Genomic DNA, 72,089 nt, shown 5'->3' with positions numbered 1-72,089 from the left:
ACTTAAAATTACCTCAGTCCTCATGTAGATAAATGTCTTAACTAATATTATATTAGTTCACAAGAAATTTTGTGATTTTAAGCCCCTTCCTATTGATTCCAATGTTCACACATATGTCACCTCATGTTGCTGCCACCTGCTGCTGATCTCTTCCCACTGTACCATACATACCTGGACACACAAGTCAGTCACAGCTCTCCATTTCAGAGAGAGAGAAAGAATTAAATAAAATATTTAACTGGCCCTTCTATGTATTTCAAACTTCAATAAATTTTGAATAATATGAAGGACAGTACTTAATGCAAAATAACTTAAATTTTAGTAATATTCAACCCTGTTCTTTGATATTCTTCAGCTACCCTAATATCAGGAATTTTGTATTGCCCACTTCCTTTATAGGGTCCAGACTCCTATAGTATTGCCTGTCCCTTTATTTATTGTCTCTTTTTCTCTTCTGTCTCCTCTTTCTTGTATTTCTCTTTATTCTGTAGAGTTTCTCAGCCATCTTTTTATTTTTCCTTATAAGACCTGCTATGAACTGAATTGTGCGTTTCTTCCCACCCCCAACCCTGCCAAATTTGTATGTTGAAGATGTAACCCCCCAATGCAACTATATTCAGAAATAAAGCTGTTAGGAGATAATCAAGATTAAATGAGGTCATAAGGTTGAGGTTCTAATCCAATAGGATTGGTAGCCTTATGAGAAGGAGAGAGCTATCTCTCTCTCTCCACTTGCAGGCACTGAGGAAAGGCCATGTGAGGACACAGTGAGAAGATGGCCATCTGCAAGCCAGCTTGCAAGAGAGTTCTCACCAAGAACTAAATTGGCCAGCACTTTGATCTTGGACTTCTCAGCCTGCAGAACTATGAGAAGTAAATTTCTGTTGTTTAAGCCACACAGTCTTGGTATTGTGTTATGACAGCCTCAGTAGACTAAGACAACACCCGTTTTGAAGTCTCTAAAATTCCATCTTCATAAAACTTTTTATGTTATTTCTTTCTTTTTTAAAAATTTATTTCAAGTTTATTGTATTTTTTTTTTTTAGGGGACTTTGCACATATAGTTAAGGGTGTGGACCTTTATTTATTTATTTATTTATTTTAAACTTTGGGTTTATTTATTTATTTATTTATGGCTGTGTTGGGTCTTCGTTTCTGTGCGAGGGCTTTTCTCTAGTTGCGGCAAGTGGGGGCCACTCTTGATTGCGGTGCGCGGGCCTCATTATCGCGGCCTCTCTTGTTGCGGAGCACAGGCTCCAGACGCGCGGGCTCAGTAATTGTGGCTCACGGGCCTAGTTGCTCCGCGGCATGTGGGATCTTCCCAGACCAGGGCGCAAACCCGTGTCCCCTGCATTGGCAGGCAGACTCCCAACCACTGCGCCACCAGAGAAGCCCCAAGTTTATTGTATATTTATAGGGATTGAGACATTCCAAAACCCCTCTGTTAAACTTATCTAAACCTCATCATAATTCCCAACATTAACCATTAGTCTCATTTTAAAGCAAAATACATATTACACCAATGAGATTTTTAATATTATTTCTTAAACAAAAGTTATTTTCTCTTTAATAGACCTCACAACAGACAGTAAAAAAAAAAAAAAAAATGTTATTTTTGTACCTTCAATTAAATTCAATCTATGTGAGGAGATCTGGCATTTTTGTTTGAATCTGTGATGCTTATTATCATGACAATATGATGCCCTGAACATCCTGAGAATGAATGAGATTGATAATAGTGGTAATAACCCCTGTCTGAAGCCCATTGTCAAAATTATAAATTTAAATAGACAAAATTGATAAATTTAGTTTATTCTCTGTTTACTTTGTATTAGCTGCTTTTATCTGTAATTTTACTATATCCATATATTTAAAGTTACCATCAAATAAAGGTCTTTGCTAGCAAAACCAGTTAAAGCAGAGTATTTCCAGTCAACATGGCATTTTAAATTACTGGTTTTAATACAGCTCTAAGTAAGTCTTAACTGGAAATTTCTTTCTCTTCTTCTTCCTCCTCTTTCTCTTCTTCATCCTCTTCTTTTTCATATGCAGGTCAGTTTGTTGGCCAAGAATAAAACTCATATTCATTCCCCTTAAGTTACCAGTCCTGATGATTTTGGAAATATTTTTCTAGACAATCTAGTCTAAGACAAGTTATATTTACAAACAAAGCCCAGAAGAAAGATAAGTTACACATGTCATCCTAAATACATCTGATAATATTGTTTAGTGTTCCAATGTTGCTTTGAGATATTGTGTTTCTCAGTAAAACACCAATTTTTATTTCACTATAAGCAATTCAGCTCTATTTACTCTGATGGATTGAAAATACTCACTTTTTCTTTCATGGTGAAATTATTAAAGATATCCTTATTACTAATAGATTATAGAACATGAAAAATTTAAGCTCTATCTTTCATAAAAAATAGTAGTGGAGTAGCAGCCATCTCACTTTTAACTTGAATTAAAAACAAAACTACATCACCAATAGCTTTTGAGTGTTTACTTATATAATTCTCTAAGAATTATCTTTATTGAATCTCAGTTAAGTAAAGTAAATTGTGGGTCAGAAACAACATATACTTCAAGTGGTAATATGATAACTGGTCAAACCTTTGTCTCAATAAACATATTAGATTTTTCTCATGGCTGAATAACATTATATATATATATATATATATATATATATATATATATATATATATATATATATATATATATATACAGGCACATCTTCTTCATCTATTTATCTGCTGTTTGCAACAACATGGATGGACCTTGAGCACATTATGCTAAGTGAGACAAGTCAGACAGAGGAAAACAAGCACCGTATGGTATCACACATTTGTGGAATTAAAAAAAAAAAGCCAAACTTGTAAAAACAGAGAGTAAAATGGTGGTTACCAGGGGAGGGGGAAGGTGGGAGATAGGATGAATGTTGTTTAAAGGTACAAACTTGCAGTGAGTAGTAAATAAACCCTAGAGATTTAATGCACAGTATAGTGAATATAGATGAGAATATTGTACTATAATCATCAAACTTGCTATGAGATTAGAATTTAATTATTCCAACCACTAAAAAGAAATGATAATACATGACACAAGTGCTAATTATCACTACAATGGTAATCATATTACAATGTATAAATGTATCAAATCAACATGTTGTAAATCTTAAATTTATACAATGTTATATGTCAAACATATTTCAATTAAAAATACTAAATGTTTGTGATTTCTAATATTTGAGAGTTAAAAAACTACTGACCATGAAGAAAATGTAAAGACTTTGAATTCAACTGGCTATAGGTTTAACTTTTGTATAGTCTTCTTCATAATTCTGGCAACTTGGGTAAGATAATTAACCTGTCTGCATTAACTTGTCTGAACTTATAATATGATGATAACTATACCTACTTCATAGAACTGTTCTGAGAATTAAATTAAAATATCAGTAAATTGGATGTTTCTTTCTATAATATTTCTTTGAGGAATACAAGACAGAACAGCCATTATAGTAACCATTATTATGATCTTTAACAATCATTGCTACAAATGCAAATAAAAATGCTAATTTAAAATACTTAATACAGGAAGTGTAGTCCCAATATTTCTTTTATGTTCAACCTCTGTTGGTTCTTGATAGATTAAAAGATGAAGTTGACTCTCCTTTGCTTGGAATACAGACTTTTCACTACCTGGCCACATTTCATCTTTGAAACTAGGAAGCCCTTCATAATCTTACCCTACTTTCAATTATCTTACATTCTCAAACAATAAATGTCTCAAAAGTCCCTGGACTGTCTCAGGTATGCAATTGTCTTTTGTCTGTAAGTCCTCTTCTCAAAATGCTGTTTAATCTCTAAGCACATTCTTGATGGCACCTCTCCACTACTCCCAGTTTTTTAATCACTTCTCTGCCAATTCACTACAAGTATTGTATTGATACCTGTATAACAGCTTATGACATGATGAATTATGAGCTTTCTGTTTATATATCTGCATCTAGGTCATGAGTTTCTTGAGCATCATTATCATTTACTAATTATTTTTATATCTCCAATGACTAGCAACAGGTTAAATTAATAATATGCATTCATAGATCACTCTCTTGACTTTTATGAAATGGAAGTGTATAATAAAATAATAATTTTTAGCTTATCACTAATAATTAAAAATATACTGTTGATAAAACACCAGTGAGTGCCTTAGATCATGTACCTAGACAGTACATTGGGTCCTGAAGGTGGTTGGTATGGGGTGTCAGTGGTGAAATAGATTATAGAATACTTTTAGAGATACTTATAGGGACTTGCCCTGATAAACAGTAGTCCAAGAAATATAACCAATTCTTACTTTACCACAAAGAATTAAAATAACTTTGAAGAGTACAGTTTAATTTTAGAGTTTTTCAAGATATTTTCATACTATCTAGTCAAGATGTACTTAAAAGGGTACAGAACAGACTAAACTCATAAAAACAGGAAATCATGGCCTTCTTCAAATTTTACCATAAAAGAGTTTTCATATATACTATAATTTCATAAAGATAGAGCCAGTCACTGTGAACACCTATATTTTGTAATGTGAAAGAAATGTACATTTTATAATTAATTGTGTTTTTCTGCCACTTGATTTGAAAAGAAAACTTACAACTTGTATTTCAAAAGAAAAATGTGTACCTTAGGGAATAACATAAATTTGAATTTCATAAAATTACTATGTCCTTTAGACCAAACAGAGATGTCTAGATGATTAAAGCCTATTCTCTGTCATTTCTGTGGTTCAATTTCATGATACCATCAAAAAAGCACTCATCCAACCTTGTGGAAACTATCTTCATTTTTTTTCAATTATGATTTTATTAAAAAATAGTATAAACATGAATCATCTTGGTTTATCATTCAACTCATAACTGTTTGAAGAACAGTATGTGCAGACATCTTTACACGTGATACAAATGCATTAAAGACAAAGCTACAGTACCTAAATTATGGAATACACAATATAATGTGACTATGCTGAATACTTTCCATTGGCTCATCCACATCATTCTCCACTCTTCTCCCATCCTGCCCTGTGTGCCAAGAGGCTGACCTTTATGGGCTGCTGCAAAAGCTTTCCTTGCTTCTGACAGCTGTTGGATTTGGCCAATGGGAGGCAGCATGATGAGCTTGTGATATTTCTTTCTCTAGCTCCATCACCGTTATTTTTTTCTAAACAGATTTTTTTTTTAATTGAAGTATAGTTGATTTACAATGTTGTGTTAATTTCTGCTGTACAGCAAAGTGATTCAGTTGTACATACATATACCTTCTTTTTTATATTCTTTTCCATTATGGTTTATCACAGGATATTGGATATAGTTCCCTGTGCTATACAGTAGAACCTGTTGTTTATCCATTCTATATATAATAGTTTGCATCTGCTAACCCCAAACTCCCAGTCCTTCCCTCCCAACTCTGCTTGGCAACCACAAGTCTGTTCTCTATGTCTGTGAGTCTGTTTCTGTTTCGTAGATAGGTTCATTTGTGTCATATTTTAGATTCCACATATAAGTGATATCATATGGTATTTGTCTTTCTCTTTCTGACTTACTTCACTTAGCATGATAATCTGTAAGTCCATCCGCTAAACAGATTGACTTGAATGACATGATTGTTCTGACTTGCAGTTGTACTAATTTTTCTTTACATTAGCTAATTCAAAAGTGTCAAAACTAATTACTTTCTCACATATATACATGAGATATATATATATATGAACAAAATATATAAACTCATAAAAGCTTTCTTCTCAACTCCTTTAATAAGACATATTTTTATAATCAAATGATATGTCTTCATCTCAAGGTTAGAGTATATAAATGTGTATATATTAGAATATAATTTTGTAATTTTACATATTGTAGCAAAGATGTTTACAAGTAAATTAGCACTTATGCTATCATGATATATCAAGGATATAAAAAATGTTTATTCTGTGCACATCCCTTTTAACAACTAAGCGTTAGCTTATTCTTATATCTTTTTAAAATTTTTTATTGGAGTATAGTTGATTTACAATGTTGTGTTAGTTTCTGCTGTACAGCAAAGTGAATCAGTTATACATATACATATATCTACTCTTTTTTATGTTCTTTTCCCATATAGGCCATTACAGAGTATTAAGTAGACTTCCCTGTGCTGAACAGTAGGTCCTTGTTGGTTATCTATTTTACATGTAGTAGTGTGTATATGTCACTCCCAATCTCCTAATTTATTCCCCCCTTTCCCCACTGGTAACCATAAGTTTGTTTTCTATATGTGTGACTATATTTATGTATCTTTATATAAATGCATCATAGACAAAATGAGTATACTCAAATTTTCCCTTCAAATTCATAATTACATTTTGTATTATTGTGTTATTCTCTAAAGCAATGACATTAAGCTGATCTCTCTCCATTTTTTAACACCACATACTTTAAAATACTGACTCAGCTTGATTAGTCCAAATGTCATTATTTATAATAAATTTTTAAAATTGTATTTACATTTTAATTACATTACCAAATTTGGTTATTAAAAACCTTCCTAATACGTCTTTGTTATTGATATTTGTGATTATCATTGCCTCTTTTTTTAACTTTTCTCAATTTAATTCATCTTGGACTCTATAAAATTACATGTCTAACATACATTTCATCATATAATACCCAGAATCATACAACTCTATTCTCTGTCAACTCCAATTTGCATACATCTTCTGGATATACATGGCACTCAGTTATCTGGCTGGTCTCCAACTTTACTTATCCTGTTTCCGGTTATGCTATACTCACTTCTCTCTTATGAGAATAATATATTGATCATCACTCCTATTCCCTTGCCTGTTGTTCCCCACTTCCAAAATTAAATCTTAATTCCCTACCAAATTTCAAGTCCCACCTCATAACCTCTAAATTATTGGGGCAGCTTCAATTTAACAGTTAAGCAATCAATATTTACACATATTTTCAAAGAGAGTTTGAAACAACTTAGAGTAATAATAAGATAATTTATTTGTATGGGATAAATATAACAAAACTAAATGAAAAATGTCAAAAATCCCTATAAGAGAAAGAAGAAAGCATTTTGTTGATGCCTAGGATAGAGGTTATCACAATGAGCATCCATTTAAATGTAACTATATACTGATATTTAATGTCTATTAATATATCATGCAAGATGATTTAGTCTTTTCACTGCTTTGTAAGCTCATAGAAGGCAGGGAATTAGAGCGCTTTCTGTATTTCTTATACTGATATGATGCAGAGTCTATAATATATGCTCAATCAATATTAATTGACTGACAGACTAATTGATAGGGCCATTGAATTTGCTTCATGGTGTGTGGCTACAGCTTTTATTACTGCTGATTTATAGATCTGTTGATCTTTTGACCCTTAAATTTTGCCTTTCATTAAAATGTATCAGCTGTGTTTTCAACACGCCATGCTCAGGATGATCTTCAAATTGCCTGATCTGCTCTATGTAATATTTTAAGCTGTGTAAATCAATAGCTTACTGTTGTACCCAAGACCAAACTCTGTATCTCACATGGTCGCTAAATGATCCAAACACGCATATGTACAAGGGCCAGGAAACAATGGAAATTTGAAAACAGAGTAAGATAAAAGATTAAAGGAGGATATTTTCCTTGTATTTCATTGGGTGGGAGGCTATTTGCAATGAGTAATTTTTATTTTATTTTTCCTATTTCTGTAGTATCAGAATGCATTCGCCACATCAGGCACCTCTGTCTTTGTCCATTTTTAGGTTAGTGAATACAGCAGAGCAGTCGGTGCCAAAGTTTCATAAAATTCACATTCTGAAAATGAAAATTTAGAGTTACACTGTGATTTTTATTCCACGTATGGCTCCTAAACTGTTCTTGCCTGTAGCAGAACGGGCTCCACGGCCACAGATGGTGTAAAACCGAGAAGCTCTAGCAGATTGGCAAGCCTCATCCAGCTTTGAATTCCAAGGTTTTTATTTGTCTATTAAATAAATATTTTTCTTAGTTATAACAGCAGCAAATGCTCAAGATATTTTGAAAATTCTTAAAAATAAAGAATTCTTGTAAAATCTAACAATAGTATCTTTAAATAAAAAGTTTAGATTACATTTTGCTTAACATGAACAAAAGATAATAATAGTAAATATTTTATATAAAAATTACTTATGAGAAATGTGAGTTCCAAATAGTTTCCAGTAACTTTAAATTTGGAAGATTAAAATAAAGCTTCTGAGGGAGGTGTAATCATTTTTTATGTTATATGACATTAATTGGAATACATTTATGTTCCCATAAACTTAAACTACTATATCATAAAAGTAATATAACACCATCACCCTTTAATAAAGAAAAAAAAACAATAAATACCAGTAAATAAGAATACGAAGAAATCTAAGTTAGAGTTAATATATTTAAATATTGCTAACTTCAGAGAGTTTCCTACAAAAATAACAAACCATGCTCTGAAAAAATATAGGTGATAAAGTGAATGCCATTAGAAAATTATGATAGCTTTTCACCAACTATAAACCCAAGAATATCACTCATGATTTCAGAACACCAGTTGTTATTCTTCTCTTTCTTGAATTACCTAACCTAATCTGTAGGTAATTTGTAAATACATTTTATTTTCAGAAAGCTTATATTTTACAATCACCTAATTACTGACCATCATATCACATTTCAATCCAGTTTATACCCCATGAGATTATATATATCCTTGTATATATACATAGTGTTCTGTGTATATATGTGCTCATATTTGTGTTCTCTAGTGTCTAATGACCTTTTTATTTTTATTGTAAAATTTTAAGATTCTTAGTCACGAATTCATGTACTTTCATTTGAAGGAAAAAAATTCATACTAGCTTCATGTTTCCAAATTTGTTTTATCACCCATCTGTCCATTTCCAACTTTGTTGCTGCTATTATTTTTGTTGATGATGATTAACGATAATGTTGATTCCTATGTCTTATTTCATGCCTTTGTTTTTACAATTTGCTAGAGAAAATATTTGAGTAATTGTATTCAGAAAGAATGGTGAGTTATAAATATTATACATGTATATGCCTAAAAAGTTTTATTGCTCTCAAACATGAGTATTAGAATGACTGGATATAAAAATCTAAGAACAATCTAATTTTCATTCAAAATATTGTAAATCAATCTTACTGCAGACTAGAGGTCATGTGCCTTTTGCATTTTGATTACATGCTTAATTGTAATATTACTGTGTTATTACCTTTTCTTCTCCAACTTCCATATGTAGAACTCCAGATTTATGTCAATCTCTTGCTAACGTAAATTATTTTCATTTCTTTCTCTCCAATGACTTTGTTTTCTTTTTAAGAAATCCTTTAAGATAGATTATTGGATTTTCTGGATATTTGTTATCTCTCAGCTTCCACTGTGAATTCAAGTTCACTAATCCAATTTTCACTACTTCCTAGTCTGTAGGAATACAGAAGGGACATAAATATTAAGAACCAGACAGAGAAGTGAGACATATTACTTCTGCTCACATCCTTAGCAGAAATCATAGAAAATGACCTCTATGAATGTAGCTTTTAGCCAGCAGCCATGTACCCTGCTAAAACTCAATTACTACAAAGAACATTTGAACAGATAGCTTTGATAACCTTTGATAATCTTTTACATGTTGTAATTCTTGGAAGTTCCTCCATATAGATATATTTTAACTCAGATATCAGCTGAAACTCACCTATGCATTAGGGGGCAGTTTAGTGCGAAGGACTTGGGATCTGAAATACCTGTATTTGAACTAACTGTAGCCATTAATAGCTGTCTTAAACAGGGGCAATTTACTTATCTTCTCTTTACCTCTGTTTTATCATCTATAAAAAAGGAGATAATATCATAGATTTTATAATAGACTTAACAGATTAATAATAGATTTATTATGATCAATAAATGGTTAATATACATAAAAGTCTTAAAACCCTTACCAGAATATATGATTTGTTTTGTATAGGACATATGTGTGCCCGTGTATATGTATGTATGTGCGTGTATACCTACATACATGATTGGATTGAACCTTATTACCACCCCTAAAATGTCTGTGAGTTTTCATAGAGACAATTTTATTTCCAGTGTTCTTCATTTTTTGCAATCTATACTCCACCTTGAAATTTTAGAGCAGTGCCTTTTAATCTGCATTAAAATTGTCAAAAATTTGACTATCCTTTAGGTCCCTCATCTTTCAATTTCAGAGATATTTATTGAATACCTAACAATGTCCACACTTGATGATAGCTCCAACAAAGTCATAGTTCAAATACAGGTATTTCAGATCCCAAGTCCTTTGCACTAAACTGCCCCAACTAAGTCATAGTTGTTACCATGATTTAAGACAGAGAAGGTCCTTGCCTTCATGATCTACATTATAGTTGACAAGAGAATAATTAGCAAATCAACAAATTAGTTAATTGTGGATTATGATAAAAGTCTTAAATTAAAATAATAAAGTCCTGCAATAAAGAATTATGTGAGATAATTAGTTAGGGATGCTCTGAACAAGTCAACTTAAACTGAGATTTCGATTCTAAGGATGTCAGCCATGGGAAAAGTCTGGAGAAGAACATACCACATAGAACTAACTAAAAATTCAAAAATTGCTATTACTATTTTTTTTAATGGCCTTTACACCATGCCCCTCTGTGGGAATCAAACTTTAATAGAGGTTTTTTGAAGATGAAGGGTGTTATAGAAAACCAGAGAAAATTAAAATTGAATATACCATCCTCCTTTCAAAATATTCTTTTCCCCTCACCCTGATGTTTGATAATTTTTCTCTTTTTTCTCCTCTTCCCTCTTTTATCTTTTCCCTGTAATTTCTGATTCCTGATTGTACAAATACAATTTGCATATGAGTCTTGCCTTTGCATTTACTGTAACTTTCTCATCTCAGGTTACTTTGTTCAGGTTATCTTTTGTATATGAGTTCAGAATATAACAGCTAAAATATGTCAACAGAATAATTTATTCTCAGCAAGCCATCTTTTCCAACATACAGGCTTTGATATTACAATAAAAAACACCACGTAGAAAAATATATCTTCTCAAGTTCATGGGTGTTTCTTAATAAAAACATCTCTTGTTAACTCTAAAGGTTGAATGATGATAAAATCAACAGGTCTTCAGAGATTTCTTTAATAGCTACAGTACCTCAAACAGTAGAGTTGTTTATTCATTTTCATGGCAGAGTGGAGTTCCAAAATGTCTCTCTGGTGTTGATTTTAATGCAGCCTGTGTGATTTTGAAGAATCAACTGAAGCTATCTTATTTTCCTAAAAAATTAAGATTCCAAAAGAATAAAATTAACAAAAACTCCTGTATGCAAACAGGAAAAAAAGCAGAATATTACAAGCAGTTACCTTTTAAAAGACAGTATCTATAAATCTGAATTCAATTTCAAACAAATCCAAATTCAATCTCCCTTCTAGTATTATCTCATCATACACATGTTATCATTAAGGGACAACGTATTAAGAAGGAAAGAAAGACAAATTAACACATGTTTTGAGCTGCTGCTTTGCGTGAGGCACTGTGATAGGTGTCTGAGTGAATGCACAGAGAGAAAGCTCTCTCCTCAGAGAGAAAGCTCTAAGTTAGCTACCACTTGTACGCCATAAATAAGAAAACCAAAGCTAGGACTTCCCTGGTGGCGCAGTGGCCAATGCAGGGGATATGGGTTCAAGCCCTGGTCCGGGAAGATCCCACATGCTGCGGAGCAACTAAGCCCGTGCGCCACAACTACTGAGCCTGCGCTCTAGAGCCCGAGAGCCACAACTACTGAGCCCATGTGCCACAACTACTGAAGCCTGCGCTCCTAGAGCCCATGCTCCACAACAAGAGAAGCCACTGCAATGAGAAGCCCATGCACCGCAAGGAAGAGTAGCCCCCACTTGCTGCAACTAGAGAAAGCCTGTGTGCAGCAACAAAGGCCCAATGCAGCCAAAAATAAATCAATAAATAAAATTAAAATTAAAAAAAAAAAAGAAAACCGAAGCTTAGAAGCATAGTGGTTGTTTTCATTAATTTTAAAATATTTAATAAGAACTTTTTATGTGCTAGGCATTGTGGTAGGCACTTGGTGTGAAGGACAGACACAATGTCTGCTCTTATGGAGTTTACTGTATGGAGGGAGTAATAAGACATTAATAATTAATGATATTACTTAATTATAAACATTGGTATGTAGTATAAAAGAGTGAATGGTGCTATCTAAGCCTGGAAACGTATATGGGTTACGAAACCTTCTCTAAAAAATCAAAAATTGTATTGAGATGTAAAAGACTTACAGGAACTAATTATTTAATGGAGGATGATGGATATGTTGTAGTCGCAGATAGTAGTGTGTGACAAGTGCCTGCAATGGAATAAAAATGTAGTCCAGTTAAAGTTCTGAAAGAGATATTGTGGTGTTAGAGTCCAAAAAATGAGTGGAGAAAAGTTAAAAAAGTAAGACTGTGTAAGTAAATCATGTAGGCTGCTTAGGCAATTTTTAAAAGTATTTTATTTTTCCCTATTAGAAGGGAAATTAATTAGAGGACTTTAAGCATGAAAAAGTCAGATTAACATGGAAAATATTATCTCTTCAATTCGGGGAGTGGTTTCGGAGGAGAGTAAAATTGAAATTGGAATGCCAGTTTTGAAGGAGGTCCAAGCAAAAATTGATAGTATCCTGGAATATGAAAGCAGCTAGGAAAGTAAATACATATGAGAAATATGCAAGAGGAAAAAAAACACAGTTTGGGAATGAAAAGGTGAAAAATCTGAGAAGCCATTTATTAGATATGACTTAACATGTATTATGAATTTTGGATTATGGCATATTTGGCATCAAAGTCTCCAATGAATGAGGTGCCTAGAGTTTTGGTAGAAAGTACCATTGAACAAATAGAGAGGGAAGCGTAGTTGAATAATTTAAGTTTCAAATGATTACAGAATTTACAAGAACAAGAGGTGTTTAGTGGTTTACAGACCACAGCGGGAAGCAAAAAGAACATCATTGTGACACAAGGTTTTGCAGATTTAGTGCCCAATTAATTGATCATGTATTGAAGGTCTCTCATTCTGCACTCCACAGAAGCTCATGCCAAGTTCTGACCTATTCTAAGAGATTGGCATTTATTTTTCAGTGAACCACAGACTGTGTTCATTTGCACACCCATTTTAGGAAATGTACACCAATAAGCATACTATGTGCCAACAATGATGTGAGTCACTGGAACACAATAATACAAACAAAGGGTGTATCACCCTACACATTCAAAGAGTATATAATTATTTTTTTTGTATCTTGAAATGTGCATAAAAATCCCTGGATAACATTTAAAATGCAGAATCTTGAGCCCTTTGTTCACTGATTAAATGTGCCAGGCAGTGTAAAAAAAAAAAAAAAAAAACTGCATTGCAACAAGAGCTTGAGTTGATTTTGATGCCAATGGCCCAGAGAAATCCTGAGTTAGTGGATGATTCTCTCCAATAGTACAAGGGAAAAAAAATTAGCAGAAAATTTATTTTTCTCATTCTATTTTGACCATGATGTATGCATGGTTTTTTTCTCCTTTTAGAATTATTAAGTCCATGGTGTTAAAGAGAGCAACAAATGTTAATAGTCTTTGCACCAGCCACTCAAGGTCTCCCAGATTTTGTAGGAGCCATGTGAGCAACACTCATCTCTTGTATAGAGCTGCTGGGAATAGCTTAAACTGATCAGTGATTGGGTTAGTGGTGAGAAGGTGTCCTTGGTGGGACCAATAAGTGAGAATTGAGGACATTCTTTTTTGTTTGTTTAATGTTTAAGTAAAGGAGATCTTCCCCCGGATGGAGGATGGAGAGATGTTAATTTCTGAGTCCTGGAATATGTAGGTATTGGGTATCCATAATGCTAGCCAGAATGAGTCTGAAACTTGTACAGGGAGAAAGGCAAAACCAAGAGAATTTTACTTGGTACCCTTAACTCTGTTGTCAGTTGTGTGATCATGTAAATCCCCTACTTTTTTTCAGACAATTGGCTATTGTAGTTGATAATAGACAGTAGTAATTTAGAGTTTTGGACTCTTTGTGTTAGATTTCTATTATCTTGTGATTCTTCATAAATCATAAGAATTAGGAATTCTTCCTAACTCATAGAATGCACCAAAGAATTGCTTAAATTATTTTTACCTTTTCTTATCCTTCCTTTCATTCTTACTTAACTAACTCCTCTTTTACAATAATAGCCTACATTAGAATGGTAACAAAAATTAGTTTTTTTTAAATCAAACAACTCTACTCTGTAATAGACGATTGTGATTTTTTAATAACTAGTAGAAATCTATTGTCCTATATAAATAATTTTTCTTATCAGTATGAAACATAAGTTATCTGTCAGTGAAATAGTCATTTGGAATTGATTTTCTTTCTCCATAAATAGCTGTCTTATATTTTCACCATTTGAATTAAAAGTTATTTTCAAATGTAGCTTGACTCTTCTCCTGAAAATTAATTTTCAATAAATTATGACAGTTTTCTCATTTATTGATTGTATTAATGTTTTTGGCTTGTGAAAATGGCATTATTATTAAATATGAGAAGACAAAATATTTCAGTAAAAGGGCACTTTTTTCAGAAAGCATAAATGAATGGATTTTTAATATCAACAGTAGATATGAATATTATGTTATTATAATACTTATAAAGAAATTTCTCTCAATCTTGGTATTGAGCAAACTGAGAGGACAGTTATAAGTTTTAAAATAAGAAACAGTGTATATTTCTAAACATCATTGAGACCATAAGTTATTTCATTTTTAAACTTCCATTCTTTATATACACACCTGTAGAATTCTTCTCATTTTTATTCTTTCATTTCCCCATAATTTTACCATCTTTTTGCTGCTATATCTCTAAGTATGGAGTTAATAAGGATTCTATTATTTGCCTATGAAAAGTATCTACATACTCTTTATCTTGTCTTTCTCAAACGAATCATCTGAATAATCAACAAGAATTCCTCTTAGTCATAAAATTGAACATGGTTTTATATTTAATAAATGATAGCATATCTTTCATAATTGGACAGCTTTGTTACTCTGATATTGTATTTCCTTAAACTATATGCATCAGCAATATCAAATTGTGAATGGTTCAAGAAATAACTCACAACTCTGTTTCTTCTCTCTTGGCTTTGCATACACTGTCTTCTCTGCCACCGCTGAATTTTATCCAAAACATAAACTTTGCCTAAAGCCTACTTATAAATTAAACTCAAATTTATTACCATTTCTTTTAAGAGGTATTCTTTAATTGTCTCTCAACAAAAAAATGGCTTGGATTTTCTTTTTATCTGCAAAATTCTGTGGGACAACCATAGTATTTCACATCTATTACATGTTGATAGACAAATCAAATTATACCTCTATTAAGTAAATTAAAAGTATCATGGAGTTGTTCCTATCATTCCCTATCCGTTCCCCACTGCTTACCAGTATATAGAAAGCCTTCTTGTTTGGTAGAGTTGGGGGAATACCTCTATGATGCTGCTTAGTTAAAGGATAAAGTTGTGAGAAATTGGGCCTTAGAGGTGTAGCAGAGCCTCTAGAATAACTGAGGAATTTGAGGAAAATGTGTGTCCTCAGGAAGATTTTAAGCATAAGCACAGTGTAGTGGGTTGAATGGTGCCCACCCCCCCACCAAAGACCTGTCCATGTCCAACCCCTGGAGCCAGTGAATGTAACCTTATTTAGAGAAAGGGTCTTTGCAGTTGTAATTAAGTTAATGATATAAAAATGAGATCATCCCGGATTATAAAGGCTAAATTCAGTGACAAGTATCCTTATAAATGACACACAGAAGAGAAACACAGAGAGAGATTGAAGAAAGCAGTGTGAAGATGGAGGCACATATTAAAGTTATGAAGCCACAAGTCAAGGGACACCAGAAGCTGGAAGAGGCAAAGAAAGATTCTCCCTTAGATCTTTCTTAGGAAGCACGACCTTGCCAACATCTTGATTTCAGATTTTCAGCCTCCAGAACTGGGAGATAATAAATCAATAAATTGGTGGTAGTTTTAGGCCACCAATTTTGTGGTCATTTGTTACAGCAGACCTAGGAAACCAATAGAAGCAATATGATTAGATTTTATTTTCTAAAGACCATAATAGCAGATTCTAAATAAGTAACAATATAACCAGTGTGCAAGGTGGTCTTAACATTTCTCTGTTTGACTAATCTTTAGATAGGATTCCTCCTGACTCTAGGTCCCTGAACTTCCTTTTCTCATAACTTATTTTAGAAAACTTGTAATTATCTATTCTTTCTTTGCCCCTTAGATATATAAATCTTTTTAAAAGTCTTTTGCCGGCTTTACAACCCAGGGGTGTCTTTCTGAAGGCCCTGGAAGCTGTCTCTTTGAAATGTAATTGTCAAAGAAGATAGCCCCCCCTACCCAAGGCTCGGTGGAAGGGTAGGAGTGTAACTTGGGAAGGTGGTGAGTGCCTTGCTCCAAGTTGCAAAACTGCCTCCTATCATAAAGGTATGGAAAGTTTCATGTTCCTTTGGCAAACACAAAGGGTCTAACCTCCTCTGAGACTTTTCCACTAGCTTATCCCAGCCTTTAAAATGCCTCCTTCTCTTTGCTTCAGCAGAGTTGAGTTCAAACTGAGTTCGGACATCTCTCTCCTATTGCAATTGCCTTAAATAAAGTTGTCCTTGCCTGTTTAACTTTGGTGCAATTTTTGCTTTGATATCAGGAAGACTTGTATTTGTCCTATTGCCATATTTAACTACAGACACTTACAGACATTAACTCTGGGAATTCAGACCAGAAATCCTGTCCAGCCTTGGAACGAAAAAAATTCCAATCAAACTCTAGAACTTTAGTGAAGTATGAGTTCTGATATCATTCTGCCTGTAGCAAAACTCATCATTCAACAGTAGACCAGGCCAGAGCTAGAAATGAGGGATTCAGAGCAAGGTGTGGATACCTGGAGATCACAGAAGGAAACCAGCAAATATAATTACAGGACCCTAGGCTCTATCTTCTCTCTTGTGGTAGATGGCAAAAGTTCAGAGACTGAGGAAGAAGAGGATGTAGCTTGAAATTTGAATTGGGTTCATAGCAACTTTCATACCTATTTTCTGTCTTACGTGGTGTCCACTGTAAGTTGATCTCAGCTCAAGTGAAGCTGTGTCTTCAATAATGGCCAAGAAGGCAGCTGAGAATCTTTCATGTCAGGTAGGCTTACCTCTTTCAACTTAAAAACCTGGGAAGGCATCACTCTCAAATCTTTATTCTGCTTTTTTTCATGTGTGTGGCATTTACTGTACTGTAAAACTGATTCTGAATAGAGAATTGATTTCCCTTTATTATGGAATTTGGGATAAGTGTTTTGAGAGAAAAAAAAATGCAAAATTTTTCTTTCATGTGCAAAGATGTAATGAGAAGACAAATTCAACAGGATCATAGTTTTAAAAATATTAACCCAGTGTGGGTTTTTCATTCATTTGTTTACTTTTAGAAAAGAAGAAATACATTAATTCATAAGGATTCAATTAGCTAAGAATTGTTTTTGTAGCCTCAGGCAAGACATAAGAGAAATTCAGTAAGGAAACTAAGTTGATGATTATGGAAACAGTCAGTGAAGGGACCATAGTTTGAGGAGATCATCTAATGACTAAACTACATGCTCTAAGACTAAATAAAGACGTCCCAGATTGGATGAGGGGAAGCACTGAGAGATTCTTATAAAAAAATTTCCCTTGTCTGTTGATTAGCATGTTATATAATCTTTTCTAAGCACACCCATAATGCACTATTTATTATTCTCAGTTTTAGTTTTTTAATGTTGAGCAGAAATTCAAAGAAACTTTCTCTGTCAAACTAAGGATAGAATTATTTAAGTTTTATGATATTTCTTGTCTTTTGTTAGTTGTCCAGAAACTTGATACTCGAAGTGTGTGATCTGTGAACCAGCAGTGTCACCAACATCTGGAAGCTTAATAGAAAAATAGAATCTCAGGTCCTTCTCCAAACCTCCTGAGCTAGAATCTGCATATTAACGTAAAACCCCTGGGTGATTTGTATGAACATTAAATTTTAAGAAGCACTATGCTAGAGGTCTTTCCCAGATTTTATTCCTTAAATTCTCTAATTCAAAAGTTTGAAGCAATTTTTTTGGAAGTAAAATCTAAATTCCCTTTAATTCTCTCTGAGTAGTGCATAACATATAAGCATTTTAAAAATTGTACTACATCATATGTGTATATTCCTAATAACCCAAAATAATCACAGTTTCTTACTTGGAACATAATAGCCCACCAGATAATGACTTAAACCTTTAAGTTGCATGTCTCAATTTTCACCTCCCTCCAAAAACAGGCTTTCATATTTCTAATTAATAAGTTGAAGAAAACCAGTAAAGCCTTGAAGGAGATCACTAACACTGGAAATTGAGCATCTGTCTGCCACCTGATAGACAGGTTCTAGGCTGTGATAGATGAGCTGAGCCAGATTGCTATTCAGAAGCTGAACCCTACAAATGTGAATGCTTTTATTTCAATCTTGCTTGTCAACCACAGATTCTTTTATTTTTTATTTAACAAACTCAGTATCAGTCTCACATAATATGTTGCCAAATTATTAACTGCACCATTACTGATTAAAATTTACCACTTTGATCTGCACAGATTATATATCATTAGTCTTGATGGGCAGGTTTGAACATGGTCTCATATGGGTCTACCCTGAGAAATTTCTAATTGTATAATTATTTATATGGGTATCATGCCATGAGAGTACCAAAACTACCCCAAGGGCTCAAGCACAACCCTCTACCCCGAATACCACAAATACACATACACACACACACATTAGAATTCAGTATAAAAACCAAACTATATCTTTAACTGATGCACACAATACACACTATGTAAGCATGTTCTAAAGAGCTGGGATTAAATTTATGACATTTTTATATTTAAACAGTAAGACATATCCATTTTAAATATACAGACAAAATAGCAAAAGGAAAAACTGAGGAACAGAGAAATATTTCAAATTTCCACATTTTATTAATAAAAAAAGATTGATAATAAAAATTATTGAGTACTATGTCTTCAATTTTAAATGGAAATTTAAATATTTCTATATTAACCTTGGAGTATAATCCTTTTATTTGTATGATTTTTTTAAGTCTTCTACAATTGTCAACCATCTTGATATTCAAAATATGATAAATCTTTTACATTCATTATCTAATTTAATGCACATAAGAATGTTATTTTGCCATATCAGGCTATCTTTAAAATATATTCAGAATTCAATTTTCTCTACCCTTACTATAATAACCGTAGTCCAAGCAATTGTAACTTCTTAACTAAACCACCTTCATAAACCTGTACGGGGGTCCTGCTAAAATGCCCAATCCTCTAGAGTCCAAAAGCTCCTCAGTGCCTTGAGGCACTCTCCTCAGTTTGTCATTTAAACTGCATTAGGCTAAAACACTGCTCTAAAGATTTTAAAGGCTTCCCATCACGTTTAGAGTAAAATTCAAATTATTTACTATGGCTTGGGGTGCATAAAATTTAATAATGGCTATTCCACAATTTTCACTATAATTTTGTTTGTTCAGTCCAAATCTACCACATTCAATTCCTTGTCTAGTCCAAGGTTAGTCCAAACCTTGGGTGTTTCCACTTGCTGCTTTCTCTGTCTCAAATTTACTTCTAGGCCTTTCCCCTACATTTCATTCTAGTTTCTATTCAATGTTATCTCTTCAGAAAGGCCTTAACCAACTACTCTAAAATGACTTCCACCAATCCTAATCCCTTTACATACTTTGCTTTATTTTTCTTGAGAGCACCATGGGCTAACTAAAATTGCATCACATATTTGTTTAAATATATGGTAATTTTCTCTCTATCTCTCTAGAATGTAACTCCATGAGGGCAGGGATTTGCCTCCTTTGTTCATTGCTATATCTTTCAGTTGCTAAAAGCACTGCTATATAAGCATGTATGTATGTATTTGTTTATTTAACTCTTATTTTAAGAGACTGTAGGGAGCATCTATTAGTTCTGCCATATACAAATTGTATGATTCTGGACAACGTTTATTAAATGCCCAACAAGTCATTTTATGTGAGCCATTCAGCTGAATTTATCGTCAAAAGAAGGATTAAAATATCCTCTTCCTAAACTTGATTATGGTAATTAAATGAGAAGGATTATAATATCCTTCTGCTAAACTTGATTATAAGGATTAAATGAGATAGAATAGTGCTTTTCCTATTTCCTGGAAAATAGTTGGAGCTCCATTAATGACTTTCCTTTCATTTTCCTTTCTGGTTGACTAGAAACCTCGTGAGCATCAGAGGTCACATTTTTCTTTTCTCATTTTCTTTTCCGTTTTTCTCCCACAATACTTATCTCAGGCAATGAGTTGATATTTAATGGTCTTGAGTTACTGGAAAGAGTTTCAAACTTTACTGGGACTGAAACACACAGAGTAAATGGCATTGCTGCTAATTACAAGTCATAAATTAGCACTTTGAAAGTTTATTTTCTTATCTCAAGGCACATGTTTTGATGCTTCTTTCCAAGTGACTGCCCCTTAGGTGTTCAATGAAAAAAGACCTGAAATTAGTGCAGATTCCCTTGAAACCAAATCAGCAGGATATATTTATCAAAGAATTCACTTTGCACATATTTCAGGTTTATTCACGTATTTGGCTCAATCATTTGGTAAGCCTGAAACTTTAATGGAACCCTAGAGTAATTATAGCACAAAATCAAGTCTCAGATAATGAACAAGGTGTCAAGTGTACTCTAGGGCTATGACTATTTCATTTTCCAATTAAAAAGTCTGTAACAGCTCCATTAATGATCACATTGTATCTCTGACTGACTCTCTGAAAACTTTTATTTTAATTTAAAAGGTAGATCCTATGACAATTTTGTTTGTATCATGTATACAAAGAGACTATTATTTACAGATCCGAATATAATTCTCAGAATAAATTCTACACTATAATTTATATTAATACTTGTTAATAGTCCATATTTGTATAGTGATTATATTTTTGTATAGTGATTAAGAATTTTCCAAAACTTCATATTCATTATGTCATATTTACCTTACAGCAACCCATTGAGCAGAAAGAGATTATCTTCACTTTGCAATGAGAAGATAAGTCCAACAAAGACTCAAGTGGTCGCACTGTAAGTTGTAAAACCAAGCTTAGAACATAGGTTCACTGTCCCTACTTCAGTCTGTTTTCTTCACTCTTAAACTATGTTCTACTGACTGTGTGGCAGATGTAAATGGGATATATTTTGAAGCAAAATGGAGGTATTAGTTCCAAGAATGATATGGATTTCTTATAGAGACTGATGGAAAATAGGAGGAAAAATCATAAAGAGATTACCAGAGTGTAGGTACTACAGCAAATCTTGAATATTTTATAGAGGGAGGATGGGACAAGAGGACCCTTTCTAGGAGCAAAATGATTAGATGGGGCATACCCTTCACTACTAGGAATGTAGGTGTAGGTACTGAAGATGGAGTTGTCTTTTCTAGAGATCTGGGAGCCCTAGTTCTTCCTTTTCTCATAAAGAAACTACGGTATGTTTTCCAGTAGGCAAGGTAAATCCATAGAGCTCACATTTTATATTTTAATGAGGATACTTTTTTAATCCATGTAGAGGAAAACATCAATGTATCTCCTTGTCCAGTAGACTGTGAGCAATTTGAAGAGTCCTATAAATATTTATTTCCACAGGAACTAATGCATAGCAGGCATTCAACAAATACTGGTTGCATGGGTAAATGTGATGGCAAATACAAATAAAAAGAAGATGACAGAGAGACTGACAGTAGAGCACAGAAACCACTGACTTCCCAATTCCCCCCTCAAGTTGAATATAAAATAATAATTTCTTGCTAAAACTTTTATCACTATAATTTCTTCTACAAGTTATATTTATAAAATAATGAGATTCTCTGAGTCACACACATAAAAATAATTAACTAATAAATCTGTAGTTCCATTGAGTAGAGTTCTCTTATACTTTTCATATTTCTGACTCACAACTTCCTTACAAGTTTGTGAAGAAAAACCCATCATATCCCTCTAAGTTACTCACAGCATGGAGTATTCTGTATGACAGACCCCTAATAAGCCTTTACTCTGTATAGCAGCAATTTTTTAAATGTATGAGAACTAAACAATTCCATAGTGCTGCTCTAATTAAGCCTTTATTTTATTGTAGGCTTCTGTAGTAGAAAAGGTTCCACTTAAATTTCATTTATGAGCAAGTCAATTCATTTAAACAAAAGTAGTTTCTTTGTCCTTATTTTGAGACTTCAGTAAAATACATTCCCAATACTCATTCTAAATTGGCAACCCCAGAATGAAAAATGCCTTGCCCATGTTTCTAATGCAATATGCTACTACATTTCACATTCTCTTCTCTTCATATGTAACCTGAAAAATATAATAAAGGGTGAATAAAATAAAAAATAGTAATTACGAACACAGAGAAATACTGAAAGTATACTTTGAATTAAATTTTGGCAAAACATTATACCATTTATGTACATTTTTAAAGTCTATTATATGTTCTTTATGATCATTTGAGTAATTAGTAAAATTACGAGTACTTGGGAGGAGGTGATGCTCAAATACGTTGGGATATTTGTTACTTCTGTGGAGTGACGGAGGGGAGTATGATGTCTGTATTTGCAGGGAGGTGTAGATCTTCAGTGTAATCTATGATGCTTTATAGATTAAAAGCAAATTAATCATAAGCATATATGCAAGAGTTTTATATTTGTTATATGTTGCACAAATGGGTTTCCCGAGTTTGTTACTCTCTATTTTCTGCTCTTTTGACATCGTTCATAATTATTAAAATAACTAAGTTAACTAAAGTAAAAATATTTTGGCAAGATAACGTTATAAGTGCAGGCACCTCCCTGCCCTATTGTATTAGTCAGGGTTCTCCAAAGAAAAACAACCAATAGAATACATGTAGCTATATAGAAAGAGACTTATTAAGAGGGATTGGCTTATGATTTTATGGAGGTTGAGAAGTCCCATGAGCTGCCATCTGCAAGCTGGAGAACCAGGAGAGCCGACGAATACTTCCAGTCCAAACCCAAAGGCCAGAGAACCAGTAGCCCGGATGTCTGAGAGAAGGAGAAGATAGATGTTCCAGCTCAAACAGGGAGCAAATTCACCCTTCTTCCACCTTTTTGTTCTATTTAAGCCCTCAATGGATTGGATGATGACCACTTGCTTTGATGAGGTTGATCTTCTTTACTCAGTCTACAAATTCAAATGCTAATTTCTTCCAGAAACACCTTCACAGACACATCTAGAAATAATGTTTTACCAGCTCTCTGGGCATTCCTTTACCCTGTCAAGTTGACACATAAAATGGACCATCACATTTATTAAGCAATGTTTTTTTAGCTAGGTAGCAAAATATATAAATAATAATAAAACAAATACTGTCTCAGTGATGTAAGCAAGATATAAATATAAAATATATATTCCACACAGTAAATTGGATATCTGGAAGAAGGTCTGCTAAATAAATGGCAAAGAGAGCATTTTAGTAAAAAGTAACAAACCATTCAAAGGTTTGTGGACTTCAGAAGAGGAAAAAACATCTTGGGGAAAAGATTTTTAATATTAAAAATTTGGAGAACACCAATTTTATAAATGTTCAAACAGTTATCTCAGAAATAGATTTACTTTTGGAAACATTAAAATAAAGTATAGATTACTCTCTTTTCTTAAAAATATTCAAAAGAGCATTGCAACAGTGAAAATGTAGGAAGCCTTTGATAGGTAACCAAGATTGCAGAGTAGGAAGATCCTGAGCTCACTTCCTCCCAAAGGCACATCAAAATTACAGCTATTTACAGAACAACTATCAATGAGAACAACATTAAGACTAGCAGAAAAGATAATCTGTAACTAAGGATATAAAAGAGGAGCCACAACAAGACAGGTAGGTGGGGTGGAGACATGGTATAGTCAAGATGGATACCCCCGAGTAGGCAAGGCACAAGCGGAAAGATAATCACAATTACAGAGCTTCTCCCCAAGGAGTGAGGGGTCTGAGCCCCACTTGAGCTCCCTAGCCCAAGGGTCCTACACTGGGAGGATGAACCCCTAGAACAGAACCCCAAGGCCAGAAGGACTTGCTTTCAAGAGAACCAGCAGACAGCAGGAAACAGAGACGCTGCGCCCAAAGGGAGCACACAAAACATTACACGCTCTGAGACCCAGGGCAGAAGAAGTAAATTCAAAGGAGTCTGGGTCAGACCCACTTGCTGATCTTGGAGAGCCTCCCAGAGGGGTATGAGGTGACTGGGACTCATCCTGGGGACATAGACACTGATGGCAGCCATTTAAGGGAGCTCATTCTGCCATGAGGACACTGGTGCTAGAAATGCCATTCTGGAATCCTCCTTCTAGCTTATTAGCACCAGGACTCAGACTGGCCCATCAGCCACTGAACACCAGTCCTGGGACACCCTAGGCCAAGCAGCAAGCTGTGTGAGAGCACAGGCTCACTCAAGAGCAGACCAGCAGCAGCTGTCCTTCTGAAACCCTAAACTTTGCAGGGACCTGGCCTTGCCCATCAGAGGGCCTAGGATCTGGTTCCACCCACCAGGGGGCAAACACCTACTCTGGGACAACTCAGGCCTCTTGGAGCAAGCCAGTGCAGGCCCTGTTCTGCCCATTAATGGGCTGGAACTAGCTCCTGGACCCAGCCTCATTCACCAGTAGGTGGGCACTAGCCCCAGGACTCACCTGGCCCGAGCCATGCCTACCAGGAGGCTGACACCAGCTGTGGGACCCCAGAGGCTCACAGTCAGTCATGACAGGACCAGGTCCCACCCACCATCAGCTGGCAGCCTTTGCACTAGACAGGGCCTGGCAACATACCAGGCTGGGGAACAGCCATATACCTACCAGAACACCCATAGTACCTGGCTGTGCTAAACACAGCTCACCCACAGTACCTGTGTTTAGCTGTGCTAAACACAGCTCACATAGAGGGCACTCCTAGAGCACACAGCTCTGCTGAACAGAGAGAAATGTGCTGCTGGGCCCCAAGGATGTGTCCTACATAAAGTCACTTCTCCAAGGTCAGGAAATGTAACCAGCCTACCTAATACACAGAAATAAAAGCAGAGGAACAGGCAAAATGAGGCAACAGAGAAAAATTTTCGAAACAAAGGAAGAAGATAAAACCTCAGAAGAAGAGCTAAGCAAAGTGGGGATAATATACCCAATAAAGAGTTCAAGGTAGTGATAATAAAGATGCTCACCTAACTCAGGAGAAGAATGGATGAACACAGTGAGAAGGTTAATAAAGAGTTAGAAAATATGAAGAAGAACCAAACAGGACTGAAGAATACAATAGCTGAAATGTTAAAAAATTACACTAGAAGGAATCAGCAGTAGATTAGATGACACAAAGGAACCGATCAGCAAACTGGAAGACAGAGTAATGTAAATCACTGAAGTTGAACAGAAAAAAGAAAGTGGGATATGAAATAATGAGGATAGTTTAAGAGATCTCTGGGACAACACAAAGCATTCTAACATTCAAATTATTGGTGTTTCAGAAGGAGAGTAGAGAAATGGGCAGAGAACATATTTGAAGACATAATAGCTGAAAACTTCCACAGACATCCAGGTCCAGGAAGCACAGAGTCACAAACAAGATCAACCCAAAGCAGTCCACACCAAGACACATTGTAATCAATATGGCAAATACTAAAAATAACAGGAGAATGTTAAAAGCAGCAAGGTAAAAGCAACTAGTTACATACAAGGGAACTCACTTAAGACTATTAGGTGATTTCTCAGAAGAAACTCTATGGGCCAGAAGGGAGTGGCACAATATATTCAAAATGATGAAAGGGGAAAAGCTATAACCAAGAATTACTCTAGTCAGAAAAGCTACCATGCAGATTTGAAGGAGAGATAATGAATTTTATAGATAAGCAAAAGATAAGAGTTCAGCACCACCAAACTGGCTTTACAAGAAATGTTAAAGGGACTTCTTATGAAAAAGAAAAGACCACACTAGAAATATATAAATTACAAAAGGAAAAATCTCATTGGTAAGGGAAAAATATGCAGTAAAGTTTGTAGATCAATCACTTATGAAGCTAGTAGGAAGGTTAAAAAACAAAAGTAATAGGGATTTATCCTAGGGATATAAAGATGATTCAACATCTGTAAATCAGTGTGATACGCTACTTTAACAAATTGAAGAATAAAAATCATATGATCATATCAGTAGATTCAGAAGAAGTTTTTGACATAATTCAACATCCATTTATGGAAAAAACTCTCCACAGAGTGGGTATAAATACCCATACCTCAATACAATAAGGGTCATATATGACACGCCCATAGCTAACATCGTACTCAATGGTGAATAGCTCAAAGCATTTCCTCTAAGGTTAGAAATAAGAGAAGTAATGCCCACCCTCACCACTTTTTTTCAAAATAGTATTTGGAGTTCTAGCCACACCAATCAGGCAAGAAAAATAAATAAAAGACACTCAAATTAGGAAGGAAGAAGTTAAACTATCAACATTTGCAGATGACGTGATACTATATATAAAAAATCCTAAAGACACCGTCAAAAACTAACTAGAACTCATTAATAAATACAGTAAAGATGAGTTGACAGATACAAAATTAACTTACAGAAAGCCTTTGTTTCTAAACACTAACAACACTCTATCACAAAAAGAAATTAATGAAACAATCCCATTTACAATTGTGTGAGAAATAATAAAATACCTAAGGAGGTAAAAGACCTGTACTCAGAAAACTATAAGACACTGATAAAAGAAGTTAAAGAAATAAAAACAGATGGAAAGATATATTGTACTTATGGATTGGATGAATTAATCTTGTTAAAATGACTGTACTACCCAAGGAAATCTACACATTCAGTGCAATCCCTAATAAAATACCAATGACATTTTTCACAGAATTAGAACAAATAATTCTAAAATTTTTATGGACACACAAAAGACCCCAAATAGACAAAACTATCTTGAGAAAGAAGAACAAAGCTGGAAGTAGCATCATCCCTGATTTCAAACCATACGATAAAGCTACAGTAATCAAAACAGTATTGCATTGGCACCAAACATTCAAATGAATCAATGGAACAGAATAGAGAGTACAGAAATGAACCTATACGTATACGGTCAATCAATCTATGACAGAGCAATCAAGAATATATAGTGGGGAAAAGACACCCTCTTCAATAAATGGTGCTGGGAAAACTGGACAGCTACATGTTAAATAATCAAACTGGACTACTTTCTCACACCATATACAAAAGTAAGCTCAAAATGTATTAAAGACTTAAAATGTAAGTCCTAAAACCCTAAATATCCTCAAAGAAAACATAAGCAGTCTGTGAAAAGGAGACCCCAAACACAGTAAGTTAAGCAAAATGAGAAGACAGAGAAACACACAGCAGATGAAGGAGCAAGGTAAAAACCCACCAGACCAAACAAATGAAGAGGAAATAGGCAGTCTACCTGAAAAGGAATTCAGAGTAATGATAGTAAAAATATCCAAAATCTTGGAAATAGAATGGAGAAAATAAAAGAACTGTTTAACAAGGAACTAGAAGTAGTAAACCTCAAACAAACAATGATGAACAACACAGAAAAATGTTTTCTATTGGAGGTACTCCCTCACAGAATTCTTCTAAATATTAAAGCTCATGCTCATAAAAATACCTACCAGATAGTAGATATATATTAAAAAACAATAGTTAATAGCAGTAAAAAAAAAAAAAAAAAAGAATATTATGGACTATCTGGTTATGGAGACTTGCGTTCCAGCCCAAACGCTGCATCTTTCTATTGTGTTAACTTGGGCTAGTGATTTAATCCCTCTCAACTTTATTGTCCCTTTGGTAAAATGAGTATAACAACAGAATACATCTTGTAGGGTTTGGTGGAGTTTAAATAAACTAATTCTCTTCGAACAGTGCTTGATTTGGCTGAAGTGCTTAATAATCAGTAACTATTATTTTCTTTCAAATGATACAGATAAGAAACAAACAAAGAAAAAATGCCCAAAACTATCTAGTTCACCTCAAAAGAAACAAAAGTGAATGTAAATTATTTTGTGACATGAAAACACCACCGATTTCATAAAATCGCTAAACTCTATAATAGATGAAATGGGGTTAATTTAAATCCACTTCTATCTAATTGTCTATCCACATTAGATCATTTCTGGTATAATGTTCCTTTTAATTCTAGTCACTGGATGTGTCATTTACACAAACAATATTTCTCCATGAATTTCTCCATGAAAAATCAAAGACTTTTTTTTTTGAAATTCAAGTTCTTTTATTTATTTATTTATTTATTTATTTATTTATGGCTATGTTGGGTCTTCGTTTCTGTGCGAGGGCTTTCTCTAGTTGTGGCAAGTGGGGACCACTCTTCATCGCGGTGCGTGGGCCTCTCACTATTGCGGCCTCTCTTGCTGCAGAGCACAGGCTCCAGACGCGCAGGCTCAGTATTTGTGGCTCACGGGCCCAGTTGCTCCGTGGCATGTGGGATCTTCCCAGACCAGGGCTCGAACCCGTGTCCCCTGCATTGGCAGGCAGATTCTCAACCACTGCACCACGAGGGAAGCCCAAAGACTTGTTGCATTTGATTATTTTGCAATCAGGTGAAAAGAATTTGCCTAAGTGGAAACTTAAGTTACATATACAGCAAAATGTTATTGGCTTTGCAGAAAATACTAGAAAGACTTGTATTAAAACAAATATAATATCCTTTCATAGATAGGTATTTTCCACATGTATGCACTCACATACACATTTATAAGTCAAGAAATGTGTAGCAGTGTATATTGGATCTGTTGCTGATGAACTGCAGGACTCATTTTATAATGAAAGAATTAGTTGGGGTATTTAGTATTTTCCTGAAGCAGGATGACACCTTTTTGTGGTTATTTCTTTTGTTTGATTTTTCACCTTTGGGCATTATGAACCAGGAAAAATATCAGCTATGTATAACAAACATTTTTATAAGAAACAATCCAACATGATATGCATTCTGTTGTTTGTTTACTCAGTGCTCCTCTAATTTTTAAAAATGTAATCGCAACCCACTAAATTGATTTCATAAATCAATAATGTATCATGTGGTGCATTAATAATCCTGAGGTCTAGATGTGTCAGTGTGTTTAAGAGGCTTCCAACTAAGAGGTGTGTCTACAGCTTAGAATCTCTCTTGGAATCTGGATATTCACTTATTTGTTCATTCCTCATAGACATTTACTGAATACCACTAAGTGCTCAGGTCCTGAAATCATGGATAGAGCATCAAATAAAATGTAGAAATTTTTTTATAGAGGCTCCCTATGTAGCAATAATATCTCTCCTACTTTCTTCAACAAGAACCCCATATCAGTGTTATATATCACTTATACCTCAATAAACCTGGGAGGAAGAAGAAAATAAAGTTAAAAATCTTTTATATATAAGATAACCCAGGTTATTTTCCTAATTAGAGGAAAATGGGGGAGAGTGTAAAACCACCCCTAATATATTTTACTTGTGGAGAAAGAGACACGAGAGCTTGAATTTTCTCTTTTGGAGAAAAACAAGCTAGAATATAACCTATGCTGGGAAAGAAAAGAGTATAGGGCACCTAATTTATCTTGAGTCATGGAATCAGAGTCAGAATCTTTAGTAGGGCCTCCAGGCAGATGAAGTGTTCACTAAGTGATCTCTTTTGTTTCCTTAGCTGAACCTAGAGATGTTTGGTTTGATATTGATCAGATCATTTGCCTAAAACTGTCAATTTGCTTAGTTAGCATTTAGCACAATAGTATACATATAGTAAGAATGAGGTGTTATTAAAATTTTATTTATTATAAACTATAGTTCTGAAAAATTTTATCTTAATCTATTCAAACCATGTAATTGTTTCTTGATAACTTTTACAATTTGAAGGGAATAATGGTAAACACCATAGTATATGCTCTAGTATATAACCTCATTGGTTAACATAAAGCATATTATAAAACACTGATGATAAATACCAAAAATACTCCTGTTATTACCACTTCTAGAACTACTACCACTATTACTATTATTGTTGCAATTTGTTAAACCCCTACTATATGCCAACTACTGAAATGTGAAATTGACTTAAAGTACAATCTCATTTTCAGACAAATCATAAAGTTTAACAAGTAAGTTGTAGAATAACTAATATATAGTTGAAATGACAGTGATGAGAATAAATAAATTTTTTTCAAAATTAAAATGTATATATATATTTAAGAATAAGAATTCAGTTGGTTAAAAATGCACCATTTAATAGAGATTTCGTCATTTTAACTTACATCAGTTTAAATCAAATTATAAAGATCCATAATGATTATCAATGTGACTGAATCACTGCAGAAGCCAAAAAACGCTAACATTAAACAGTAAATGTTCTTTGCTAACAATATAAAAATTTTATGGTTCCTTTATTTTCCTTTATTATAGACAAATAAACCTGTCATTAATTTAATATTCTATTGTAAAATACAGGAAATACCCTAGTTTCCTTATTAGAGACATTAGAGAAGCATAGTATAATTTTGTAGTATTATTCAGTTTTATTTTGTTCATTTTTAACACTGTTTTTATTCAGTTTTATCTGTTGTAGAAATGGAATTGCTTTACATATTGCATAGTCTGAAATAAAATTAGAGGTGATGTCGTTATTTTTTCCTTATCTCAAAATATTCATGTCATTGTCTTGAAGATGAAGATGGCAGAGTAGAAGGACGTGCACTCACTCCCTCTTGTGAGAGCACTGGAATTACAACTAATTGCTGAGCAGTCATCGATAGGAAGACACTGGAACTCACCAAAAAAGATACCCCACATCCAGAGACAAAGGAGAAGCCACAAAGAGACGGTAGGAGCAGTGCAATCGCAAAAAAATCAAATCCCATAATCACAGGGTGGGTGACTCACAAACTGGAGAACAATTATACCACAGAAGTCCACCCACTGGAATGAAGGTTCTGAGCCCCACGTCAGGCTTCCCAACCTGGGGGTCTGGCAATGGGAGGAAGAATTCCCAGAGAATCAGACTTTGAAGGCTAGCGGGACTGGATTACAGGACTTTGACAGAACCTGGGAAAACAGAGACTCAACTCTTGGAGGGCACACACAAAGTAGTGTGCACATCAGGACCCAGGGGGAAGAAACAGTGACCCCATAGGAGACTGAACCAGACCTATCTGCTAGTGTTGTAGGGTCTCCTGCAGAGGCGGGAGGTGGCTGTGGCTCACTGTGAGGACAAGGACACTGGCAGCAGAGGTTCTGGGAAGTACTTCTTGGCATGAGCCCTTCCAGAATCTGCCATTAGCCCCACCAAAGAGGCTGTAGCCTCCAGTGCTGGGTCGTCTCAGGCCAAACAACCAAGAGAGAGGGAACTTAACCCCACCCATCAGCAGAAAAGTTGATTAAAGTTTTACTGAGTCTGCCCACCAGCGCAACACCCAGTTCTATCCACCACCAGTCCCTCCAATCAGGAAGCAAGCACAAGCCTCTTAGATAGCCTTATCCACCAGAGGGCAGACAGCAGAAGCAAGAAGAATTACAATCCTGCAGCCTGTGGAACGAAAACCACATTCACAGAAAGATAGACAAAATGAAAAGGAAGAGGACTATGTACCAGTTGAAGGAAAAAGATAAAACCCCAGAAAAACAACTAAATAAAGTGGAGATAGGCAATCTTCTGGAAAAAGAATTCAAAATAATGATAGTGAAGATGATCCAGAAGCTCAGAAAAAGAATGGAGGCAAAGATCGAGAAGATGCAAGAAATGTTTAACAAAGACCTTGAAGAATTAAAGAACAAACACTTAGCAGGATTAAAGAACAAACAAACAGAGATGAACAATACAATAACTGAAATGAAAATTACACTACAAGGAATCAATAGCAGAATAACTGAGGCAGAAGAATGGATAAGTGACCTGGAAGACACAATGGTGGAATTCACTGCCATGGAACAGAATAAAGAAAAAGAATGAAAAGAAATGAAGACAGCCTAAGAGACCTCTGGGACAACATTAAAAGCACCAACATTCGCATTATAGGGATCCCAGAAGGAGAAGAGAGAGAGAAAGGACCTGAGAAAATATTTGAAGAGATTATAGTCGAAAAGTCCCCTAACCTGGGAAAGGAAATAGCCACCCAAGTCCAGGAAGTACAGAGAGTCCCAGGCAGGATAAACTCAAGGAGAAACACACCAAGACACATAGTAATTGAATGGACAAAAATTATTAAAAGCAACAAGGGAAAAATGACAAATAACATGCAAGGGAACTCCCATAAGGTTAACAGCTGATTTCTCAGCAGAAACTCTACAAGCCAGAAGGGAGTGGCATGATATATTTAAAGTGTTGGAAGGGAAGAACCTACAACCAAGATTACTCTACCCAGCAAGGATCTCATTCAGATTCAACAGAGAAATCAAAAGCTTTACACACAAGCAAAAGCTAAGAGAATTCAGTACCACCAAACCAGCTGTACAACAAATGCTAAAGGAACTTCTCTAAGTGGGAAACACAAGAGAGGAAAAAAGACCTACAAAAACAAACCCAGAACAATTAAGAAAATGGTAATAGGAACATACATATCGATACTTACCATAAATGTGAATGGATTAAATGCTCCAACCAAAAGACACAGGCTAGCTGAATGTATACAAAAACAAGACCCATATATATGCTGTCTACAAGAGACCAACTTCAGACCTAGGGACACATACAGACTGAAAGTGAGGGAATGGAATAAGGTATTCCATGCAAATGGAAATCAAAAGAAAGCTGGAGTAGCAATACTCATATCAGATAAAATAGACTTAAAATAAAGAATGTTACAAGAGACAAGGAAGGACACTACATAATGATCAAGGGATCAATCCAAAAAGAAGATATAACAATTATAAATATATATGCACCCAACATAGGAGCACCTCAATACATAAGGCAAATGCTAACAGCAATAAATGAGGAAATCGACAGTAACACAGTAATAGTGAGGGACTTTAACACCTAAGTTACACCAATGGACAGATCGTCCAGACAGAAAATTAATAAAGAAACACAAGCTTTAAATGACACAATAGACCAGATAGATTTAATTGATATTCATAGGACATTCCATCCAAAAACAGCAGATTACACTTTTTTCTCAAGTGTACGTGGAACATTCTCCAGGATAGATCACATTTGGGTCACAAATCAAGCCTCGGTAAATTTAAGAAAATTGAAATCATATCAAGCATCTTTTCTGACCACAACGCTGTGAGATAGAAATCAATTACAGGGAAAAAAACGTAAAAAACACAAACACATGGAGGCTAAACAATACGTTACTAAATAACCAAGAGATCACTGAAGAAATCGAAGAGGAAATCAAAAAATACCTGGAGACAAATGACAATGAAAACAGCACGATCCCAAACCTATGGGATTCAGTAAAAGCAGTTCTAAGAGGGAAGTTTACAGCAATACAATCCTACCTCAAGAACCAAGAAAAATCTCAAATAAACAATCTAACCTTACACCTAAAGGAACTAGAGAAAGAAGAACAAACAAAACCCAAAGTTAGCAGAAAGAAGGAAATCATAAAGATCAGAGCAAAAATAAATGAAATAGAAACAAAGAAAACAATAGCAAAAATCATTAAAACTAAAAGCTTGTTCTTGGAGAAGATAAACAAAATTGATAAACCTTTAGCCAGGGTCATCAAGAAAAAGGAGAGGACTCAAATCAATAAAATTAGAAATGAAAAAGAAGTTACAACAGACACTGCAAAAATACAAAGCATCCTAAGAGACAAGCAACTCTATGCCAATAAAATGGACAACCTGGAGGAAATGTACAAATTCTTAGAAAGGTATAACCTTCCAAGACTGAACCAGGAAGAAATAGAAAATATGATCAGACTAGTCACAAGTAATGAAATTGAAACTGTGATTAATAAATTCGTAACAAATAAAAGTCCAGGACCAGACGGCTTCACAGGTGAATTCCATCAAACACTTAGAGAAGAGCTAACACCCATTCTTCTCAAACTCTTCCAAAAAATTGCAGAGGAAGGAACACTCCCAAACTCATTCCATGAGGCCACCGTCACTCTTGATACCAAAACGAGACAGAGATACTACAATAAAAAGAACATTACAGACCAATATCACTGATGAATATAATGCAAAAATCCTCAACAAAATACTAGCAAACAGAATCCAGCAGCACATTAAAAGGATCATACACCATGATCAAGTGGGATTTATCCCAGGGATGCAAGGATTCTTCAATATATACAGATCAATCAATGTGATACACCATATTAACAAACTGAAGAATAAAAACCATATGATCATCTCAATAGATGCAGAAAAAGCTTTTGACCAAATTCAACACTCATTTATGACAAAAACTCTCCAGAAAGTGGGTATAGAGGGAACCTACCTCAACATAATAAAGGCCATATATGAGAAACCCACAGCAAACATCATTCTCAATGGTGAAAAACTGAAAGCATTTCCTCTAAGATCAGCAACAAGACAGGGCTGTCCACTCTCACCACTCTTATTCAACATAGTTTTGGATGTCCTAGCCACAGCAGTCAGAGATGAAAAAGAAATAAAAGGCATACAAATTGGAAAAGAAGAAGTAAAATAGTCACCGTTTTCAAATGACATGATACTATACATAGATAATCCTAAAGATGCCACCAGAAAACTACTAGAGCTAATCAATGAATTGGTAAAAGTTCCAGGATACAAAATTAAGGCACAGAAATCTCTTGCATTCCTATACAGTAACAACAAAAAATCAGAAAGATAAATTAAGGAAACAATCCCATTCACCATTGAAACAAAAAGAATAAGATACCTAGGTATAAATCTACCTAAGGAGGTAAAAGACCTGTACTCAGAAAACTATAAGACACTGATGAAAGAAATCAAAGATGACACAGATGATGGAGAGATATAACATGTTCTTGGACTGGAAGAATTAACATTGTGAAAATGACTATACTACCCAAAGCAATCTACAGATTCAATGCAATCCCTATCAAATTACCAATGGCATTTTTTACAGAAGTAGAACAGAAAATCTTAAAATTTGTATGGAGATACAAAAGACCATGAATAGACAAAGCAATCTTAAGGGAAAAAAATGGACCTGGAGGAATCAGACTCCCTGACTTCAGACTGAAATACAAAGCTGTAATCAAGCCAGTGTGGTACTGACACAAAAACAGAAATATAGTTCAATGGAACAGGATCAAAGACCAGAGATAAACCCACACACCTATGGTCAACTAATCTATGACAAAGGAGGCAAGGATATACAATGGAGAAAAGACAGTCTCTTCAACAAGTGGTGCTGGGAAAACTGGACAGCTACATGTAAAAGAATGAAATTAGAACACTGCCTAACACCATACACAAAAATAAACTCAAAGTGGATTAAAGACCTAGATGTGAGGCCAGACACTATAAAACTCTTCGAGGAAAACATAGGAAGAACACTCTTTGACATAAAATACAGCAAGATCTTTTTTGACCCACCTCCTAGAGTAATGGAAATAAAAACAAAAATAAACAAATGGGACCTAATGAAACTTAAAAGCTTTTGCACAACAAAGGAAACTCTAAACAAGACAAAAAGACAACCCTCAGATTTGGAGAAAATATTTTCAAATGAATCAACAGAGAAAGGATTAATCTCGAAAATATATAAACAGCTCATGCATCTCAATATTAAAAAAACAAACAACCCAATCAAAAAATGGGAAGAAGACCTAAATAGACATTTCTCTAAAGAAGACATACAGATGGCCAAGAGGCACATGAAAAGCTGCTCAACATCATTAATGATTAGAACAATGCAAATCAAAACTACAAAGAGGTATCTCGTCACACTGGTTAGAATGGGCATGGTCAGAAAATCTACAAACAACAAATGCTACAGAGGGTGTGGAGAAAAGGGAACCCTGTTGCACTGTTGGTGGGAATGTAAATTGATACAGCCACTATGGAGAACAGTATGGAGTTTCCTTAGAAAAACTAAAAATCGAATTACCATATGACCCAGCAATTCCACTACTGGGCATGTACCCAGAGAAAACCATAATTCAAAAAGACACATGCACCCCAGTGTTCCTTGTAACACTATTTACAGTAGCCAGGTCATGGAAGCCATCTAAATGCCTATCGACAGACAAATGGATAAAGAAGATGTAGTACATATATACAATGGAATATTAGTCAACCATAAAATGGAACAAAATTGGGTCATTTGTAGAGATGTGGATGGACCTAGAGACTGTCACACAGAGTGAAGTAAGTCAGAAAGAGAAAAACAAATATATATTAGTGCATATATGTGGAATCTAGAAAAATGGTACAGATGAACTGGTTTGCAAGGCAGAAAGAGAGACACAGATGTAGAGAACAAACGTATGGACCAAGGGGGGAAAGCAGGGCGTGGGTGGTGGGTGGGACGAATTGGGAGATTGGGCTTGACATATATACATTAACATGTATAAAATAGATAACTAATAAGAGCCTGCTGTATAAAAAAATAAGATTCAAAAAAAAAAAGAATTTATAGAGTTATATATTTTTTTGTCATGTACTGATTATAGTCTAAAAAGAAAATAGGAAAGGGGGGGAATATAAAAATTCAATTTTGTTATTACTTCTCCCATCATTTCAATTGCTGAGTTCAATTACCAAAAGAAATGAATCCATTTAAGTTTGTAAAATAATGAAACATGGCTTTCTATCAATTGACACGATTGACTGTTAGAAAACTATTAAAATACAGGAATATATAGATAACCCTATATGTGCTTGCTACTAGTTGTTTTATAAGTATGTACTGGACACTCTTCTAAATTAAGACTTGAAAAATTTACCCATTGTTAAGCATTAGTATTTCCTTTAAACACATGGGCGTATCTATGTTCATATTCCACATCGCTTTGATACTCAATTTTTCTTCTTTCTACATTCCCAGAGAACACATATGCTATTCTGTCTCATTCTTTTTTGTTGGAGCTTTTAGCACAAGAGCAAACTTGCCACAGAGACAAGGCAAGAGGGGTTGAATGATTCTAACATTTCATCAAGTTCTCAATGTGGATCCATGTACCAAAATCTTTACTGTTATAGGCATGCTAGCATCTTTTTCTTTTCATTTAATATATATTTTTAGCATCTTTATTGGAGTGTAATTGCTTTATAATGGTGTATTAGTTTCTGCTTTATAACAAGTGAATCAGCTATACATATACATATATCCCCATATGTCCTTTTATTTCATATATCTATTTAAAATAAATTCAGTATATTTTAGAAAATATATATATCTGAGAAAATTGGAGTATTTCTTTTTTTTTTTAATACTTTTACCAGCATTTTTTTAAAAAAATTTATTTAATTTATCTATTTATGGCTGTGTTGGGTCTTCGTTTCTATGCGAGGGCTTTCTCTAGTTGTAGCAAGCGGGGGCCACTCTTCATCGCGGCGCGTGGGCCCCTCACTATCGCGGCCTCTCTTGTTGCGGAGCACAGGCTCCAGACGTGCAGGCTCAGCAACTGTGGCTCACGGGCCCACCTGCTCTGTGGCATGTGGGATCCTCCCAGACCAGGGTTTGAACCCGTGTCCCCTGCACTGGCAGGCAGACTCTCAACCACTGCGCCACCAGGGAAGCCCTGGAGTATTTCTTTAAATGACTGACTATGCAGTTTCTAATAAGTAATAGCAACTGCACAGTACACCTGTTCAAAGAATAACTGCAGGAATAAATGAATGCTTGAAAGAAATATCACCATGTGTTTCTTATTGCTGTTGTAACAAATTGCCACGAACTGAATGGCTTAAAATGATACAAATTTATTATCTTGCATTTATGAAGATCAGAATTCCTAAATGAGTCACATTGAGTTAAAATCAAGATATTGACACATCTGCACTCTTCCTAGAATTTCTATGGGAGAGTTTGTTTCCTTGTGTTTTCCAGCATCTAGAGGCTGCCTGTAGTCCTTGATGCATTGTTCAATTCCCTTATCTTCAATGCTACCAATGTCAGTATTTCTCACACTGACATTTCTCTGGTTCTCTTTTCTCTTTTAATGTGATCACCCTTGTGATCACATTTGCCCCACTGGGATAATATAGGATAATGTATTTATTTTAAAGGCAGTTGATTAGCAACCTTAATTCCAACTGCAGCTTTAATTTCCTCCTTTGCCATGTAACCTAACATATTCACAAGTTCCAGGAATTAGGACATGGAAATCTTTGGGAGGGTCATTATTTTGCCTACCATACTATGATACTATGTAATTAACTTAAAAGAGAGAGAGACCTGGTAAGGAAGAATTTTGGAGATTATGATAAGAATTTTAGACTGTATTTTAAATGGAAACAAATTAAAGAATTTAAGCAAGAGAAACATCAGCAATTCAATTTGTCCTTTTAAAAGATTGCTTGTATGCAGTGTACACAGTTAATAGAAGGAGTTAAGAGTGGATTTTCTAATGAATTTCATGAAAAATGTGAGAAAAAGAAAAATTAACAGAGCACAGATCCTAAGGTATTTAAATCAAATTTTAGACTCCCACTTAACTAGCTGAGTAGCTTTGGAAAATTCTGTCTCAGTTCCCTTATATGTAAATTGAGGATGACAGTGGTACCAAACTCTTAGTTTTTGTTTTGTTTTCTAATAAAACTAAGGTAATGTATGCAAAGAGCCTAAAGTGTTAGTACATGAATTCCTTAATAAATGTTAGTTTTACTAATAATTGTTTAGGAGGTAAAACTTACCAAATGACTGAATGTGGATTTAAGACAAATATTGATAATCACTCCCAAATTTCTGAAAAATCAAGGCTTCTTTTTAATGGTAAAAACTAGAGTTGGAGCATAAGTGATTAATGTACTCCACGGATTTCCTTTTTTATTTGATGAACACAAGATGCTTTAGAGAACTCCATCCACAAATGTTGAGGAAAAGTTGCATGTAACTATTATTGCTCAGATACAGGTTTGGAATTGAGAGGAGAATCAATATATGTTTGCTTATGCAAATTCTGTCTTTCTTCATGTAGAAGATGCTATATTTGTAATATGCACCATTATTTTTGTACCACACAGAAAGAAACAATAAAAAAAATTGCCAGTAGAAATATGACATGCAGTTAATCTAAAAGTGAATTACCTTTTTGATGTTAAATATGAAAGAAATTTACAGCTCAGAGTCAATATAATAGAGTTGACTATTTTTGACAACTTGTGGGGAGATTAAATCATCTAAGTGAGCAGTCAGAGTGAAAAATGAAGGTCTTGGGGAAATATGACATGTAAGAGCAGAGGTAGAGGCATGAGAGATGGAGAAATAGAAATTATGGGTATGGTCAGTTTCTCTTTGAACTTAGCTGTCAGTGAAAGGCAGCTGGAAGAGAACATGGTGTCTGATGAATCTTCTTTTCCTTTCTTTTTTTAAATTTGGGAGCAATCAGCCCATATTTGAATATTGAATATTGATTATCTGATCTACAAATGTGGTGGGATCAGCAAAAGAACCATCAAAAAATTTGAGAAGGAGCCTGCTGATATGGGAAAGAGATCCTTCAAGTATGCCTGGGTCTTGGATAAACTGAAAGCTGAAACTGAGCTTGGTATCACTATTGATAGATATCTCCCTGTGGAAATTCAAGACCAACAAGTATTGTGTGACCATCATTGATGCCCCAGGACACAGAGACTTTATCAAAAACACGATTACAGGTACATCTCAGGCTGACGTGCGGTGTCCTGATTGTTGCTGATGGTGATGGTGAATTTGAAGCAGGTATCTCTAAGAATGGGCAGATCTGTGAGCATGCCCCTCTGGCTTACACACTGGGTGTGAAACAACTAATTGTTGGTGTTAACAAGATGGATCCACTGAGCCACCCTACAGCCAGAAGATACAAGGAAAGATACAAGGAAATCTTTAAGAGGTCAACATTTACATTAAGAAAATTGGCTACAACCCCAACAGAGCAGTATTTGTGCCAATTTCTAGTTGAAATGGTGACAACAAGCTGGAACCAAGTGCTAACATGCCTTGGTTCAAGGGATTAAAAAACTACCCATTAAGGTGGCAATGCCTGTGGAACCATGCTACTTGAAGCTCTGGATTGCATCCTGCCACCAACTCATCCAATTGATAAGCCCTGTGTCTGCCCTTCTAGGACATCTATAAAATTGTTGGTATAGGTACTATCCATGTGGGCTGAGTGGAGACTGGTGTTCTCAAATCCAGCATGGTGGTCACCTTTGTTCCAGTCAGTGTTAGAACTGAAGTAAACTCTATTGAAATGCACCATGAACCTTTGAGTGAAACTCTTCCTGGGGACAACATGGCCTTCAATATCAAGAACATGTCTGTCAAAGATGTCCATTGTGGCAGTGTGCCTTGTGACACCAAAAATGACCCACCAATGGAAGCAGCTGGCTTCACAGCTCAGGTGATTATCTTGAACAATTCCAGCCAGACCAGTGCTGAATATGCACCTGTGCTGTATTGTCACACAGCTTAAATTGCTTGCAAGTTTGCTGAGCTGAATGAGAAGACTGATTGTTGTTCTGGGAAAAAGCTGGAAGATGCTTCCAGATTCTTGAAATGTGGTGATTCCACCACCATTGATATGGTTCTTGGCAAGCCCATGTGTGTTGAGAGCTTCTGTGACAATCCTCGTCAGGGGCACTTTTGTGTTGGTGACATGAGACATGGTAGCTGTGGGTGTCATCAAAACAGTGGACAAGAAGACAGCTAGAGCTGGTAAGGTCACCAAGTCTGTCCAAAAAGCTCAGAAGGTTAAATGAATATTATCCCCGATCCCTGCCACCCGTGTCTTAATCAGTGGTAGAAGAACAGTCTCAGAACTGTTTGTCTCAGTTGGCCATTTAAGTTTAATAGTAAAAGACTGGTTAATGATAAAACACATCGTAAAACCTTCAGAAGGAAAGGAGAATGTCTTGTGGGCCATTTACATGTGTGTGCGTGTGTGTGACTATTTTAAGTTATTAGTTTTTAAAATCAGTACTTTCTAATGGAAACAACTTGACCAAAAATCTGTCACAGAACTTTGAGACCCATTAAAACAAATTTTAATGAAGAATGTGTGTCTTCTTTTGGTCACCATTGTAACTTCCTGTAGTCCTACTTAGGTAAAAGACTTTAACAGGAGTTTCCCAAAACTTATTTATGGTGTACCATCAGCTGTAACTTCAGAATTTGGTAATTCTGAGTTAACATTTTTTTCTGCATAGGGATTTCGATTTTTTTCACCTTGCCAAAGTGGGAGGCATCACCTGTTTAAGTACATAATGAAGAACTATGGGAAGAGTCTGTTGGTGCAACGTTTCATAGGTTAGGACAGATAAGCAAAGAGTAACTTTGTTTATATGTAAGATGACTTAGAAGGCCAAATTCTGTAATATTAAAGTTTGAGTGATATATTTAGGCTTCTGTATAATTACATCAGTATTGAGTAAACTTGTTGGTATAATGTCAAATTTTAGTTTGCAGTTCTTGGAATGTGCATTCTCGCATTTACAAATATTAAAGTAGTAGAACCTAAAGCGTTAGGCTTCAATAGTTTTGAGCACTGCCCTGCTGGAGTTAATTGTATCCAGCTTCTAGGAAAAAGAAAAGATACTGGAAGTTGAAAAAAAAAAAAAAGGACCAGGAGACAGGAAAAAGTGAATTGTATAAAAGAATGGGGAAGAATAATCGATATTCTGTAGAAGGCAAGTTACATGGAGAGAAGAGGATAGGCTTCAGGACACATGCAGAGTAGTTTTCCCCTGACTGGTAGAGGCAATTCTGCCACTATAATGGGAGGGAAGGATACAGTACCTGCAGAGATGCTGGAGAGAGGTGTGGTAGGAGGGTAGAGATGTTCCATTGGGTGGCTTGAAATCAGTCAGTGAAAGATGAGGAAAGGTCATCCACTGAGAGTAGTGGGGCAGAGATAAGGTTGAGGGATCCCATGAGAGAAAGTGTATGAAAATCATTGTAGCAAATAGTGAATGAATGCATTCAATAAGAGAAATGCACTAAAATGGACAAGTGAAACTGGAAATTTTGTTGAATGTAGTGATAAAAGACATTTACCTCATAGGGTTATTGTGAAGATTAACTGTTTGGCCTGGCATATAGTAAATGCAGCTATTATTAATATTATCATGTAATAAATTCCAGCTTATAAAATATTCTTGAGTGGAATTAAACTACTTTAATACAAAAGAATGGCTGAATTGATTTTGGAAAAAATAGCAGTGATTTTAGGGAATTTGCTGAAGAAGGAAGATGATTCTGGATAATAGAATTCAAGCAAGGCAAAGAGAAAAGCAAAGGCAAGAGTATATGTCTCACTCTGTCCATGATGATGGACATGCAAATACCTAGGCTAGCAACAGGCATCTGGTTGAAAAGGTAAATGGTAAACCATGTGCTAAAACCATAATAAACCATGGACTCTCCACAGGAGACCAATAGGTGGCAATGCTGAAGTTGCACATACAATTTAATTACAGGAGCTTCAAAGGAGTAGAGTTTATTAAGTTGGAGTAATAGTAGCCATTAGGTAGAAGCATGGGTACTGTGACAGTTTAGCAATGCCCATTTGGATTGCAGTACCCATGAGAAAGAGGGAAAGGGGTTAAATGGAACACTTCATGTCTAACCATGGATAGCTCCACATCATGTTTATTCCTTTCGGCAACAAACATGTTTAAGCAATATGCTGATCAATGAAGTAGTCCTAGGAATAATGTGAAGGACAGAAATGGCAAGTCTCTATCCTCAGTCATTTGCCATGGTAGTGAGAAAAAGAAGCTGGAAAAAATGGCCACATCAGCCACGAAGGGGACACGCTGTATTTTTTGAGGCCACATAAAGGAAGATCCTGAGACTCTTCGAGACTTAATAGCACAGTAGATGTCAGCCAAGCATAGACCTCAGGAATAATGTCTTGGGAAAAGGAACCCATATGCAATGGTCATGAACAGAGCAGAATGCAGCACGCTTATAAAATTAAAAGACATTTTGGCCAGAGTGTTGAGAGGGAGAGGAATGAGTGTTGAAAGATGAGACTGGTGATTTAGGCAGGGGTGAAAAGACAAAGTATTGCAGGTTTAGTTAAGAACTTTGACTTTTAAACTAAAACCAATAAGAAGTGTATTGTATTACACATGGAAGATATATGATGATATTTCCAGTAAAAAATGTGTATCACACTTGCTGCATTGTGGAGAGTACCCTGGGTGCAGGTGACACAAATACACTATGGAAGTATATAGTCAGAGAAGTGGTGGAGAGCAAGAGAGGAGGATGAAGTGTGTGTGTGTCTGTGTGAATATACATATGAGTTTACACATGGGAAATATCTCTCTCTGTCTTTCTGTCTCTGTCTCTCCTTTTGTTCTTCTCTCTCACACATACAATATAAGCAACAAGATGGTGATGAATTGGAAGTGGGAGAATAGGCTAAAATTGAAACAAATTAGATATTGCAGACATTACCATAACTGGAAGTGCAAAAATATTTATATTTATCCATATTAAGAATAAAATTGAAATCAAGAATCAATGTGTAACTATTTTTGAAAATATAAAGGGCAGCTCTACACAGTTTGATATTAAAATCTAAGGAAAATTCCACCACAAGTATGTGAAAAATTTGGCAGTTCATATGAAAGAGCTAAAAATAAAGAAGCTGTAAGGTATATTTTATAGAGACACTCTTCAGTCTCCACTGAAAAAGCAAACAACATAACAATCAAATGTGGCCTTTAGAGAACAGGGCTTTGTTAAAACACAGTTGCTCTTCTGCATCTCTCTTTACTGGAAGGTTTTAATACATTTCTCTAATACCTTCTAGTTTACTGAAATATATATTGACTAAAATGCCCATAGAGATAACTTTCTTCTTCTCACTTCAGTCCAGCCTCCATCATGAGGTACTTCACTTCCAAAATGCATTATGACACTTGTGTCATATCCCCTCAGCCACATTTCTCATGCTTGACAGAGTCTGTTCTCCAAGATTATTGTGACCACAGCTCTAAATTTCATCAGGTGTAATTTTTAAACAATTTTTTTTTGTTTGATCTCACTCTGCACAACAAATTTTATTCTAAACCTTTCATCCAAATATGTAAAACTGGTTTTCACTAGGTTGGTAGACAAATATGATTTAAATTCTTTTTAACAAGAGTTCCCAAACCATATCTTTCATTATTTATGTGTTCCATTCAGATTATAAACTGATACTGAGAATCAAGGATTTAGTTGATAACAAACATTTTCATAAAATGTCAGCAATATAAAATTCCTGTCCTCACCTACTTCAGTGTTTTTCTATAAATTGGTCAGTCAGAATTCAAGTAACAGTAATTTATTTTCAAAGTTTGAGATTGTATTAATCATACTTTATCTTTTTTGTCACATTTCTTGCCAACATTCCCAAATATTTCAGGCAGTGAGAAAGTATTTTTATTAACTGAGTATAAGAATCAATAGGCCCCATCTTTTAAAGTACACCACTTTTATGACTACTGACAGTCAGAAGGGAAAAGAGTGGTAGATTACACTGCTATCAATAATGCCAGTTTAGAACTTTGTAAAAGCAAAAAATAAATAAAATAGTCGATGAAAAATTTGTGCTCCCAAGAGGGAGTTTTAAAAGTTTAGAAATGATCTTTGTGATGCCCGTTGATGAGTTTGATCTTTCTGACATTACAGTAGAGGCTCTTGAAAATAAATGTACAAGATAGATCTATGTATAAAAGACCTAATCCATTTATAGACTGGAATAGTCCATTAACATTTTGTTTAAAAGGTATGAAGGGGCAATTGAAAGAAGTTACAATTGACAAGAGAATGGATTTATGTAGTAGTTCAGATAGCTGTAGGAACAGGTTTTTATCATGGTTGACCGAGTGTGAACCACTACTTTCTTTTTACAAGTACTCTGATTTGAATTCTCATTAAGCTGTGTAAAACATCAGACTTTCAACATAGTATGTATTCTAGAAATAAAGGCTATTAAGTTTTCAGCAGCCATGGAAAGCCTATAATTTATATCTTAGATGATGAGTCTTCAGATGGCTTTAAAACTAATTACATTTACATTTTTTGATTTAATCATTTCTGTTAGCATTACAAAATGATAGCACATTGTTATACAAAGGAAAGCTAATCTTTCTGACTTATGGAAAATAAAAATACTACTAGAAAGTTTCTCTGGTTTATGCTCCGTTCTCTGTTTCTGCAAATACCTGATAGTTTATCCTATTTATTTTGAAACTAGCATAATGTTTTTACTCTTTAATTCAGTGCAATGACCATGAGCTTGAGTTCAGCCCTACTCTCATTATAAAATGCTACTTTGATCTAGTATTCAAAACTAGATGGAACTGAAGGCTGTGAGAGTAATTTATCATTTTGTGAGTATGGTAACAAACTAATGGGCTCTGATTATGAAATGCTGATTGTGTAGCACCAAAATAACATAAATATATACTAAAGTCTTACTAAAAGAATAGCTGGTATATATATTTTGTGTATTTTCTAGAAAAGAAAATTCTACATATAAACTTTTCATTGCCTTTTTTTGCTTGAGATGAGGGCATAGTATGATGATTTTCAAACTGAGATTGCATAGCCAAGACATTGTAAACAAGACCTATTGTCATTTTAAAATATGTTCATAGTAGTGGTAAATATTTGTCATCCTCAGAAAATTGGCATAATTATGTTAATAAAATACTGTGGGTGAGTCAACATGGTATTCTGAGTTTTCACTCAACTGATGACTATTTTAATATTAAAAAATATTTGATCCATCCTCACTCTATTTTGAGGTGAAATGAAATGCAATCTTCTTTTTATGTGTTATCACCAACATACTTGATCATTGTTCTCCTAGGGTCATTTCATTATGTTGGCCCCTCTGTGGCCAATGCGTCAGAGGTGAAAGGGTTCAAATTTCATGTGAACTAGGTTAATAATTTTTGCTTAAAATGCTCCTAAGACTTCCTATTATAATTTGAAAAAAAATTGTATTTTTAATATTTTTTTACCATCTGCTTTAAGGCATATGAGCTGCCCCCAAGCAGAAAATGTAAGTTGCTTATAACCACACAGCTAATAAATGGCGTACTTGGTTTCTACATTTTAATAGCTAAATCTACCACATTTCACGTACATAACTCTGCCTCTCCAGGTCATTTGGAGATTAAAATTTACCAAAGTGTGGGCCTATATAATCTTTTATAATGAATTATAGATTAACCTATCACTAAGTACAAATTTATCCATTTCAAACTGAATATACTCAGTTGAGGAGGTAGGGAGTAGGTGGGAGATCAGAGTTAGTGCCTCTGTTTCTCTTCCTTTAAGAACACATTTGGACTGGGAGTAAGATGCCCCCCAAATCAAATGAACTGTGTCATGGATTTCACCTGGACAATTTTTTATAAACATAATATTTCACGTTTATAAACATTTTAAAACTTATTTATAAACCAAAACAGCTCAAGGAAAATGTTAGTCTCAGCAGAATCAATTTTTTTTTAAAGTAACCTGAATTTTTTGTGGTTGTTATCCTCATCTTGCTAATTTGTAAGCATAATAGAAGTAGTAACCTCATTTTGTAAAAAAAAAAAAAATTGCAATAACTATAATTTTATACTCTCTGCTAAGCATAAATATAGTAAAACAAGTACCATATGGCTCATCATTATCAAAGTTAGTATTTCCACTTGCTTTGTAAATCTCTTCAATTTTATAGAGCATAGAAAGAAAACTAATTGCTAAGTGAGGTCATAGCATTCTCTTTCTGAAGCACTAAACATTCATAAGCTCAGTATAAATTTTTTTAGGAGAAAACTAAGCTATATTTGTAAATGAAGACTATTATGATGTAATTATTATTTATTTCTCCAGCTTTTTATGAAATGTATGTTTACTGGGCAACTATCAAACAAATTTCATTACAGTCCTTTTTAGCCAAATAAGATGAATTTATTAAGAATACAATAATGAGCCTTTTTAATAATCCAATGTAAATTAGTTTTCACATGAATGAAGACTTTCACATGGCCAGAATTAAAGTCTTTATAAAACTGATATAAAATTATTTAGTTATGCAAGCGTTATATTTTGTCTTAACTTTTTGTTAAATCAGCAATTAGTTTGAATCTTACAAATTTTATTTCTTTTGTAAGATTATTCTTTATTTGCTAATTTCATCAGTATGACAGATGTGCTGTATAAAGAAGGAAATAACATCATAGACAGTTTTGGACTGAAGGCAGTAGAAACTGTTTCCATTGCTTACAAACTATTATTAATGTGATTCTGGCTCTAGGTGTGGTCATAATAAACATAAATCAAAATATTTTAGGAAAGTTGCAATATAACTTTTAAATATTTGGCAAATAGACTATTGTTAACTTCAGGATTTGGTGGTGGTGGTTGTATGTGTGTGTGTATGTGTATTGAACAAAATTGGCAATATACTTTTTCTTTATAATTTAATGAGTGACTATGTTAAAAGAATTTGAAATTATTGATTGTGTGTTTTTAGAAAATGTGACATGTGTCACTTATCATGTAGAATAGAAAAAATATAGTCATTGACCTTTCATCATTTTATTTTTTATTTTGTATGTTTCAAAAGGCTTTCATGGTCTTTGTATTATTTTTGAAGATAAATATGTACATCGTTATTAAATCAGTAACATACATTATCAACATGAAAGAAAGTAAAAACCACATACACAGTAATATTAGGTTAACACTAGATTTTAGATTAACTAGTAGCATACAAGGAAAATCAAATTTTTCTGTGTACTTTGTAAAAAAATGACACTTAGATATAATAATAATTCTCTTTTTGTTTTTCAGTCCATGTAATTGGTAAAAATGTCATATAGGAAAGATAAACAGCACTAAGGGAAGCTAATAGGAAAATTTGTGATTGGAACACTCCATATGATCTTAATAAGCCTGATTCAGACTTTCAACATTATGTCTTCTCACTATTTTGAATAGTCAGTGCCGTGTTGCTTGCCTTCATGATCTCAGCAGGAACTGATTTTCTAATCTGACACACTAATTGGATTAAAGTGACAAAGTATTTATATATGCATTGTCTCAAAAGTATCTCTACAGTAGTAAGAATTTCTACATCATCACTGCAGAGCAACTAGAAAAATGTATGGGTAGAAGGACTATACATTTATGCCACTTATAATCACTCAAATTATGTCCATTTAGATTCATACTTTGAACTCCAGGAGGCACCAAAAATTGTTTTTTTGTCACTAAAATTATATTTCAATGCAGTTTATAAACCTACTGTATATTAATTAGAATAGTGCTTAGTGAGACAGAAATAATAAATTGTTTATATTCAAGACTTATACCTCATAGAACCATGAAACCACCCTTAGGTAATTCATAGGATCCTGAAAAATGCCTTTCTGCCAAATATTACAGATTTAAAGTAGTTCATCACTTTTTCTTACACTACATGTTTGAGTACTTCTCTCTATACAGTTATCAGTTGATCAGAAAAATTTTAAAATCACTTTTATATCTGATAAATTACTGTTATTCTGATTTAGTGATTAAAAAATGGAATTGAATAAGTGATTCATTATTTGATAGTCATATGGGATATTTTATCCTTTAAAACATGGATAAAATACTTAATAAAGTTAGAATACTACAATGGGAATATAATGAATGACAAATGTTCAGTGCATAACAGAAAAAAATTAAGCAGTTTTAAATGTAATTTTTATTTTCCAAGGACCTAAAAATGTAATTTAATAATTTAGTATATAATTTAAGCCCTGAAATTAGAACACTCAAAGATACAAAATCAAATCTTAATATTGTCTTAACCAGTTCCTATCCACCTAGGAAGATTTAATTATTTGCTACTTTTTAATTCATCTATTACATATAAACCAAGTGTATTTTCTAGAAGTGCATGTTAAATATGTTTGTATTGGAACAAAATATTGAGTATTAATAAGTATGGCAAATTACAGGTTAATATTTTCCCTTGTTTTGTAAAACATTTTTCTATTTTATTTTAACACAAAACATGAGATTTCAGTGCAGACTATTTGGATACATGAAAAATAAATTTAGTTTAGTTTATGTAATTGATCTTATTATTTAAGACTCATTTTGAAAAGAATACATCTGAATTAATTAAAATTACTTAATTATAATGTTTATAAATGTATACCTTTTTTGGAAAGTAAATATGACAATATATTATATATCAAGAACTCATACTATTTATAATTCTAATTCAGTAACTGTATTTTTATGAATTTATCCTAGGGGAATTTTATCAAATACTTCTGTTTGAAAAGTTAATCAAAACATTATTTTTACTCCACATTATGTACATTTATAGAGCCAGATCAATGTTCTAACATGCTTGTACCACCAAAGCTTCATTAAAATAATTGGATAATTTGATATGCAATATCATATTTAATTTTCATTTCCTTTGACACACTTTAATGTTTGATACCCATAGTATCTATTCTCTGAATTTTGGATTTTCTACTAGTTTCACAGATATTTAGGATGTATTATATGTGTTATAATACCTGGAATTATATATAGTATATTTAATACTTAAAAATTAAATATATTTTAAAAATTAAAGGTCTTTAATTACTGACATATTCTATATTTCATTATTCTTATGCTTGAATTTAAAGAAAAATGCATCTGCATACACAACTTATAATATAAACATATATTTGTTATGCTTGTCATATTATTTGTAACATGTATTGTAGTATGATATTTAACATGAGTAATTTAGAATATGAGAAATATTAAAATTTAAGTATTCCCAGATCATCATAAAATCTTAATATGAACAGTATTTTTATAATATCTTCCAACTTAAAATTTGACTACGAATGTATGGTTTTATAATATAGTTAGAATCAACACAAACTAATGAAATTGGCATCTTGTATCTCTCAAGTTGAAAAAAAAAAGAGAGAAATTTCAAAGTTTAAGAAGAGAAAATGGAATGTTATTATTATTTTTTATAAATTTATTTATTTATTTATTTTTGGCTGCGTTGGGTCTTTGTTGCTGCATGCAGACTTTCTCTAGTTGTGGCAAGTGGTCGCTACTCTTCATTGCACTGCGTGGGCTTCTCATTGCGGTGGCTTCTCTTGTTGCGGAGCATGGGCTCTAGGCACACAGGCTTCAGTAGTTGTGGCAGTTGGGCTCAGTAGTTGCTGTACATGGGCTTGATTGCTCTGCGGCATGTGGGATCTTCCCGGACCAGGGCTCGAACCTGTGTCCCCTACACTGGCAGGCGGATTCTTAACCACTGCACCACCAGGGAAGTCCTGGAATATTATTATTTAAACTAAAGCTTGATATTGTTTATTTATAAATACAGAACTAAATCATCGTCATCAGAATCTTAATGAATCTTAATGTTCTCTCCATAAATACTTTCATATAATCGAGTTTATTTTGTAAATGAAGGTTAGCTAATATATTTATAACATTCCATGAGAACCCATTTTTTAAGCTTTATTGAATTATACCTGGTATACAAAAAAATTACATACATTTCATGCATACATTTTGATGAGTTTGGATATATGCAAACACCCATGATACCATTACCACAATCAAAATACTAAACATATTCATCACCTCCAAAAATTTCCTCGTGTGGTTTGCTTGTTTTTTGTTTTTTATCATAAGAACACTTAACATGAGATCTAACCTCTTAACATACTTTGAAGTGCACAATACAGTATTGTTGACTCTTGACACTATGTTGTACAGCAGATCTCTAGAACTCATTCATCTTGTATAACAGAAACTTTGTACCCTCTGAGCAACTTCCCACTCCCTCCTCACCTCAGCCCCTGGCAACCTCCATTCTACTCTGCTTCTGTGAGTTTGACTATTTGAGATACCTTGTATAAGGGGGATTGTGCAGTGTTTGTCCTTCTGTGACCGGCTTATTTGACTTACTGTGGCCTCTAGGCTCATCTAGGTTGTCACAAATGACAGAATTTCCTTCTTTTTTAAGGCTGGATAATATTCTGTTGTATGTACATACCACATTTTCTTTATCCATTCATCTGGCAGTAGACATTTGGGTTGTTTCCACATCTCAACTATTGTGAATGATGCTATAACAAAAGTGGGGCTGAATATCTCTCTGAGATCCTGATTTTGAAAACAAAGAGGAGCAACTGATAGCCTTTAGGAAAAGAACTAAATTTGCTAAAAAATTTTAAAAAGATTTCTGAGCCATCTTTATTTGACGAAGCTTTTATTGTTACTCTTTTTAGGAAAAACGTGTTTATATTTTCCAATAATGTTGGTTCCTCATGTTTAGAATTTTCAGAATAATTCTAGTGTGTTAATACAAAAACTAATTTTTCTGATTGCTTAATGTTTCATATCAGTGATTATCTTGATATTCTTATTTCTTATAGTAAATGTGTGATAACATAAAGCACTTTCATTTTATGGAACTCTGTGTTCCATGCTGAATATTCAGGGAAATTTTGATTATATAATGTATAATTTACTATGGTAAGCTTATATCACTTTTTTTTCAGAAAGTTAAAAAGTGAGGAAAGTGCAAATGATTGAAGGATTCATAGATTAAGTAGGCCAAGCATAAATAGGAAATAGTGGGGACTGTGACATTCTGGGAAGTGCATGCTTGTTTCATCTAAAAGGAAGAATCACTACTGAGTTCCACTTAATTGTCACATGGAAATGTGGTACCATCATTGACAATTATTCTAATTATATTCTAGAGAAATAGGGCATTTAAATTTTTATTTGAAAGTTTCCATTTTTTAAATATTAGCTATTCACCTTTTAAACGATATAAGCCTACATATTAGAAACCAAATAAAATGCATCTCAGGTCAGGATGCAACATAAAAGGAAATTTGTAATTACAGTGATTAAACAACTGTAGGAAGTAGAAAGAGAAGTGGTATCACGGCAATTATAATAAAAGATTTCAGTGAATTCTAAGTGGGGTGAATATTTAGAAACAATATAGGACATAATAATTTCAAAGAATGAAGCAGGAATAAAGAACAAATTGATAGCATGGAAAAAAGAAGCAGTGATATGGAGGATCTACTTGAAAACAATACCTCAGAATGCAGAGAAAAAGGACAAAATTATGGAGGAAAAGACAGAGACTATGCAATAGGTGGGACTGGCCAGATATAGCTCACATATGGAAAATTACTGTGTAAAAATATTTTAATAGATATTATGCTGCTAAATATAATACAGAAAAAGGAAGATTTATTTTCTACATCTATACATACATTAGTAGATATAGATTTTCATATAATTTTAAAGCATGGAAAAGAAAAGAAAAATCCTTCTAGAATCTAGGCATAAAGTTGTTTTTTGCTATCAGGGATAAACAATAAAGACAAATAAACTCAGTCCACAACCAATCAAATTGTTAAAAGATAATGGAATAAGATGTGCAAAGTTTCATGGATAAAAGTCATCATAAACATACGAAGTTGATCACACACCCACACTTGCAGCACATGCACACTTGCTCCTTCACAGTCTCAGGGACCCTTGTGTTCTGCTGTGAGTCCTGTACTCCCAAGTCAGGCCTCCTTCCATCTCATTTTTGAGACCATCCTAATGAGGTGTCTCTTAATGCCTGGCTACTATTCAGGGAAACCTGAAAACAAAAACCCCTGGGTGGAACAAAGCTTTGGCTTTCTGTTGTGATGAGGATGCAGCAGGAATACTTACAGCAGCAACAGCAAATGTAAACTAATTTTTATTGTAGTATCTTTAATTAAATATTACTTTAAATAGTGTAAATATATAGCCCAAAACTCCATATACTTGTTGAAAGGCTTTCTACTGTCTTTTCTTTTTCAGTTAACTCCTATTCTATAGTGCCCTGAATATTCAGAAACTAATACAAAGATAATGCTCTAAAAATAGAAATATAATAAAATTTCAATAATCAAACCTTTATTATTTGGTCTAGTTATTATGGCTTAGGAGAATCATTTTTCCAGTTTATGATGTTTTATTTCTTTCTCTCTCTCTCATCTATTTAACTTCTGAAGTAGATCTTAATAATCTGAGAGAATATATATATACACATATATAACCATACATAACCATTTGCATATATTAATATGAATTTGTATTGTTCTTTTAAACAAATAAATACTTGCAAGTAAAAAAATGGAATAATAGTCAACAAATAAGAATCTAACTAAAAGCCTTTATTTGTGTGCATATGTATGCTTTGAAATGTTTAGGTGAAATAAAATACTATGTATATACTCTGTGATTTTGAAAGTCAACCTGCTTTAAGCTGTCTCTAAAATAACTTTTATGTTCACTATTTTACTTTAAAATGCAAATATCAAACTTCAAATTTGTGGCAACTAATAGATGAATTCAATTACATCTCTCTGAGTGAAAAGAAATATTCATGATGCATTCCAAGATACAAAGTCATAACAGTACAGAAATGTGAGGATATTATTAGACAAGTTTTTAAACTTTAGGAAGGGTAGTCTCAAGGAAGATAGCTGCTAAATGTTGAGGAATTACAAGTTGCTCACTGCATTAATTCCCTACAGCAGCCATAAAATAGTACCTCAAAATAAGTATCTTAAACAAACACAAATTTATTCTCTCACTGTTTTGGAGACTAGAAGTCTGAAGTTAAAATGTTAGTAGTACTATGCTCCCTATGAAGGCTTCAGGAAAGAATCTTTCCTCGCCTGTTCCTAGCTGGTGACCCCCTGGAATCTTAGATATTCCATGACTCATAGCTATATCACTTCAATCTCTGCTTCCATCTTCACAGGGCCTTCTTCTCAGTGTGCCCTCCCTTTTTCCTATAAGGACATCAGTCATTGGATTTAGAAGTCATCTAATCCAGTATCATCTCACCTTAACTTGATTACATCTGCAAAGACTCTATTTTCAAATAAAGTCACATTCACAGGTACCAGGAATTAGGATTTGAACATATCTTTTGGGGAGACACAATTCAACCTACTACACTGACTAATCTAGAGTTCTAAAAGAAAGCAAACTTAGAATTGCCTTGTGCCCCAGTATCAGCGGCTTAGGGCTACATCAGTGAGAAAAAAAAGTCTTCTGCAATTATTCAGAAGCCAATTTTAAGAAGGAAAGGAAGTTGAATTTTATTCTTGCTACATCAGAACTTTTAAACATCCAAAGGAGGTTTGTCTCTCCAAAACTCAGTTCAGCCCAGGTAATGGGAGACGCAAGAGGGAAGAGATATGGGGATATATGTATATGTATAACTGATTCACTTTGTTATAAAGCAGAAACTAACACACCATTGTAAAGCAATTATACTCCAATAAAAATGTTAAAAAAAAATAAAATAAAAAAAATAAAAGTGAGCTTTTGTGGAATGGGCTGGCATATTTCAGACTGGATTAGAAGTAAACCAATCAGTTGTGGCAAAGGCAGAAGGAGGGCTCAAAGGAATGCCGTCAGGAAATATAATTTTTTAAAAAAACTATTTCTAGTAAGATATGTATAAAATATTTTTCAAATCAATCAGAAAATAATTACTTTATATTCAGGAGAATAGATAACTGGAGGAGAATATCCTGCCTCATTTAAGCAGAATGATCCTTTATGAATACCTGTTTGACACCAGAAATTTCATTATTTGACTAATGTTTAAATGCTGTCCTTTCAACTTAACTGACAGCACTATCATAGAAGAAACGAGATAATCGATGATGTGGAAACACACACACTCTGATAGTTGGCAAACACTAATCTTGAGGATGTTTCTTCTTCCAAAATAAGTATTTCATTTAAAATATGTGGATACATTATATAAAATATGTCAAGTGAAAGAAGATCACTGCTCTAAAAATTCAGGAAAAAAGGGTACAATACAAAGTTGGCAGATGTGGAGTTTAATGCATAATCACATGAGTTTTAGAATCAGAGAAACCTCCATTTATATCTTGGCTTTAGCATTTAGCAAGTGTATAACTTTGGACAAGAAATTACTTCGTCATTATAAGCCTCACTTTTGTTGTGTATACAACTTGAATAATAATACAAATGTTATGGTGGTAGGAAAATAATGTGTGTACATGTGTGTGTGTTTACACCAAATAGCCTAAAGCTTAGCAAAATGAAGGTTCAGCAGTTGTTATTTTTGCATTAATATTATTATATCCATGAGAAATATTTTCTAAAGGAAAGAGGAAGATTTTAATTTTGTCTCACATAGAAAATGCAGGACATGCAAGCTGTGATGAAAATGAAGTGGATATATATGCAAGGAATGCAGACAAAATAAAAATTCAGACCTCAGATTAAATGTACAGCACAGATAGTCAGAGCACAATTGTCAGTGCCAAAAGAAAAATTCATTACATGAAGGGCAAAAATAAATAATGCAGAGGAAGAGGTCACAGAGATAAAAATAATGCTGGGCATGAAGATAGCTGTAAGAAATCTCCATACTCCCATTTTACAAAGAAGAAAATTAAATTTAGAAATACTGTGTGACTTTCCCAAGGTCACTAACAATTGGTAGCTGAAGAAGCAGTTTCATAACCAAATACAATTGCAATATACTATGTTAAACTATAATATCTCATTGAGTATTTAGTATTTCTGAACAGTAACCATTAAACATTAAAATTCAATTAAACATTATATTTGAGATTAAAGTATTTCAGGTATTAAACAGCATTTATTTCAAAATATTTACACAGTATTTCAATTCTTTATTTTATTAGTGTCTAAGTCAGTTTCCTTATTGTTATCTCCTTAGCTGTAGTATTAAAGGAAGTGCTACAAACCATTCTTATCAGTTCATTTCCATAAATTTTTTGTTTCTTGATATATTTATATATGACTTTATGGTATCAGCTGGGACAACAAAATATTATTAAAATATGGTCATTTTGAAATTAGATTAGACCTTTGATCATGCATTTAAAAACCTTCACATACACAAATGTCTCTTTGCTATGTTTTTCTCCATTTAGAAGACAGGAATATAGTTGGGAAATGGTCTAAAACTAATATAGGATACTGCTAGTTCATATGCATACAGTAATCTTTTGACATCTAAGATTACTATGGGGAAAATTATACTGTATTGATTAGAAAGCTATTAGTAATGTTTGATGAAGTATTGCTCACTTATTGAAAATTTAATGTGAAGTTTCTGATGAAATGAATAATGTTATACATACTGTATTTTTAAACTAAAATTAATCTCTCAGTTTTAAGCAGAGTTTTCCAGAGATCATTCTTTCTGTCTTCTTACATAAAAAACATTTACACAAATGCCTTTGGACTTGGGTGCTTTTGCATGGTAAACCACTAAAGAAAGTGATTTGGCAGAAATTTAGACCCTTGTTTCCCCAAAGGAAAAGGAATATTCATTAATTTATCATTCAACACATGCATTGAATTTTTTTTCATATTTGGCAAGCACTATTCTAAGAACTGAATTATAGGGAGAATTACAGCAGACAAGATCTCTCTCTACTTTTTTATTGAACAATAAACCAATAATTAGATAACATAATTTAAGTTACTGGAAGTGCAGTAAGAAAATAAATAACGTAATATGTTATACAGTAAGTATCTGGGGCCTATGATTCTCTAGCTTGGTCTGGAAAGGCACTTTTTAAGGCAGTCTATGATCTAAAGCCTAAATAATGAGGTAAAGTCAGTTATGTGACCAATTAGAGCCAGAGTTCTCGAGCCCAGGAAAGGCCTTGAAGAAGGCAAGAGCTTGGTCAGAGTGACGTGGACAGTGCCATGAGTAAGAGGAGAGCTATGGGACCTTGGTTCACAAAGGCCACAGGAGCCAGACTGCACAGGCCTTTAGGGACCTGATAAAAATTTAGATTTATATTTTAAGTATGCAGGGAAGATAGTGGAAGATGTTAAGATAGAGGATAACATGATGTGCTTTACTATTTTTAATAAAGTTACTTTTAGGATGGTTTTCAGTTCGTCAGCTGAGAGGCGATGGTTTGGACTAAGGGATTATTTGTGAAGATGGAGAGAAGTGGTTGGCCTCAGAATATAATTTGGCAAGACAGACAGTAAGACTTGCTAGAGTCTAGATGTCAAGAGAAGAACAAAGTGGATTCAAGGATGGTTCCCTGGGTTTATCTTGTGCATCTAGGAGCATAGGAGCTGCGAGTGGCTTTACTGAGTTGGGGAGAATGGGGAAAGAAGAGGTTTACTGGGGATGAGGTGTGAGAAGGTATCTAGAAATCTGTTTCTGCCATTTAAATGTCTTGCTATCTATTAGATGTTTAAGTGCACTTAGGCCAATTCTTTGTAAGTATGAAAATGACGAATCACAACTAAAGAAATAGAAGTCTCAAACTCTAATTAATAGCAAAGACTATTTGATTATTACAGCTCTAACTCCCACTAATTGACTATTTAACAATGGTCAAATTGGCCTCAACAAAATTAGTCTATTTAACAGCAGTTCATTAATTATGACATCCCTATGTACTGTACATTTTAAATACTATTGTAATATTCCTAAAGCATTAAAATAATTCATAAAACATTAATCTGCCCTATGTGAAACCTTAAAAATATTGATATGAAACCTTAAAATATCGATATTGTTATACAGATGTGACCTCCTTTGTTTTAAATAAATCAATAAGAACACCAAGCTGCCAGTCATATAAAACATATTATATTATATATAATTAAGAACCAGATAAAATAAATGTTATTTTATACTAATTTATATTTTTCCAGATATTTTATTCCTTAAAATCCCTAAGAAATAAAGGCTAGTATTATTCTCATTCTTAAAGTGATACAGATCTGTGGTGTTGACAAGTGCTGTTTTGTAGCCTGGTAAATAAAGAGCCAAGACTTCCTGATTTCAGCAGAGTGTAGGTCTGTCTAGGCAGCTAGCCTTCCCATGGATCCTCTTCTCTACATAAACACATGTTCTTTAAATTTAATACTTCAATTTTCTAAGAATGTTTAGGCTGTGCTCAAAAGGAGTCTGAATAAATCATCTTAGATGAGTTATTCAACTACACAAACAACTCTAACACCTTATATTTTTAATATCAAAAATACTTGATATCTAATTTGTTAAAATATCAAAATAATTAATATCAAATAGTTTATATACATTAATTAATATTTATATTTATTTTTCATTTATTGCATGTTGGCTTGGTTTTATTTCATGTTTTCTTTATCACAGGGCCCAGGCTAAAAAAGGAGCTGCCTTTATTTGGGATATTTTGAGCTAGGAAAGAAAGGAAAAACAATGGTAGAACCAAGCAATGACTTTTAAATTTCTCAAGAGTGACATAAATTGCTTCCACATATATATCCTTGGCCAAAGCATATAATGTGGAAACGTAAGACTTCGCTGGGGCATTTAGCATAATTCTACTTCAGGAAATGGTAAGGAAACTTGAGAAGAAAATATAATCAACCAGTATCTATGATCCAATTCTCTTCCTTAAGTTTGAAAAGATACTTACCCTCTCCTAAGGGTGAAAACCCAACAGTCTAATCCAACAACAACGTCAGTCCCAAAGTCCAGAATTGTATGATAGTATCTATTTCTATCTAGTTATGCCTGGCTGCTTTTGATATTGAGACCTGTGAACAATAGCAAGAAGCAATCCGAACAACCAACATATAACAAAAAAGTACAACAACAAGAAAACAAATTATTTGCTCTCTGCTCCTTAAAAAAACATGAAATACACAATGATGGAACAGAGACAAGACAAATGCAATAAACATTCCCATTAAAAAGGGAAAGAATGGAAGGCTTAGAGCAGTAATCAGTCAATTGCAATTCTGAAATTTCTCTGGGCAAATATGAGTCTCAACTCTGGCGCTTTGCCAGGCCCCAGTTTTGCTTCCTGGGAAAAGTCAACTAGCCCGTTCTTTGCCATGACTTTTGGCTGTGCTATCCAATAAGTCTTTCATTTCCTATTATCCTCCTTGGCCATATATAAATAATTAAATGGGGAATATTTCAGTATTCCAAAGGGCTTCCTACTTGAGGGGGGTTGGAAACCAAAAATTATATTGAATTTCAGACAATTGCAATCTCTTTTAATCCAGGTCGGTAGTTCTTTTGGCCATACACCTCTCTCAAAACCTTCATAACCTGTAAAAAATCTATTTGCTTTCAATCAATTTGACATGCCTATAGCAATAACCATACTGTTATTAAATTTAGCTTAATTACAGCTATAGTGAGTTTAATCAGACTTTGTTTGTGAGCCAGCATTTATTGTGTTTTCTTTGAGCCATTTAATCCAATAAAGATGCAGACGTAGAGGATGGACTTGAGGACACAGGGAGGGGGAAGAGTAAGCTGGGACGAAGTAAGAGAGTAACATTGACATATATACACTACCAAATGTAAAATAGATAGCTAGTGGGAAGCAACCACATAGCACAGGGAGATCAGCTCGGTGCTTTGTGACCACCTAGAGGTGTGGGATAGGGAGGGTGGGAGGGAGACACAAGAGGGAGGAGATACGGGGGTATATGTATATCTATAGTTGATTCACTTTGTTATAAAGCAGAAACTAACACACCATTGTAAAACAATTATACTCCAATAAAGATGTTAAAAAAAAAAAGTATTTAAATGCCATCTTAATCAGAATTTTTTTCTGGGGGATTTGGGCCACATCCTTGATTTTGGTTTTGGCCATGATGCTGCACTTGAATTATCCTTGCCACTCAGGGGCTTTTGGTTTTTGGTTAACAACGATAATAATTTCATCTTCAAGTTCTGCAAGTCTTGGAATTTCTGGACTTTATTTTTTTACATTTCTTCTTGCATCTAGCCTATTATTTTCTAAATTCATTGGTTTCTTTAAGTATTTTGTCAAGGAGAGCCAAGAGCAACAATGTCAACTACTAACATTGTTTTCCCTTATTTCCACCTAAAACCGCAAGGTTATTAGATATACGTTTTTTCTTTATATGTTATCACAGGCACCATTTACCAAGTGTGCTGCCAGCAGCCTGGAATGCCATCTCTAACATCCAATTACAATGCCTCTAACACTTGCTGCCTCTTCCCAGGTCAAAGTCACATATCATAGATTTTCTCACATTGGAAGCACCCTACTTCTAATTACTCATTTCTCTATCAGTCAACATGTGATAGTTTTAAAAAATCTTTGTGGCCTAACACAAAAAATGTTTATTTCTGTCTTATTTTACATGTTCATTGATGATTTCTTTGAATCTGCTCCACATGTCCTTCAGTATAGGACCCTACTGGAAGAATATGCTATCTGAGACATGCCTAAACTTTTTGCAGAGGGAAACATATGAGCCATGGTAGAATCATAGGAGGGATCTCTTAAAATTTCTGCCAAAAGGTGGTGAATACCATTTGCTCAAATTTTATCAAAGTAAATCATATCACCAAGCATGACAACAGTGGAAAGTAAAGTTTAATCCTCCTTCTGGGTGAGACACCACAAGTCACATGGTAAAGTCAGATGTCAATGGAGCAGGTGAATATGAAGCTCCTAAAAAAGGAAAATAAAAACTTGGGAACCATAGTACAACTTACCACAGTCCCAATACTAAATTCTAGTAGAAAAAAAATTTCAAGCCAGAACAAGAGAAAAATATGAGAAAAAAACTAGCATTTGTATCTTCAATTTGGACAATATTTGGAGAAATATTATCTCTAAAATAAAGAAATTCATATAGAATAAACATCGATATAGTTAAAATAAAATCCCATCTGAAATCTTATCTGATTTTTATTTATCTTTAATTGAGCAGACTCGCCCTTAAAATTCAAAAAAAAAAATCTAAGTACCAATAAACCTGTAAAATAAATGCCAAATCAAATGTAAATATCACCCCAGTACCTTATTAAACAACAGAAGGTGTTTTTGTAAATATATATATACATATATAATGTATTTTGCATTATAATGTGTGATATTTGTAATCTGAATCAAATTTGAATTACATTTTTAATTCCTTTTTAATTCATAACAATTGGTTTTAATTTTAAAATAGAAAACATAATATTTCGAATCCATCTACAATGTGAAAGAGTCCAGGCTAGCCTACGAGATGATGAGAACCAAGTCTCCATTGTCCCAGCCAAAATCCAGCAAGTACAAAACATGTGAATGAGGCCGTCCAGTGCAAGCCAGTCTCTAGCTAACCTGCCTGCTGTAGGGTGCCCATGAGTGAACCTAGCTGGAATCAGCTGAGTTTGACCAAGAGGAGAAACACCACACAGATCATGAACTAAAATAACATTTAAGCCAATACGTTTGAGGATCTTTTGTCATGCAGCAAACTTACCTGGCACTATGTCGTAAGATATTTTAATAGAAATCAGTCAATTAATAGTTTTCATGTAATTTTCAAAAATATGTAAGAGTCTCTTCTTGCTGCCTTGCTGTGGAGTAGCATAGGCAACATCCAGATGGATTAATGTATCTTTCTTTGTCTTATAGACAAAGAAAGATAGAGTACAGTATACTGAATCAATATACAAGTGTTCTTAAGTAATTCTGTTTGATGGTGCATCTGGGTTATGAGTAATTTTTCCCTTAATAATTAAAGGAGTATTTAAAAATATTATTTACAAATATTTTGGTATAAAATGGAGATTAAAGTTCCCCCTCTATCATTTTAGGAAATGAAAGAGGAAAATATAGTTTCACATGAAGTTATCTACGGTTATAAAACACTGAGAGATAAAGAGAGGAGAGAGAAGGGAAAGAGGAGTCAAGTTATATCACACAAGAAGGCACTGATGCTTTGTATATCAATATGCCTTTCAAAGCCTCATCGATTTAACATTAATTAACCTAGTTCTTTTATTTTACCTTTAATTATCTTAACATCCTCTACCACATGCAAGACATAGATAAATTAAAACATAGGTGACCAGTTGAAAAGAAACATATAATCAGCAAGAAATGGCTATGTTTTGGCAAGATTGCATTTTCAAATATATTCTAATGTGCTTGAGTCCTATAGTAGACAAGAAGGATTGAAGTTAGCTTGCGCTTTAAATTACCTTAAGGTTATCTAGGACATTCTTTGAAGGCAACCTAATAGGGCACCGAGTGTTTTGTTAGATCTGCAATAAGCAGTTTTATTTTACATCAAACAGGGGTGAGTTTAATAGTTTGACCTAATTTCTTATGAACAGAGCTCTTTGTGTAAAAGACTTGAGAAGATTTTGCTCCAGTATACTCAAGGACATTAGGAAAATAGCTCTCTGTTATGGTTTTCCTTTCAGGTTTAAGAGTGGAACTAGCCTAAATGACCTGTTCTTCATAAAATGCCCTTTTAATTTGCTGATTTTGCTCCCAAGACATACAAGTCTTCTGATGTACTGACCACTAAGTTCTGTTGGGATAATTATTTCAGAATAATTTCCCTGAGTTGCAAGGCAGGTCAAAAGGGAAAAATACTTTAATGCCTAAAGGAAGGGCACTGGTAAATGTTTTCAAATTAATGATGTAGGCAGAATTTAAAAGGCAGGATAACTCCAAATAGTTGCTATTTTAAAATCATTGCTTACTTCTAAATAAATACTTTATTCTGAGCCCCTGAAGGAAATGATCTCAAAAGCATTTAGGATAAAATGTTTTATAAACCAACTTATGTGTAAAAATTGGTGCCAGAGAAAGGTACTTTATCAGTGTGAGAAATCAGAGTTTGGGTTGGATGTGTTCAATCTTAACATATTTTAATAATATTTCTCCTTCCCAGTCAAATGTAATGTAGTTCATAGACATAAGTATTTTATCAAAATAGTAAGTAAGATTTAAAGGAGGCTGAATTTCGCCATTCTGTCTACAGTTTTGTCTGCAGATAGATTGAGAGATTTGGTTATTAAAACCCATCACATTCAGAATTTCTATATGTCTTACAAAAAAAAAAAGACAAAAGAGTTAACTGTCAGATCTGGCCCATCTTAATGGAATAAGATGCAAGATTTAAATTATTTCTGAAAATAAATAAATACACTTTTGCACACATATGTCATATGATCTTATGCAAATAATCTAGCAATTTTCAGACCCACTGAATTCAAGTTAAAAGAAAGAGTCTGGACTACTCCATGCCTCTTGTTTTAATACAGTTATTTAGTCTTAACAATACCAAAAAGATAAGAACATATCTCATATTCTTAGAGATTAAATAAATACTGGAGTATGTATAGAAATGACCTATATTTAATGAATAATAGTTTTCAGATACCTCTCTAGCCTTCCAAAAAGTCACATATGCTAATAGTTTTGTTCAGATTAAATGACTCATTCAGTAATTTGAATTCTTTTTGAAAAGTTCATATATGCTGTCCCCAAACTTTTTATATCAGTAGGGTTTGGCAATTTACTTTTTCTGTAAATGGCCAGATGGTAAATATGTCCTGTTTCATGGGGCATACAGTTTCCATAGCAAGTTGGCTGTTGTAGCCCAAAAATATGCACAGAAAATACATTAAAACAACAAAAAAAGGAAATGTGTGTAACTGTTCCAATAAAACTTTATTTACAAAAACAAGCAGCTTGGCCCAGTTTTGCCAGTCCCTGTTAATGAACATGAGTATCCTGAGAGACATTAGTTGGATGGTGAAATTTTTCTGTTTTCAAAGAAACCTGGATAGTTCAGCAAACTACATCCTTTCTTTGAGTTCTGTCACTTATTAGCATATCAAAACTTCTGAGATTAGTTTTAAGGAATCTCTTGAAATTTCTTTAGCACAGAATTTTGTAATGTTATCAATTACTTAACCTTTTTAAAAATTGGACTTTTCAGCTATTACTGAAATATACAAATGAGGTCAATAATTCATGTTATCAAATCAGCAATCATTGATTATACAACTTTAATAGTAATTTTAAAACTATATATTAACTAGAATTCTTATAGAAATCCATCTCAAAAGACCTGGGGCAAAAAAAAGGAGAAATTTCTTGAATTATATAATTAAAATTTTTCTTCCTGACTATATGTTTGTACCAAAGTGAAGGAAAAGCTCTGATTAGCAGAACCTAAGACATACATCTTTCCCTGGTGTGGATCAAGGGTGGTGACATCACAGGGACTACAAGGATTGAGTTTCCCCATAGGAAAGACATATTTCTCCAAGAGTAAGGGGGTTAACTAAAGTTATAGTTACTTCATTCCATTCTAAACTCATTTTATATCATCCCAGCAATTTTTCAATAATAATTAGTACTCATCATGTGCTATAATAACTAAGATTAAACTTCTTTCCAAAGGAGTTATATGAAAGCCAAAACTTTTTATAAATGTATTTAAGTCCTAAATATAATTGAGTTATTCTATGCTTTCCAAATATACCTGACTGTTAATTCTCCCACAAGTTTGTGTTAACAGACACTTTGATTGCTCCTTCTTTTAATAGAAAACCTATAGTTTTTCATTGTAAAAGTAAAATAAATATACTGTATAGACTGAGTCATAAGTAGCAATATTAGGTGAACTAAATGGCTAGGAAATAATTATTTAAAAGGTGGGTTGAGGAGAATTAATTTTATCAAATGGCTTTCAGATATTATTATACAATTTGGTTTAGTTTACATTGATAATTGAAAACATTCCTAATAATTTTATTATTGTCTTACTAAAATTAATTTGGTTGTGAATTATCCTTTAAATTATCATTTTAACAATGAATTAATGGGGTATTTGCCAGTTAGTTTTAGAGGATATGGGCATAAGCAAATACTTTCCAATAATGGACACATATAATACAATGAAGAGGTGGACTGAGAGTTATTAAATAATCAAGAAATTATTAATAAACAATTGATAGTAATGCAAAGTTTGAAAACATGGGAAATATAAACTTTAAACAAGTTTTGATATGCTTTTAAAGTTTAATCAGTTTAATTATGCAAACCAGTCCTTATTTTTATAGCTTCTTCCATATAATTTTTAGAACCGATACCTTACCTATGATAACTTTCAATTTACTGTTAGTTTTTAATAGAGCAAAAGTTAAAGGTAGTTGTTATGCAGAAAAATAATTAAAACATGATTTAAATGGACTAAAAGAGACTTCTCAGAGCAAGATGATGTTATACATAATTACATAAACTAAATTAAATAGCATATAGCCCCTGAATTTGTAGCAGACACAAATTACTACAAAGAGAAACTATGAATTTCAATTCATGCTATCCTTCAAAACCTCCTAGGTAAAGTTTACAGGCTAAAAAAAGTTATTAATGTGATTAAATATGCCAGAATGTTCAGTAATGAGGCCAGAGATCAAAACTAATCATATGAATTATGAACAGGAAAGAACCTGGAGGGCTATGATGATATTGGATATAAAAAATTAAAACTAAAATTATATGAACTGTGGTTTCAAGAATCAAGAAAAATGAGAAAAAAATTTTAAAACATATGTAGTCTATCTCCAGCTATTGATATATTTAATTCTTTCTTATTTATTTTATTCATTTAACTAACTCATTGTTATTGGGCACTACTGTATGTACCTAAAATAACTAAAACACTTAATGAGCCAAATCTTGTAGATAGAAGCTTGAACCAGAAGTTCAAGAAACTCAAGTGACTTCTTAATTTTATTTTGGGTGTGAAAATGCTATAGTGGTTTTTTTTTTTTTGAAATCCTTATCTTTTAGAGATACATACTGGAAAATTTAAGGATTAAATTATATGATCTCTTGATGCTTGCTCCAAAATGATATGGGGTAGGTGAGGGTTGGATGGGGGTAGAGGTGAAGCACGATTGACCATGAGTTGTTAATTGTTGAAGCTGGGTTAGGTGTATGGGGATTATTACACCATATGCTTATGCACATGTTAAAATTTTCCATAGTAAAAAGTTAAATGAAATAAAACCTACAAAGTGAAAAATAAAAAAAAAGAAGAAATATTTTCATCTCCATGTGTAATTGATTTCAACACTGGTCATGACTGGAAGTTCCTAACTTGCTGATCAGACTTAGGTTGATTTTCATTTCCTTTTTTTAATTAAATTTTGCAATTTCATAGCATTTTCTTAAAATTTTGCAAATTCAAAAATTACACTTTTATCTTCAGAAGTTATTAAAGTCTCATATTTTTAATGAAAAAAAAAAAAGAAACTCAAGTGAGCTGTTTTTTAACTCAACCCAATTTTTTCCTAGAAAAAAATGTGTAAAAATTGTATTAGCTTTCTTACTATATCTTTCCTATGCTAATGTTTTTTAGGAACTCCTCCAAGCCCATCTCAAGTCTTCAAGCACTTTGTAAGCAAACCTTACATTTTCCCTCATTAATCAGGGAATTTTTCCTGAGTTTGCTTCTCCTTTTTCTTCTTAAATGATTTTTCGAGTATCTTTTATATCAATTACTTGTAGCTAGATTACTTTACATTAATAACTCCTATAAATTGCATACTTATAAAGGAAGTGATGGTATTTGCCGGAGCTCTCTGAATGCTATACAATCACATTTTATAAAATACTGAGCTGTCTATGATTTTCATCTGAAGACATCATTGGAAAGAGGAGCTAACTAAATAGACAATGCTTGTTTGCCAAACCCAAAACATCTGATTTAATATGGAATGTCTTCTCTAAATAATATTAGTAGAGGGAAATGTAGGCCACTGCCAGGAATTGTAATACAATAATAGTATTTACTGAGAAAATTCTCTGTCCTCTTTTTCACACACACAGTTACATTTAATGCCACAAATAACTAAGCAAACTGATTTTATTATGTTAATTTTCCACATGTGAAATGTGAGGCTAAGAAAGTTTGAGAAACTTGACTTACAGAAAGGTGAAGAGATGACCCTTGGAAGCCTGTTCATACATTTAACTATTACAAACTAAAGAAGCATAAAAATATTGGTGATAAATTTAACTCTTGTATTCACTGTAATATTTACCTCCTACTTATATACATTACATAAATTACTATCAAAGATTTCTTCTAATGGTTGTATTTATCCTCAGATGCACTGTATTAGGTTAATCCTATTTTCCTCTATACAGCCCTCTGCTATTTTAAAGAGTGAATAGATGACTTAACTTAAAATTTATTATATATGATCCACATTCAGGAAACTACTTCTCAAACAACTATGAAATTACTTGTTTCTTATATTTCCCATATTCTCTTCCCTATACCCTGAACCTAGTACCTCCCCAGATGTTTTTCTGTTAGTTAGTTTCATCATTTCCCTCCTATTTAAATTTTTCAAGCTTTATTACACATATATGTGTGTCCAAATGATACATGATTTAGTTTTGATTGAACATTCTATAATATATTACATTCTTTCTTCTCTACTTACTTTTTGGCAACTCAGTTTTAAGTTACTAGAATTCATATTGTTGTGTAATTACCCCTAACTTTATGCCATTATGTGAATAGACAACAAATTATGTGTACAATTTTCCTATCAATGAGCATTTGAATTATCTTCAGGTTATTATTTCTATTATAATAATAATTATTATTATTATAACTACTATTTCTATTGTAACTATTACTAACAGAACAATGGTATAAATATCATTTTCCTTTTCTTTTGGTTCAAATATGCTAAAATTTATCTTGATTATTCCAGAAAGTGCAATTGTTGAGTAATAGGGAATATGACTGGTCAACTTTAAAAGAAGTAGTGCTAATTCATTTTCTAAGGCATTCTATACTTCCCACCCCTTCAAAATGAATAAATAGCCCTATTGATCCATGTCTTCTCCAACATTGGTGTTATCAGAGTTCTTAATTGCTTCCAATAGAATGCACAAAAAATGCGATTTTAAAAGAAATTTCGATGCACATGTCCCTTATCACTAATGAGGTTTAGCTTCTCTTCAAATCTTTTTAGCAACTGGTGGTTCCTCTTCTGTGAACTGACTTTTTAGGATTTTTGTCTATTTTTCATTTGTATTATTTATCTTTTGTATTATTGATTTATAAGAGTTTGTGATTCTTAATATCAATTACTGACATGTTCTGTCAGTTTGAATACATAAAATGTAAATATCAATATGAAATAAAGTATATAAGAGGAATATGGAATTTGTGTGTGTGTGTGTGTGTGTGTGTGTGTGTGTGTGTGTGTGTGTGTGTGTGTGATAGTTGGGAGGCTAAGGCTAAATAGATCATTCTGTTTGCGTCACCGTGCAGAGTCTTTCTCCGCAACTGTTAGTACTGAACACAAATATCTAAACATTTAGGTAAACGTGTTCTTATGGTGAGTCTCAATTTAAATTTTATCCTCAATCTAAAATTACTTACTGCTAGTAGTAAAATAAAAAAATATTTGCTAACTGCTCTTTTGATCAACATAATACTTCAGAATTAGAGGAATTTTAATATCATATTACAGTAGACCACTACCTTCCTATGTTTTTATCAACTGCCATTTGGAAACAATGTTGCCTTCATTTCTATGAGACATCAAGTAGGTTTACTGGGTAATGTCCTAGCCACGCATATCACTTCAATTTTGCATGGGTTAGCAAAGAGCATTTTCCTAAACTTTAGAATATAGCTACATCATATTCATATTTTTCTTGTCTGGTTAATATAATACGAATTGTTCACCTTTCAAAATGTTTTATGAGTCTCTAAGCCTTTGACCACTTTATTACATTTTTATTATTACACCATCTAACACAATTATATTTCCGTTGCCCTGCTGTCGATGATCTTCCTCACTCTGGTCATAAATCTTGCCCTCTTGAATTCTTCCTGTTACTGCTAACCTAGCATTGGAATTGATTCATAGATATTCATTTTCTCCTGAGCACTTATCAATACTTTTCAGATTCTCAGTCCTTTAATGAATTAAGATTTCCTTAAAATTCTATTTCCTTTGGTGTCAAAATGATGATCAATTATCTGGTTCATTTTTCCCCTTCAATTTCTGAACTTAAGGATTTTAATATTTCTCTTTCTGATATTTCAATCAAAGACTGAAATCATTCCATTTTAGAGTAATCCATTTTGGATATTGAAAAAGCGTAACTTGTCCAATTTTCTATGAAGAAGGATTATTTTTGCATTTGAGCAAATTCCTCCCTTGCTTTACCTCATCCACTTAATACCTTGCCTTGCTGCAATTGTTAGTCACTCCCCCCCCCCACCCAATATACTGCCTACAGAAATGCTGAAATTCTGTTTTGTTTTGTTTTCTTTTCTCAGGTTCCTTAGTTTTACCACGATCATTATTGTTTCATTAGGGAAAAAACATTTTGGAATATTCAATTTACATGTTATACACTATTTTCTCTAGTTTTATAGAAACAGTATGTATAATATCTGGGAGAAGGGGTCATTATTTTGCCTAGTTACAACAATCTGCAACTTTCAGTGGACATTTACCTCTTTATGGCTCAATGATTCTAATTAAAATTGGTGTAAAACTATTTGATGCCTCTATATTTCATAATCCTTGAAAGTCTGGGCTCAACCCACCTTTCCAACATTCCCACCCCAGACATTTTCTTATACACTCTAGGATTTTCTCCTCCGTGATTCTGGTTAGTTTATTTGTGCATTCCTAGAATTACCTGAGTTGTTCTTAAGATCGATAGGTACTTGTCATGAAACTTAATGCATATATTTTTGTTATGAACTCAGCTGAATCTTTTGTTCCTTTTTGAAGATCTTGCCAATTATGCCGTGTAGTCCTACACTTGTCTCTTCTTTCTTTCTGATGGTATGGTTAGAGTTAGAAGTGTGAAATACATACGTGTGCCATGCACGCATCAAAATCCAGGTTTTTTTTTTTAGTGGATTGAAAGGAGGGAAACCTAGTCCTACGAGGAGCAAACAGTGTTACCTCCACTGTTCCTTCTTTTCTTAATACTTTTAGGGCTGTGTGAGTCGGCTGTTGAATGGAAGGGGGCTGACTGATTATTAAATATAAAATGTAAACCTATCATTCATTTCCTCTAGTTGTATTTCCTCGTGATGTACAAGACAACCGAGAAATACATTTGACTTAGGAGGGCATTTTCAAAGGAGTATGAGGAAGATTTAGTGAGGTAAAATTTGGTGAAGGTCAAATTCTACACAACGTTGTGCAAATTGTATCCCAATTTGTTTTGATGGATTGTACTTGACAATTAATTAGAACCTTATGAATAAACATTGAAAGGTAGATTTCATTAAAGAAAATATGGTTCAGCCCTAAAAGCTCTATGGCTTTAGAATAATAACATTGATTATGATAGTTTCCAGAAACTTAACTCACAAAATATCTCACAAAAGTTCAATGTAAACACATTTTATTTTAACTTCTATATCATAGCTTTTAGATTAAGTTTTAACTGAATATATATGTATATATATATCCATATATCTATATGTATATGAATGGATATGTATATTCATATGTGTATGATTTCAACCCAGATTCTCAATTCTTTGGTTTCCTTACCTCCTATAGTATTTTCCTTTATTCTCCTTCCACTCCCATAGTTATCTTAAGTTTACTATCACTAATAACTACACCATCTCTAAAGATTTAACTTTAATCACTGCACCACTAGACCACTACTCTTAAGTACTTTTACTCTAGAATCCCTCATTCCAATATTTTAAAAATCTTTTCAAGACTTCCAATCTATTAACATTACTACTTTTATAAAACAAACAAATAATAGCAACAAATAGCATGATGACTTCTCTCATTTAAAATCTATAAATGCACAAACTGCAAATGAGCACTGAGGAGCAAGGAGTTAAAACTGTTGGCATGTATTGTGTTGCTTCCTTGGGAAGGTGGGGAAACTCCTTTGAGGCAAGGGAAGAAAAGAGAGCATGCATCTAGGCTAATATCCTTGTCAACTGCACTTCCAGGAAAGTAAATTGAGGGTATTTATTAGAAGGAAGGACATATCTATAGGATGTTCCCTGCCTAAAGTATATCTTATACTAAATAAACCTGAGACATGGCTCACTGGATAAGGTCATGTAAGCTATGCAATTGTCTGTAGTATAAAACAGATATGTTCCATTACGTAAATTCTGCCTGCTGTGTGAGGTGACATGCAGACCCCATGCAGACCTCATTAGAGACTTCATTTATTATTCTGGGCCAGAGAGTGCATGTCTGGTACAGGAATACAGGACCAACATAGCTGTCCTCAACATCCTAGCTCTCTCACTAATTCTTCTGCCCCTCTTAAATGACTAATTACTTGAAATTATTAGCAAATCTTGATCTCTGATTCATGTAATTTTGGTTATGTGTCCTCTGATTTGGCTCATACACTCAACGTTTTACAGGAATCTTCCTTCACGTTAGTGAGTATGTTTACTTTTGTGCTTTCCAAAACAACCATTTTGCGTCCTCTCTTCCCTCTTTAAACGTCTAACCCACCAAAGGAAGCTGAAGGCTTTACTCTACACTAGTTTCAGAACAGGGATGTAATCAAGTGAGAATTCCATAATCCTCCTTATTCAAATTTACCAGCCAACCTGCAGTGGCAATTAAACATTCTCCTTTTCCTCTTCCTAAAATGAAGAACACATTTCTGCATTTGTCTAAGCCTAACTCCTCTTTGTGCCCTAGATTCAATATATTCTAATCACTTTAGCATTTTGTCCTGACAAATTTTCTCTCTTTTCTACATCATCAAATTAACTCTTTCTACTTGTTCATTTTCGTTAGCTAACAATGTGGTCTATTATTTTCTTAAGGTGTTCTTACATTTTCTATAAGACCTCTTCATTTGCTACTAACCAGGTTTCTGCTCTTGTTCC

At 33.7% G+C, this 72,089-nt stretch overlaps 1 pseudogene across 1 annotated transcript; it reads left to right on the top strand.

Moving 5' to 3' along the window:
- Nucleotides 1-39,710: 39,710 nt before the first annotated feature.
- On the top strand, nt 39,711-56,110 carry LOC309627704 (elongation factor 1-alpha 1 pseudogene; annotated as a pseudogene). Its single transcript has one exon. The product of its transcript is annotated as an elongation factor 1-alpha 1 pseudogene (transcript).
- The last annotated feature ends 15,979 nt before the right edge of the window (nt 56,111-72,089 follow it).

This window comes from Balaenoptera borealis (genome assembly GCF_965194805.1).
Source record: "Balaenoptera borealis genome assembly, chromosome: 4".
Classification (NCBI taxonomy): domain Eukaryota; kingdom Metazoa; phylum Chordata; class Mammalia; order Artiodactyla; family Balaenopteridae; genus Balaenoptera; species Balaenoptera borealis.
Note: the sequence above shows the minus strand (reverse complement) of the source record. Positions and strands in the feature narration are given on the sequence as shown.